Source organism: Pinus tabuliformis, chromosome 6 (assembly GCF_031772625.1).
Source record: "Pinus tabuliformis cultivar Carrire ecotype Pingquan chromosome 6, CPIR1, whole genome shotgun sequence".
In the NCBI taxonomy this organism is placed as follows: domain Eukaryota; kingdom Viridiplantae; phylum Streptophyta; class Pinopsida; order Pinales; family Pinaceae; genus Pinus; species Pinus tabuliformis.
Window position 1 is genome coordinate 1,695,692,289 of NC_142292.1, and position 72,089 is coordinate 1,695,764,377.

A 72,089-nucleotide genomic window follows, 5' to 3' on the forward strand; every position below is an offset into this window, starting at 1 on the left:
ATTATTACCGTGATGCTAAAATCACTAAGTCAGTTGTTTGGTAGTGATGCCATCCAAAATATCTTTGTCCAATCATTAAGTGAACACTTGCATGGAGGGTCTTCACAACAAAGCTGGCTTTCAATACTAACTTCAATCAAATTTCCGATTGCGAGACAAAGAAAACATCTTTGAACAGCTAAAAATATGTCAATGCTTGGGTTGCATACTTCAAAGCTTTGAGCCAAATCAACATGTTCTTACACACAACAAGTAACATTTTCAATATTCTCGTGGTAAAATTCTACAAAATTTTTAAACCAAAGATGGTATATATAAGTCTGACTCAAATATCTCAAATATATCATGTGTTAGTCTCAAATAGTTGACATCAATTTTCTAATGCTACACGAACTATAGATTCAGGGTAAAAGACCCATCATAAGTCACACACTTACTAATAACAAAATTGACCAATAGAACACAATTAACCACTACATTGAGACCAATTAGACAATGGTCAAACCAATATTGTAGCCAATTCAAACCACAATTGCGACATTTAACCACTCAACTCTGTTGCTCTATTGGGCAGCACAATCTTTAAATAATGGCACACTAACGCTTCTAGATAGCTACTTCCTGTTATAAAATAATCAACCATGAATGATATTAATCCTTTGAAAAATAGGAAGAAAATATTCCTTTGAATCCACAAATGGCATTACAACCTTTGGAAAAGTGGACAACATATTTTATAGGACCCATCAAACCTTAAGGAAAGATAGGTGCGAGGTATATTATCACTATGATAGAGTATCTGCCTCATTGGGAAGCGGCTAAGGCCCAGGCAGTGTGCGAAACTACAAAGCTAGCGGAGTAGTAGAAAATAGTAGAGGAAGAGTGCGAAGGATAGAAGTCACCTTCGCCTGAACCAGAGACAGAAACAACACAAGGTGGCACGGACCCATAGATGATGTCTACCCATATAAAACATCTACGACCGCGAGAGTAGGTAGGGCCGCGAAAGAAAACAAAGGCCTCAAATACTTGATTGGACCCTATCACCCTCATTGGAGGGAACTTGCATGGTATTGGCGAAACGGTGAGAGATGTCACTGCGGAGGCCCTCTAGTAGTTCGAGGAACAACAATAGTAGGTATTGGGGGCTCTCCAGACCCAAATACAGGAGTTGCAAGTGTGCACTCCACAGGCTGGCACAGTGTCCACCAGCCTCGTAGTTGTCACTATAGGTGTCGAGGCAATTATGCGCGCCAAGATGACCAACACAATAGTTCTACCAAATGGAGCACTCATCATAGAGAATGGGGCCGTCAGGCCTATGGTCAGTGGCTTGAAAGGGGTCAAATTTAACATTGTTGCACTCCCTCGAGAGACACTTTACCTATTACATGATGGAGTCACAGCAGAACTTTGGGTGAGGGATTATGGCGCTCTACAGGTAATGATCGAGTAGCACATAAACATTGAGCAGTTGAGCCTGCAATGCAACGAGATAGTGGAGCAGAACAAACAGATCATGTAGGTTGTGGAGGAAGCCTACCAAATGGTCCTCAAGTTGGCCATTCAAGCAGAGGAACTCGTGGAGGTGCGTGTTCATAAGTTAGCCACAGTGGTGCATGACACCAAAGCAGAAATGGCCAGGGTTCAGCTGGAGTTGAACCTACAGATGTCAGAACTATAGTTGATGGCTCAACCTTCAACTTTGTCGGAGGTCAAAGAACAACATACCAGCATGGTGAAAATAACAATGGCGGCAGTTGACAATGTGGTGATAGACTGCATGAAGCTGTTCGAATAATCATTCGAGGTCCAAACCACCCTCTAGGAGGGACCGAACATAAAGTGCCTAGAGATAGAGGCGTGCGAGCTGCAATATAAATACGATGAGATAAAAGGGACCATGTAGACAGTTGCCCTTACACAAAGGCTTGCAAGGATGTAGCAGGTAAAAGCACTCAAGAAATAGGTGGATGTCGTTCAGCACAAAGAAGCGGTCTTCAAAGCCCGCCTCCAGCCATGGATCAACAAGGCTTATACAATTACAACATCCATTGAAGCAAAGCTCGCGCAACTAAAAGAAACTCAAGAGAGGATTAGGGAAGCAGTTCAACAGTAGTGGTCACCAAACAACACGTGGAGGAAGTTCAGCAGGCAGCCGCTCAGTGTGTTGTCGAACTTGCAGCGATCCAATCAGAGTTGGGAGGTCTTCATGCTAAGATCTCCGCACCCACAGAGTGACTCGAGGACAAGTTATGATGTTTATGTTAGGGGCTTGTTGGGTACAAGATCCCCCAAGGGAAGTTTTCGGGCTTAGAGCCCAGATTTTGGTCCAATTTTGTAATTCCAATGTAAAGACTTCGTATTTTCTAGGTGCAGAGTGCGTAGTTGTTAAAGAGTCATAGGGTTGTCCGCCTTATTTTAATAATGTAATGTTAATCATAGAATATCTACCCATGGTCTGCGGACCATGGGATTATATAAATAGACCGAAGCTCTAAGTAGTTAAAACAATCAATAAGACATAGATCGAATAATGAAGATGTATGTGAGATAGCTCTGAAGTGTAAAGTCTAGTTTTGGGTCGTAGCATAGGTAGAGGCTCTGCAGCTGAGTGCACAGAGGCCAAGTAGTCCGCAGCTAAGTGCGCGGACCCCTATAGCTGAATGCGCAGGTCGAGTCGAGTCTGTAATCATCTGGAAGTATTAATAAAGAGAAGTTTCTATCATTTCTGCATCTTTATTTCTTGTTTATGCATCTGTTGTATTGGGTATGAATTTCACTTTTAATGCTTCTATGATGTGCGAAGATGTATAATTATATTGGTTATGTGAACGCAAGTTATAATATTTCTTTACGCGAAGATAATTAAGATCTGTCAATAAGATAAGTAAGATACTCAGTGTAGGTTAGGAAATAGCGCAATTCGCTGCTTTAGCAATGTGAAAGCATCTCAGCCCCTGGTTAGGGCTGCGTGTAGGCTGGTTGTAACACTTCACGAAGGTACTGAAGGGTGGAACAGAGCATGAAGCAACCTGCATGAAGGTAGGTATAGTTGGAATAAATCAACATCACATCAATATCAAGGGTGAAAAAACGTGGTTCCATCATCCCCCCATATGGCTTTGAGTGAGACTTCAATCCCCGTTTCGTGGGTTGATGCCGAGAGGCCAATAGTGTAGGGATTTATTTGGCTAAGTGACGTTGAACCTGGGTCAGGCCCCCATATGCCAACAAATATAATATGGGTACTTATCCTTCAATCAATCCTTAGCTTCCACCTTTTTCTTTCTTTTGTACGCACTCTAGAATGGTCTCCACACCAGGCAATCACCCAGTTCCTTCTCCTCAACCATGTATACATCACACACATATAGCTATACACTCCATCCAACATAATGAAATACCTACATCTATAATAGTACCATTTGTACTACATGTAATAGTACTACCAGTATAATGTGTATATATTACTTAATGTCCATAACATCCTATGCACGACATATACCCGTTCCATTTGTTTTTAACCCATGTCAGTATTATTATCATAACATTAGCTCAATCTTTAGTCAAGTCTAATCAAACCATGCTTGATTTGTTGATTGGAGAATAAGGAATTTGTGGACCTGTTCAACTTCTAATGCAATGATATCTGAAATGAATAATGTTATGAAAAGTATTCAAGTGCTTTTATTTAGCTAATCTTTGGGTTGTAGGAAAATTTCAACAAATGATAACAAAAAGGTAATTTTTCATAATACAATTTTACAGTACCAATAACTTTGAGTTGTGGGATTGAATCTGTCTCTAGATTGGGTCTTAATAATACCACAATATGATCTCCGTGCAATCATAAAGCAAGCATTTGATAGCTAAACTAGTATGGCCTTTAGTATTATACTTGAACTTTACTAACAACTTTTATCCCTATCTTTAGCCAAGAAAATCATTGTTTGGTACTCAAAAGTACTCCACACATAGACTAGTTATGTCATATGATGTCTTGTTTCTCTTCTTACACTTCTTCCAACACCTTGTTGTCCATGAATAAATTCAGTGTATTTCCAAAACCAATTGAGCAATCTGTATGCAAGTACATACACCTCCCATACATGAGTTATAAATTAAGCTTACAAGGTTCTCAATTCCACACCCGCTAAGCTTTTAGGCACTATGTGTACCTTGGTGTGAACCTAGGTCAATATCATCTTGATAGCCCACTTTAACACTACATTGTGACCTCGTATAGTATAATCATCAAATGTTAAATTCCTTAAAATAAATTGTTTGTGCAATAATTGTTATGTTGTCATATTCAAAACTAGACAACACTATCAATGCAATCTAACAGGTAGACCTCTCCCATATTGCTTAATAGGAATTAGTGGTACAAATTATGCACTTCAGATTGTACAATTATCAATTTATTTGAATAGATTGCTAGATACCATTTTATCGAAACCAATTATCTTTGTACACAACAATCTCGATTATGAGTACCACTTTTCCATCAATATAGTTGAAGCATCTTATTGATTTAACAATGAGTTGTTGCATGGTTTTTGTTATCCTCTCTCTTCATCACCTATAACCTTTTATATGACACAGCTTACTTGATGCATGTGTTATTTTACTACTGGCATAAGATCCTTAGATCACCATAAACAATATTAATGCAAAACCTTTAGGTTTACCAAAATTTTGATAAATAATTTAGACCATTCATGGTCCAAATCTAGTGTATACTTCTTATTAGTCATTAGGCTGCTTTGAATTGCTTTATTTCTACTTCAAGTGCATCCAACACCACCATATATAATTTTTTTGTCATTTCGTAAAGCATGTATAATTTGTTTATATATACTAGAAACACATAGTTCATTTTTATCTTGTCACATCCCATAAGAAGTACATTTCTAAGATCTAAAATCATTCTACTAGAAGGATCTTCTTTTTACTGCAGATTTGAAAGGTTCCTATTTGTGAGATATTGACAGAACCTCATCTTTATCTGGATGGATATGCACATCAAGGTTGTGAATTTTGAGGTTGCATACCTGAGTTGCAAAAATTTACACAATGAACTTGGGAATGTGCTCTTGAGATTGTATTTAATATTGTCTTATGACTATTAATCAAGAAGCATTAGGAGTTTCTTTAATATTCATATTGTGTATTTACACCAGATGTACTTTTGGTTGCCACTTTGATTGACCTACTTATGAAGGTCATAAAAATATAGCTACTATTAATATCATTAAAATACTAATATTTTATTAATATTGTAAAAGTAAAAATTTTATTTTTTTACATTACTAATAGTATTGATGTTGAATATTGCAAAAGTGGAAAAGCGACTTTAGGTTTGGTACCATAAATACCTATCATGTGCAGGTATATTAGTCCTTATAAAAGCAGTGATTGAAGCTACTACTGTATTTTGGATGACCCTAGCCTAGATACTGAAGAGTATATTGAACAGACTGTAAAGGATATGTTGTGGATTCCTATGGAAAGGCAATCAACTGGGTAGGTTATTTTCCTGGGCTAAAATGGGAGACGATAGCAAAGCCAAAGAGATGGGGAGGATGGGGCATCAAAAGGCTGGATTTATTCTCCAAAGCTCTGGAGGCAAAGCTCGGCTGGCATCTTATCACTACAAACAGCCTCTGGTCCCGGGTAGCACAAGCGAAATATATCTGGCCTATGAACCTGATGGATTGGTTCAGACAGCAGCACATAATAAACAATAACATCTCCAATATATGGAAGGCAGTTATAAATGCATTACCACTCATATGAGAAGTCATAACGTGGAGAATAAAGGAGGGTAATGCTGTTTGTATTGGCATGACCCATGGGTTGGTTGTGGTAATGCACACATGCTACCGGTAGATTTGATAAGGCATTTACATAGCAGGGGTATTACACACATCAAACACATCAGTGACAGCAACAACTCCTCCTTCCTTCAGCAGGCATGGAAATCAGCTCTTGATCTGGACATTCCTATTCAATGGCGATAAGATTGGCAAGACTACACAGAAGCTCTTACCCAGGCACACATTTGACTATCTGAAGGACTGGACGAGATTATATGGGCCTTTTCCAAACACGGATCATACTCTCCTAAAGAGGGTTATATTAGATTAATGGAACCTTTCAAACCCCAGAACATAAACCCAAATTGGAGACTACTTTGGAAGCTTAAGGCGGCCCCTCGAACCCACTTACTGATGTGGAACATTTTGTTTGACAAGATTCCTACCAGGTTAAATTTGATGAAAAGATCTTTTCATGGCCCTTTCTGGTGTCACCTGTGCCACAATGATGAAGAGAGTACTGAACATCTCTTCCTTAATTGCCCCACCTCCAAGGAACATTGGAACTCCATTATTACTCACTATCCAAGCTTAAAAAACTGGCATGGACATGACATTCTAGATGCCTGGTGTACATGGTGTGAAAAACAAAATGGAAAATCTAGAAACATGCCTCTCCTTGTTTGCTCGTCATTATGGATTGGAAGAAACCAATCTATTTTCAACCACAAGACATCCCATTGGCTTGCCATCTTGCTCCATACTATTGCGGATTATGATCTTCTTCCCGAGGAGGACTCCAATACCCCTCCCCGTATCATTAAACCAGAAATCATAGACAAATCAAAACTGTGGGCATATTTTGATGGCTCTGCATAGGAGGCAGGATGTGGTGGCAGGGCCATACTCTACCTAAATGAAACACATTGCTTCAAGATTCAAATGAGATTAGGCAGGGGAACAAACAATTATGTTGAACTCTGTACTGCTAAACATCTCATTCATTTTGCATTGGAAAAGCATTGCAGACATCTACAGTTGTTTGGTGATTCCAAAATTGTTTGTAATTGGTTAAATAATGCATCTCATTGCAATGAATTTTCACTGAGGCATATATTAGAAGAGGCACAAAGATTGATATCTTCTTTTGACTCTTTTGCCTGTTGCCACATTTTCAGGGAGCGAAATACGGGGGCAGACCACCTTTCCAAAGAGGCAGCGCTTAGACAAGGCGATGACTGGCTGATACAGGAAGAGATAGATGGGACTTTCCACCAGCATTATCACAGACCTTTTGTGGAACACAGAGAAAATGGGCTATAAGCCCTATAAATTTTTTGTTTAACTTGTATATATCATGTTTATTTATAACTTTTTGTACTACATGAACTACTCTGGACATACAGTTCCATTTTTTGATACTTAGATTCTCTCTCTGAGAAGAGACAAAATTCAATTTTGATTTAGTTCTCTCTCTGTTAGAGAGCAGGCATAGGTACAGTAAATTGGTAACAAGACTCCCTGCGTGGAGATACAACTGATCTTTTTTTGGTCTAATTTTTGAACTCGATAGGCAACTCTGCCTCCATATGCATATGCACTAGCATCTACAAAATGTAATTTCTTATATATCAATAGAAATTACGACTTTTTTCCAAGGGAAAAAAAATATTGATGTTGAGAAAAAAATTAATTAAGAACATATCATTATTTTTATAAATAATTAGGTCATAATATTAATTCTCCAAATATAACTTATTATTATTTTTTTCAATTTTGATTTTTATAATTCAATTACTAGAAATAATGATTTATATCTACCTTAAAAATAATTACATACATTAAATTTATTAAATATATGTCTAGAATAACTAAATTATTTCATTATGAATCTATCAAAATATAAATACTATTTTTATTTGGGAATTGTAAAGTTAAACTACCTTTTTTTATGTTTAAAGTGGATATACTAATTTTTTTAGTAAAATAAAATAATTTATATTAAATATTTAAATTATCAACTATATCAAAATTATTTTTGATATTAATAATGTCAATATATATGAATTCTATTTTAATGTTGGATTTAAAATTTAGAATTAATTATATATTAAGTAACTTATTTTTTTGCAATTAATAGTTGATAGACATAATTATAATCAATACACCATAACCACTTGTATTTTCAATTATTTTTATCATAAAATTTTGATAAACAAGTTCTGATTTTCTTAAATAATTAGTTTATTTAAATTCTATAATACAATACCCTTTAATTATTCTTATGGGGATTATTGCTATCAACTAATTTTTTCATAAGAGGTAGGTAGTAAGTATAAATTATCCATATTGCACTTCTTTTAATGTGTATATAAAACATAAAATATTATTTTTATGATATCAAAAGGGGTACGTTATGAATTTTTTTATGTATATTTTATATCTTGAAAGTATATATAGATATTTTATATGTAATTTAATGAGATAAATGGATAAAAACTATAGGATTACTTTTCAAGAAAAATCTCAATTTTTGTTAAAGATTTGTGAAAACTACATTTTCGATATGCACAATTGTGCATTAAAAAATGGGTTGTTTTGTAGCACAACCATCCATGAAAAGGAGAAAAACATCAAATCATAAATAAATTTGAATATGTTATCTTCATTCATGTATGACCTCTAGTTGCATGACTTCTATGAAAGGCCTATGATAGCACTCATATGAAGTGTCATATAACTTCTCTATGATCTTCCAAGGGCCTAGATTCTTCTCCACGCCAATTTAAAGAGAGTTTCTATAGCAGTGTTCCTTTCTTTCTAGATGTGAAAACAAGGAATACGATCAAAACATTTTGTTGTAACATATCTTCAATAATAGGTGTCATTGTGTGTCTTTGTGTCACATAAATCCTCGAACCAACCTAACAATCACCTAGTATGCTCCCATTACTAAATTTAACTTTGATTAAATTTAGTTTCAGTAATTGTCACATACAAATTATTCAATTATCTCATAAACGAAGATAACATATTCAATTATACCCATAATATTAGATATTCGACAACGTACAGATTAAGGAGCCAACATACATAACATCTCATGAAATTTAATCAGACAAGAGTAGCGGAAAGAATGCCACTAGGAAAATCGAGCACCGCAACCCAACCTAGAACTGACTTCCTCTAGTTCACGCCCAAGCCAAGATTTCTTGCCATGGATTAACTGCCTCTTTTTTTATCTCATCAAAGGATATTTCATTCCCTCTTTCATGATATGGTTTAATTTAGAGATGTCCCACTTTTATGGATCTTTTTATAGATTTGCCTAGGCTTTTCCTAGAAAAGCTCACCTTTTACTCTTGCGAGGCTTTTCCTCATAAAAACTGGCCTTTCTCTCCCACAAGGTTTTTATGTTTTTCTTAAACTTAGCATATTTCTCTAGCTAATTAACTTAATGGATATTTATTTTCCAATCCATCAAGTGTATGATGCAGTAGCATTCGTCAAAGCTTATAAGACCTTCATATCTATATTCAGGAAGGAGCCCGACCTGTCCAACAACTCCAAAGGCGAATGAATCTAGCTCTAAGAGATATTGTGAAGGAAGAAGTACAGAAACTCTTGGATGCCAGTTTTATCTATCCTATTTCCGATAGTCAGTGGGTCTCTCCATTAGTGCTAGTAGCTAAGAAAGATGGAAGATAACGTATTTGTATTAATTATCGAGAATTAAGCAAAGCCACTCTCAAAGATTATTTCCCTCTCCCTTTCATTGACCATGGGTTGATACCCTTGCAAGAAAGAAATATTTTTCCTTTTTGGATGGCTTCAGGGGTTATAACCAGATACAGATTGCACCTAAAGATTAGGATAAAACTACTTTTACATGTCCATGGGGTACATTTGCTTATACAGTGATTCCCTTTGGTTTATGTAATGCCTCGGCTACCTTTCAAAGGGCAGTCTTGGCCATTTTTGCTGATCTAGAATTCATAGAAATTTATATAGATGAATTTTCTGTGTTTGGTGATTCTTTTCAGGAAGCTCTCGGAAATCTGGAAAAAGTAATTCTTCATTGTTAGGAAGCCCATCTCACCTTGAGTGACAAGAAATTTAGATTAATGTGCCATTCGGGAGTGGTACTTGGCCATTTGATTTCTGGTAAACATATCCAGGTTGATCTAGCAAAGATTGAAATCATTCTGCATCTTACTGCACCTAAAACTCAAAGGGAAGTAAGAGGTTTTTTAGGACATGCTGCTTACTATAGGAGATTCATTGAAAAAATTTCTAAGATAGCCACCCCTCTTTTTTGACTTCTAGCTAAGGACAATGAATTTTCTTGGACCACAGCTTGCCAACAGTCTTTTGAAACATTGAAAGAAAAGTTAGTACATGCACCAGTTTTGAGAGGTCCTAATTGGTCCCTACCTTTTCACATTTCCTCTCATTCTTCAGATTTGGCTATTGGCGCAGCTTTAGGACAAGAGGAAAATAAACAATCCTATGTTATTTATTATATTAGTAAGAATTTGTCTTTCGCTGAATTAAATTATACAGTTACAGAGAAAGAGTTTTTAGCTGTACTTTTTGAAATTAATAAGTTCAAACACTATATTATAGAATATGAAGTATTTGTACATACTGATCATTTTGGATCAAATATTTGATGAACAAGCCATTAACTAGCAGTAGAGTGACTAGGTGGTTACTATTGTTGATAGACCGGGAAAACTTAATGTTGTAGCAGATTTTCTTTCTAGATTAGATAATCCTGGTAAAGCAACTCCTGTTAATGATGATATTGTGGATGAACATATTTTTTCTATGTCAACAGATTCCTCGTGGTTTGCTGACATTGCTAATTACTTGGTTACTGGGAAAACACCACCCCACTTGTCCGCTCGTGAAAAGCAGAGTATTGTTCAAAAAAGTGTTGCATATTCGTCAATTCAAGGAGATATATTTTACACTGATCCAGATTTGATTATCCGTAGGTGTGTAAGAGAGGAGAAAGTGTTTGACATATTGAAATCTGCTCATCATGAACCTTGTTGAGGCCATTTCATTGATAAGTGGACTGAATATAAAGTATTCTGTGCTGCTTACTTTTGGCCTTCCTTGTTTAAGGATGCCAAATACTATGTTAGATGTTGTTTGGAAATATTTACTAGATTTGGTGTGCCTAGAGAAATTGTTTCTAATAATGGTCCACAGTTTATTTCTAATCTGGTATAGGGTGTGATGGAGCAATATAAGATTCGACACAAGAAATCCACGCAAGCAAATGGCCAAGTGGAATCCACAAACAAAGTGATCAAGTCCATTCTTACAAAGATAGTAAATATGCAGCAGAAAGACTAGGCTGAAAGATTACCAGAGTCTTTGTGGGCATACAGAACCACTTGGAGAAATAGCACGGGACATACACCCTATGAGCTGGTATATGGCAAACAGGTTCTGTTAGCAATTGAATTCCAGATCAAAACTTTCAGAACTGCAGTTCAGTTAGGAGTAGATCTCTCTGAGGCACAAAAACATTGTCTTCTCCAATTAAATGAGTTAGATTAATTTCATAGAGTTTTTTTTCAACAGAACATACTAACTCAGCAGTAACACAAAAGGCGACATGACAAATCTATTTAGAAAAAGCAATTCCAACTAGGTGATTGGGTGCTCCTTTATGATTCTAGATTTAAAATATTTAAAGGGAAACTCCACACATGTTGGATAGGACTTTATGAAGTGATATGACTATTCAAGAATGGAGCAGTAGAAGTTAAAACTATTGATGTAAAAAATTCAGTATTCTTGGTAAATGGACATAGGTTAAAGAAGTATTTTCAGCCACCGATCAGGAAAGATTTTACATAACAATTCCAATAGAAATTTGGGATGGTAGTGGTGAATGGTAATACCAAATTTTTGAAAACATGAATTCTTCTTCTTCTTAAAAATAAAAATAAAAATAAAAAAAATAAAAAGAAAAAAGTAAAGAAAAAAAAAAGCCATTTTCTTGTAATTATGAAAATTAGTTCGCTGACATGATTGCAGAAGGATCAACTTGAAAACCAACTTGTTGGCAGGAAGATAAAAAATTTCTAATAAAAAGAAAATGTTGCTTGATCTTTAGATATGCTAGCGACCATCAAGTAAAAGTAGGTTCAGTAGAACCAACCTTTATACAATTGGGGTAATTAGCATGGATATTTTTATTCAAGTAACGCTTAATTTTTGTTGTAGTTGTTTTTTCCTTGCACCGATGCAGGCAAAACTTCCAGAAAATTTTCTGCCTTTCTTCATATTCTAGTTCCGTAATATTCCCTCAGTTTTCTTCTTCAATCCAAGAGTGATTAACCTTCCCACATTCTTCTAAATTTACCCTGTTCGTTTCGAAAAAAAATCTCACTTTACCCTTGAAATTTTTTTCCCTATCCCACTTCTTGTTTATTCCCTCTTTTGGTACTATTCCTGGAATCCCTGTAAAAAAATTCCTTCCCATTCTAAAATTTCCCTTTTCCCACTTCTTTGTTCCCTCTGTTGGGATAATTTGTTTACTGAAATTAACACAAATATTTTTTATCAATCCAGGTTGGTAATACTTTGAGGCAGGTTCACTATGTGTTAATATCAGATGTAATCAAACCTTGAAAGATAAGTTTTTCAAAAATTAAAGCAATACATACTACAACTCCAATTTAATTGGTTTGAAAAGAGGAAAAACATTGAAATGGTTCTCAACTCAAGAAGTCCACTTCTACCTCAATTACTACTTAATGAATTAGAGATTGAAACTAAGAACTTAAGATGGATAAATTATCAATGAAAGAAGGCTCCTAACTTAAGAGACACATAATATGTTTCATCATAATTCATTCACCTTAATGCCAAAATTACATAAGGAAACTACTTGCATGCAATCAAAGGAAACTAGTTACAATTCACCAAATTAATAGAAGGAGTGCTCAACTTGAACACTTTGTTTTTCCAACTTACTAAAATGATGAATAAGCTAAGATCTAATGAAATCAATCACCATACATTAACCATAAATCAATCTGAAATAAAGCATGAAAACTAGTTCTACAATAACCAGATTGTAGGAAATAAAACTAGTTAACAAGGAAGTGTACTTAGCTTGGAATGGGGGCCCTCCGCCCTTGCTTTGCACACTTGAAGAGTGATATCAGAAGCTCAAATTCAGTCACACATCCATATCATTTAACAGCAAAATAATAATAGAACAAGTCTTCAAAATAACTCTCCAATCCAAAAGTGTCTCAGCATAAAAGTATAATAAGTCAATACATAAGCCATCAAAGTCTTGGCTTTTAAATAGAAGTCTCATGAAACAAATTGATCTATAATCACTCAAAAAAACCCATCTACTCTTATCCATCTATCTAAGTCGAATTCATCACTCCCATCCCAAGAGATATGGTCAATCCCATAGAATCCAAAAACTACCCTATTTCTATGGGATTTTTGAATGACTAGTCATGATTAACTAGCACTAAATGGGCCTAATAAAGCTTGTTCTGTTCGAACTAAGTATAGCTGACTTAGTCCTAGTTCCCAAGTTGTCCATCCATGCATTCAATTCGTTCCCAAGTGTCCTTCAACCATATCAACCATAGAGCTATTACGGGAATTTCTGAATCTGCCAATTTTTGCACTTAAAACCAAATTTTCATAAAAACTTTAGAATTTGAAAAATTAAAATTAAATACCTGAAAGGATATAAAATACATCAAAATGGGATGGATAAAATGAAAAATGGATGGTAAATAAATGGATTAGTAAGTTTCTTAGAGCAAAAACAAGACCAAAACTGAGGGCCAACATCTCCCCCTTGCTGATCATCAAGCATGTCCCCATGCTTGCTTATTCCTCTTTGATCTTCTTCTCTCTGTAGTAGATGTTGTTCCTGTAGATGCTTCCTGTTGTGCTGCCCTGACCAAACAATCCAAACCTGAGTCATGTCCTTCCCTGAACAAAGCTGCTTTTACCTTCTGCTTTTCATACTTTGCCTGCCACATGTTCTTTTCCTTTAACCATTTAAATGCCTGTTTAGAAAGTAGATCATTTTTCCGTTTTAATCTCCCTAGCTCTTCATTTAACTTTTCATTTGCCTTGACCAACCTAGTATTATCCTTCTTACTTGCCTTGTTTTCCTCTTTTAATTGTTTTTCCATGATTTTACTAATTTCTAGTTGGTCAGTTAAGTCCCTGATTCTTCCCAAATTGATTTCTTTTTCAAAATCCTGTGTAGTTTTGATTAATGATGCTGCTGCTGCATCATCATATGAAGAATCCCTCTCAAATACTTCCTGTGCAATGTCATTTTCTACCTGTTTTCTTGGGGAATATGTGTCTACTTCCTTTTCTGTGTCAATGGGACTTTTATTCCTAAATCTTCTAGGAATAGACATAACAGATACTTCATTTTCCTGCATGGCCATGTTACTTTGTTGTTTAGCTCTAGTTCTGGGATACAAGGGTGAACTCATCAATCCTCTATTTTCCTGCTCTACTTTATCCTACACTTCATTAACCTGTTCATTAAACTGGTTTCTAGTCATGAACTCCCTCCAAACTATGCCTTGTGACCTCACTTGATACTCAACCAGGATTTTTATCAATCCCTGGTGGTAAATCTGTGCTGCTTTGGACCTGTGTTCATGTCTCACTATTTCAATCATTCTCAAGAGGCTCCTAAAGAGGAAATATGGCAAGTTAATCCTATCTTCTCCCTTAATATGCTGTAAAAGTCGGATATGATATAGGTGGGCAACACTATATCCTCTATCACAAGTCAAAAACTTATGGATGACTAGAACCAACTCACCCCATGGTTCATTGAACCATTCCCTTGGTATCCCCTTGGTTCTATCAAAAGTCCCTTTCCGGTTCTTTTCAAGGAAGAAAGTCCATGCTTTCTCCTTGAAGTGCAGGCCTTTGTGATATTTTTCACCTATCATTGGAAGATCTAGAGCTTGGGAAAGGTATTCCTGAGTCATAGGAATAATAACATCTCCTACCCATGTTTGGTCCTGACTGTAGTTGTTTATGAAGTCCCTGGTTATCTCCTCACTGTGGCCATCAAACTTTTGCAAAAAGCCTATCAATCCTACCTGGTAAAGCTTTTCTATGGTTTCCTTTTTCCAGCTCTCTATTTGAAATTTGGGCTCTATTCTGGCTGACATTGTTTTTGAAAACCAATGGATATATGCTTCTGTTGTCATTAATTTCATCTTAACAATAATAATTTACAACTACTGTTCTGTCAAAAATTAAATTCTGAAACCGGAGAAGCTTACCTGCTCTTTCGCAACAATTTTAATTCAATTTCCTCGACCTCTATTTTACCCTCTCTGCAGCAACACAGTTTTAAATCCCCTGTCCAAACAATCAAACACGTGTATATCTCTGTCAACATGCTAAACTCTCTCTGGAAAACAAAATACATATGAAAACAACATATTCATGATGGGCCTTTGGTTTTCTTAATGTATTTTTTAGGCATCATTCTTATACTGCTCCATATATGCCTAACACCTTGCACTGTGTATATAAAGTCACTAAAAACAAGCAGCGCATTTTCTCAAATGGCTTAGCCTTTATATCTATGAAAACTTGAAAATCGAACAGCGCTCGATCTTATATATATAAAAACTTGAAAATCAAACAACACATTTAAATGGGATGAGATTTAAATGGCTCGGCCTTTTGGCAGTCTTTATTATACCTTGCATACCAATCCCCTGTATCAACCAAAACAAAACTCACAGTCTACGTGTTTGTTCACATTACAGGTTGCTTCCATTCAAAAACATGCAATGTATCGGCCATACAAACAATAAAATAGACCAGACAATGCAAAACAAAATCGGCTATATAAACACATCCAAAAATCACATCCTCGGTGCTAGCAAATATGACTCTGCCTCCTCTGTTATATAAACTCTGTTTCAACTTGCAAAAATATGCATGTGAGCCTATGCTAATGACGTGTTGTGCATGCAACAAGATATGGTTAGATTGCTGCGTTGTTTCCATAACATTTATGCCGTGATACATGCAACTACATCGATGAATCTTATCGCCTAGCCGCGTATTTATTAAACTGCTGTCATCTGACCCTTAGAGTTATTAATTCTGGAGTTTTTCGGCATTTTTACCTGGCTATTGACGAGCGCTGAGGAGTGTTAAATGGTGCTCCGAATCCCTGTAGCTGCGTTTGGCTGACTGGTGGCAAGAGCAGGTGCATTGGTCATTAAATAACAGGCAGTGTTTCAACACAACTCATTGTTTGTGAGCTAAGCAAATCACACCATTACCTGAGTTATCCCGAGATTTCAGTGATCAATTTGCATTGCATTCGGGACGTTTGCCTTCTTATATATCCACAGATCTGCTTCAGTTTCCCCTTTGCTTGCAACTATGCATCTCTCAACACACAACGTTCTGAGCTATTCGGCGATGATGAAGTTGTTTTAACAGGTGCAGGAGACCGTCGGTCAGTTCATGACCGTTTACGTGTTTCTGCCATGCGCTTGGCTGAGCTGAGCCATAGGCTTTCTTATTGGCTATCATGGGCACGTAGGCATGCCGTGCAAGTCATGGTAGTCCTGTTGACCAGTCGCCTGACTGTGTCATTAGGATGGCCTGTCTATTCTCATAATTTAAATTTGAGCCTACCGTCCATGCAGGTCATGGTTGTCCTCCTATGCAGCTTACGGTACCATGCAAACATTTGACGGTTTACATGTACCTCCATGCCACGTTGCTCAAACCACATACGCGCTTGAAGGCCTGTGTAATTCATGCATTTGGTTGGTGCTTGGGTGGACTGTCGTTGCACTCATAACCTCCTCTGCACTCACTGTATATGCAATAATGTTTGATCATGCAATAACCCTTTGCCGCGTATAAATTTGACTTTGTGTTGCATGCGGTCGTATTACCTTATTCCATATGCATATATCGCATATTGCCTTGTGCCTTCATTACATATTGCATATATATATCCCAAGTTTGATTGCATATGTCCATATTGCGCATTATGCAAATGTCTTCTCATATTGCATATTATTCAAATATATTTCCATATTGCGCATTAATTCCAAAGTTATATGCACACCTATATATTGTGATTATGTACACTTATAATTTTAAAATGACCACCTTGGGTCATATTTAAAATTATCCCCATTTCTAATCGTTGAATTGTATGTGCAGGTTGAAAAATGTTGTCCTCGTTTGGTCCCATTATGCTTCTAAAGAAAAATACTTAGGGGTTAATGAACATGAAATGAGATAGGATGTTTATGGACATGGAATGAGATAGGATGTGTAAGGGTTATAGGGTATGTATAAGGAATATAGGGTATAATATTTACAAGAATAGGGATGATAATAGATATCTTCAGGTACTAATTTCAACTTAACAAAAACTAAAAATTCGTAAGAAAAATTTGAATTTTCAAGCACAAAATGACTATACATATACTCCCCTGGATGATGTCTGTACAAGTGGGATGAAATCAGTTGATCAAATGTTGTAGATAGATTGAAAAGTAGAATTTATTGCTGCTCCTTGTTCTGCATGCTCTGGTTCTTGAATTGCTGACTATTGTTCAGGTCCCTCTGCAATGACTTCATGATTCAGGTCCCAACTGTTATGCACATGCTTATGAAATATGTACATGTTGCTACTGATATTTTCAGGTCCCTCTGATATGTTTGTTCAGGTCCCAACTGTTAACAATACAAGTTCCATCTGTACTTCAGCTGCACAACTAAAGTTCTTGTGCAATCCTCCCCCTTGCTTGAGATTTGACTTGTCCACAAGTCAGATGTGTGTGGAGGATTTCCTGCAATGAATTTTTGTGAGAACAGTAGAACAAGAATAAGGAATTCATAAAGTCCAAGTTGCCTTGGTTTTCCCCTATGAATTCGTGTTTTCTTGGTGCCAGTTTCCTGGTTTTCACTAGCAAACAATTTTTTTTTTATTTTTTTTGTGTTTATATATATATATTTTGTTTTTTATTTTATTATTTTTTTTTATTCTGCTACAGGACTAGAATATGGTTGAGTCTGTTGTGCCATGATTTCTGGTTCTGTATCTTCTACCAGTTGTTTCATAAATGCTTCCTTGCTAATAGGCCTGTTATAAACTTTGAGCCTATGTCCGTTTACTAAAAATGATGTGGAGTCCTGGTCAATTGTCCTGATCTTGACTGCTCCATTGTCAAAGATTTCTTCGATTTCATATGGGCCTAGCCAGTGTGTTGTGAACTTGGCTTTGAAATCTTTGAATTTGGAGTCGAACAGTAGTGCCCAGTCTCCCTTGTGAAATGTCTTGTTTTTGATAAATCTGTCGTGCCACTTCATTCTTTGCTGTTGTACCAATGTGGTATGTTCTATGGCCTACTGACGATGCTCATCTAGTCGATTTAATTCCATGATCCACTGCTGTTGTGCTTCAGACAGGTCCAGTCCTAGTTTGGCTGCCAGTTTGTATGTATGTATCTGAAACTCTATAGGCAGTAAGGCCTCTTTTCCGTATACCAACTGGTATGGGCTGAATTCATTGCAGGATCTCACGCACAAAGAGAAAAAGGATATGCTTTGAAGCATCAAGAAAGGGTGAGGAAAATTTCCAGTATAAGTTGAGGAAGTCATGTGGAATTCCAACCTATATTTTATTTAAATTATCTATTTTTAGATATTATTCTTGCACTAGTGCAAGCATGTTTTCCTATATGATAAAGCAATCTAAATGGTACTGGTAGAATAGCATAATTTAAGTCATACAAACAGATCAGTGAAAGCATGCACCCTATCAAAAACATAGTACAAGTTATTATTTTCATAGCATATGGCATAGGAAAGTGGTCATCATGAAAATTTATATGAAGTCCTTTCACTTAGCCGACGAGTACTTCTGCTATCATACTAACTAAGAGAAAATTATTTAAAGTATAAGGTGTTTTCAAGTTAGAAATCATGATCATTTTTTAATGAATGCTAAGTTCCTTTTTGAATTATGAAGGAATGCGGAAGTGTTTAACCGTTGCTTGGACATAATTGCTCCTCTCCACCATAATCCTAGATGTCCTTCACTCATAATGATTACCTCACCTAACCTTTAAAACGCCACTGCAAGTACCAATCTAGCATGATCTCAAAGTTGTCCTGCATCTATGGCGAATGAACGGGTGATAAGATGGAAAGGATGGTGGACAGTTGGATCTTTATTTATAAGAACCGATTTCACCAGTGTTGCATGTAAAAATTTTGACTGTTCATAGCCGTTAAGCAGCGATGCCGCCTGTTCGAAATGAACCCTCATCTCTCAGTAGGTTAGAATAGACTTTCGAGTATCACAATAGTCTTGCACTATTGCAAGACTCAGGCTTTCTTTAGTTCTTGCAGAAGTTTGATGGGCATGATAAAGAAGTGGCTTTACAGTTTGCTAGAAATTTACAAAACGGCCGAGTAAAAATGGGGCCTCTCAAATTTAAAGTCACAGAAGAATTTAGAGCAGTAGTGATAGGCTTGGAAAATACTAGTGAACAATGGTTTAAAAGTCAGAAGCTAGAAAGGAAGTGATCGCAGTGTTTCTTCATCGACAAGAAGATGGAGGTAGACTGGAAGGAAGGAGTTCTATGCAGTGCCCTGTTGGGATAGTGGAAAGACCTCCTTGTCATCCTACAGAAGTTTGTAACCTATGAGGGAAGATACTCCTGCACTTTTGTATATCATTTTAGAATGTTGCAGCATTTTGAAGCCGGCCAGCACATCTGGTGGAGGATGAATTTCCCCTATTTTCTGCTTAACAGCCTAGAAAAAATGGCCAAAGGTGTGTGGGACGGATGGGCAGACCAGGACGACACGAAGCTATATCATCACGGCCTGATAAATCTTTTGGTCTTGAAACAGCTAGAAGTTAAAGGATGACCTGGGAGGTGCTGCTAAAAAATATGCATAAAGAGATAGTTGTTGGAAAGGACACAGAGGACCCCGCCAGCACAAGAAAGGGCCCGAGTAAAAATGAAAAGGGGAGTCCTTCTTGCACCAGTGCAAAAAGGAAACGATTGGGAATATCAATAGAATAAAATGCCCCATCTTTGAATAAGAAGGCATGTAGTGCACCTACTGAAGAGACTCCTTCTACGCCACTAGTACAAGCACAGACCGCTGAAAATGACAACCTGTCAGTCGTTGCAGATGCAACAAAATTTACAGAGGTCGAAGGTGAAGCTTTGCTGGCCGATTTCATTAAAAATCCCTGGAAAAAGAATAAAGTATCTGATGCCAGAAAATAACCATAGTCCCCACAGGGCGTTGAATCCCCTCCTGCACCAGTACAAGAAGAAGCACCAGTACGAGAAGAAGACGAAGAAGAAGAATAAGAAGAGGCAGAAGAAGAAGAAGCATGAGGAGAAGAACCCGAACAAGATGAAGCAGAAGAAGAAGAAAAAGCAAAAGAAGAAGAAGAAGAAGAAGCAGGAGGAGAAGAACCCGTAGAAGAAGAAGCAGAAGAAGGAGAGGCAGGAGGAGATGAACCCGCAGAAGAAGAAGAAGAAGGAGAGGCAGGAGAAGAAGAACCTGCAGAAGAATAACCAGAGGAGGAAGAACTAGAAGAATAAGAACTAGAGAAGGAAGAACCAGAAGAAGAGGGACCAGAGGAAGAAGAATTTCCTTATGTAACCATGAGGGATATTGATGTCCCTGAGGAAGACACAGTCCCTGCCAAAACATAAAAAGAAAAGGAATTGGTAACTCCTACTACTCAGGTAGTTTAACTAGAGCTTCAAGTACAGAACTTAGAATAGCTTATAGCTAAAGCGCATGAGGATAAAGAACAGAGTAGAGGAGAATGGTCAGCAGAGATCCAGAAAAAGAAAAGAGAAGTTAAAGTTTGGAAGTACCGAGCTGTTTAATGTTTCAAGAAACTTAAAAAGGTGACAAAGAAACTAAAGAACATTAGAAAGAAGAAGTATGAAACAATACAGGTTGAGGACAGTATGCCAGAGTAGGATTGAGCTAGAATGCTCAAAGTTTTGAAGTTTTTTGCAGAGGTAAAGAGTTGTGTGAGGACACACAACAGTTTAGGGATGGGAGGATGTTAGCCCCCTAATTTTCTCTCTTTTTTCCATTTTCCCCTTCCTAAATCATAACCATTTACCGCTGTTTTACCTCTCTTATACACCCTCATCTTGGAATAGTGCAAGAACGGTGACATATTCCATATGCACTTTATTTTTCATATTTTAAACATAACTTAGCATTAATTAATTATTTATTACACGATTTCTTTCTTATAATCACTCTTTCTAACTTATCTATATCTCCAATGTTTATTTGGTAGTCAAAGTACTTACCGTGACCTTTGATCCTAGTGTAAGATCAGATCTTGCATCGGTGCCAGCGCAACAAATCCTTGCAGTAGATTTGAACCTCCTTGATCACCACCTCATTTTGAGCAGCTTCAGCCACGACATCAAGATCAATCCAAAGGTAGCCAAGATCGAATTTATGAATAATGAACAACTAGAGATTAGCTATGGCCAATTTTGTTAAATTGTCTAATTTTGAAGGCTAAAAAGCTAAATTATGCATATGGTTATGTAATTAGTTAAATGATATTTTTGGCCTTCGGCCAAAGATCTATATAATGAAGAATATAAATAGGATGAGACAATTTTTGATAGAAGTTTTGTATAGAACAGAGACATAGCTAGAGAGGCAGTAATAGGTTGTTGTATTTTGTTATTGCCCGAATATGGGTCGAACTATGTATACACGCATGTATTTTCCTCAGTGAATTAATAAAAAGGGAGCTCCGCCTCATGTTTTATAAATTTCATTTTTGTGTTTGAATGTTGATGAATTGATTAAAGTACTGAGCAGCGTTTCTATTTGAAAGGGAAACACATTGGTTGGCTAGGGCCCAGCTAACCCAGCACGTTTACCTTATCTCCTCTTTCTTGTAATTTGTGTTTATATTGTCAAGTGAAATTTAATTTCAAGCACATGCATTCCTGTTTGAGTGAAAGCGGATCCGTTGTGTGAAGTAGCTAAAATTACTTTTCCTGCACCTGATTTCAAATTGGTTTTCCTCGCCTGGTCCAGGCAGGAGAAATAAACCTACACCAGTGCACGTTGGTGTGATATTCCTTTTTTGTAGTTCTATTTGGTTGGTTTTCCTCACCTGGTCCAATCAGGAGAAATGAACCTGCACTTGTGCACGTTGGTGTGATGCAGCAAGCATTTCTAGTTTACTTCCTGCAATTTTCTTGCTTTCATTAAACACTTTATGACAGGATCAACGTATATGGATTGTTTCTGCACTCTGTCAAAATCAGAAGCATTCATGTTTATGTGTGCAAGTTGATTCCATAGTATAATAGCACTTACAGTAAGTAAGCACTTATTTTAAGAATTAAAAGCTAAGTGCAAGGAGCCCTGATCCGGTACAAGAATAGTTTCTTGCCATGGGATCTGAGTGCTCTGAACCTGGAAAATTTCAAGCCCTTGCAGGAAATAAAATGCCTTTAATAAAAACACCATTTATACCATCTGCATAAATCTTTGTTCCTACACTAGTGCAAGCAGACTGCGATAGTGCAGGACAGATTAGTGCAAGAAGGAAATCTCTAAAGGAGCAGGTTTAAAGGGCCCATCTAATGAGACTACTAAGTGTCTCTACTAAAGAAAAACACACACTTAGTAGTTAAACAATAGTTAGCTAGAGTGATTTCCCCTTTATTTCTAAATCCCTTTTGCAAATGCATTCTTCCTTGCTCTAGTCTTAGATTATTTTTATGGTTCAAGTTGCCTTTTTCTGTTTTTAGTTTGATTCTGCAATCTTTCCTTTAAAGAAAGTAGGGATTGATATTAGAAATATTCATACCATCTCTGGCATTTCCTGTGCTTCATCTCTAAGTTTACAGATCCCCTGTGTTGATAATTTAAATGTTGAGGAGTTTGCTTAAGTATAATTCTTGCACCCAACATTTTGGTGCCGTTGTCGGGGAGGCGATTTGATTTGGTAAGAGTTTTCTGATTATACAATGGAGGTAATTTTTTCCTTTATTTTTGCAGTATTGTTTGGAAAAGCTTCTTTGAAGGAATTTTACTTGTGTTTATTGATTTCTAACATCATTTTTTATTAGAAATTGTTTTGTTATTTTTCTTTGTTTTTTTAAATGAATGCCTAGAAAAGGTAAGGGTTCAAAGCCCACTAAGGGCCAAAAGGATTCTAAAAACAATTCTCGTATTGGGTCTCCTTTTGTGAGCAGGAAGCCCAATCCAATTCAAACTCATCACGCAAGAACAATCCACCTGGATTCTGGTGACAACAGCTCAGGTGTGGTTTAGTCTATTGGGAGCACAAGGGAAGCAATGGCAGACCATGAAGATCATGTGGAAGGGACTGGTGAAAACTAGGTAAGTAGGGAACAATCCACTTTTGTGTTACCAATTGTGGACCTTGATATTGTGGCAAAAATGAAAAATATTCCACCATCAGTTTTCCCTCATTTCCATGGTAAAGTTCATGAACATCTTGACCCTTTTTTATTCAAGTTTGATATTCTGAGTAGAAGTTATGATTATTCAACTGATGCTCAGAAGCTAAGATTATTTCCTATTACTCTCAAGGAGTCAGCTCTACAGTGGTTTATGGGGTTAGGAGGAAACACTATAGCCTCTTGGGATAAAATGAAGTGAGTGTTTTTGTCTGAATATCAAGAATATTGCAAAACTCTTGACATGCAGGATGAGATTTTTACAATCATACAAGATGATGATGGAACTCTTAAAGATTACCTAGAAAGATTTTTGTATATTTACAAAGGTCTAAACTTAAGTTTGATTCCAGTACTATTAGAAGCTTGTTATTTGGTAACAATATAATGAATATTGTTACCAAATAGAATCTCTTTAAAATTTCGACAAAAACTCATAAAGGAACAAGAAACTGATGCCTTAAGAGTTTTCATTGACCATATACACAACGTACATTAAAAATTTGTATATGTCAAGAATCAAAATAAATATGGCCAAACATCTGCTTTATAATAAGAATGTTATCTAAATTACGTATGATGAAAATTTAAGGAATATATTTTATATAGATCTATATAAAATGTTAAGAGATGAATCCCTAAAGTATTAATTTGGTTAAAAATTATGTCCCTGGACTACATGAATTGGCTGCTCTAATACCCAAGTGTATATGGGTTGTGTCTGAAAACAAAGAAGTAATCCTAAATTCTTTGGTTTATTGAGACCTTATTATTCAAGTGACTAATACCCACCCATTTGTGGGGATGACATCCGAGAACAACCTCATTAATACTGAAAGAGAATGGATGCTTTATAGTCCTATATTATACCCTGATTTTTTCTAACGAAATCTTTGAGTACCAATATTTCAACTTTCCGCAAGAATGTGTATGAATTGACTTGTTCCTTTGCAGTGCTTGAAACAGGTGTGGTGTCAATCAACCTCAGTCCAAATCATGGAGGTCATGACAAGCTAGAGAGAGACCTCCACGACACTAGTTAATTAATAGATACTTATGGCTTTTTGCAGTTATTTATTCTATATTTATTTTCTCAAAACCCCCCGCCATGAAGCTCAGTGGAAACTTGTGATTTAAAGCAAACAACACCTTTTCAATTTGATGGTCAGAAAAAAGCTCCTTGTCAACCATTTTTCCCTTTCAATACTGATTTTCCACTTGCCTTATCATAGGTTTGGAGATGTACGAATTGGGAAATTGTACAATATATGAGCTTATCCTTTTCTACGCAATCTCCTACTCTGAAAAACTAATCAGTGGATAGTGGATATCCTCATGGTCATGTTTATCCTTATTTCAGATAGTATTTATCCTTCATCACCTATAGACAAATCACACTAAATTTGTCTTCTCCTTGCGATCGACACATACATGTAAGATTAAGAGTAGATGAAGACTAAAATTATCACCACGTCATGGCCTCCTGCAACTATCACCATAGACGCATATGGGTGAAACATCATATGGAAACATCTACCAGGATTGCTTAGAGGAGCATAAAAAATATGGAATTATGGAGCACAATTGTGATGACTTCCTTATCTCGATGCCCAGTGGTGGTATTAGGAAATGGTCATATTCATGGATTATGACATCCCTTGCTTCACTGTAGTACTTTTGGATGAAGCGCGAGTACGGTTGTGTGATGATAGAAGGGTCAATATCTTCTACGATGAAATTATGAGCTCCATCCCCAAGGAATATTTTATGGTTGTTCATGAAAGGATTAAGGGAATTCATGGTCAGTTAATTTCTAACAGGAAGTAGCTAGCAGGAAGCATTAGCATGGCATTATTTAAAGAATGGGTTGCCTAGAATAGCGACAAGGTTGAGTGGTTAAATGGTGCGATGGTGGTTTGAATTTGCCACAATAGTGGTTTGACCATTGTATAATTGGTGGCAATGTTGTGGTTAACTGTGTTTTGTTTGTCAATGTTGTTATTAGTAATTTCACACCTTATGATGGGTCTTTTAGCTTGATTCTATAGTTGGCGTAGCCTTAGAAAGTGGAGGGCAACAATTTGAATCTAAAGATGACTTATTTGAGATATTTGAGTGTGACTTATATATACCCTCTTTGGTTTAAAATTTTTGTAGAATTTTACCACCAGAAGATTGGAAATGTTACCTGTTGATTGTAGGGACATGTTGATTTGGTTAAAAGTTGTAGAGTATGATTGTCAAGTGTTAACGTTTTTCTAGCTGTTCAAAGATGTTTTCTTTTTCTCGTAATCATAAATTTGATGGCAGTTGGGATTGCAGGTCAGCTTTGTGGCAAAGCACCTCCATGCAAGCCTTCACTTAATGATTGCAGGGAAATATTCTATATGGCATCACTACCAAACAACTGAATTAGTGCTTTTAACATCAGGGTAATAATCTCCTTCCTTAATGTTGCAGGAAAAAGTTCGAGAGATACGACTGTGCATTGCTTGTTTTTTTTTATAAGCCACTTATGCTCACAATTTAAGAAGTTTATTCTTCATACACACTGAATAGTAATATTTTTACTTTATCTTGAATTTCCCAAGTCTATGTATTGTATTCATACACCATGGTGGCTAGCTATAATAGCACTATGGGAGAAGAAACCCTGTAAGGTTAGATTCGAACAAATAATTTTGTGATATTCTTATATAACATAGAATTGTGCAGTGTTGTGATGGAACAGAGAGTAATGTAGAGAAGTTAAAACAATTACCATGTTGATTATGTTCAATAGGTAGAAATGGTCGTTGATAAAGTGGTTACAATTTTTTTGTTCCTACTTATTAAGTGTTGGAAATTATGTGCAGATTAATTTTTTATTTCATTTTATGTTGCGGAAGTTTTTTCCAATCCTAAGTTTTTGTCAGATGCCGTTGTGATGGCACAAAGTTGCTATACCATGATTTAAAATTGGTTTAAGACACTTACAAATGATATACCTAGCTTTAGATGCTCATAGTTGAGCTTGATGAACGAACACATTTGAAATAATTGTAAGTTATGATTTTGGAGAGTCTCGATGATGAAATTTAGTCGTGTCATCTTCATGGCTTATGAATATGAAAGTGAGTGTTAAAATAAGTAATGATCGATAAGGAAAGTTTGAATCTTATGGTAACTGCATGCTGATAGGTCTCATATTACATACTATCGTCATATTACTTTTCTCGTATTAAAATTAAATTACAGGTTACAAGATTTCTATGCATAGTATAATCAAATACATAGCTTAATAGAATGAAGTTATACTTATAAGAGATATTCAAGGAGGAAGCACTAAACCCTTATGAGGTAAAAAGAAAACAAAAATAGATAACATAATAAGGGATCTTTCCATAGATCATGGTGAACACGAAAAGGGATAGGCTAAATCTATATACATCTCACGAAAGAAATTCATGACATTCTATCAACATAGCTGAAATTGATGGGTAATTAATTGATTTCCATCCTAGAATATATTCTAAAGGTTTTCTTTAATTTTATCTACTCATAAAGTTCCCATGAAATATCGTTAAGTTCATGAGATACAAGTCCATGTGTGTGGTATGGGACAATGGTTTTTTTTTTTTTAATTGTCTTTCAATTTAATATTTTGTGTTAATTTGTTCATCTACTTGTAATTATGTAGTTCATTTTTTGATGTTATTTCGGCTATTGATTGAACCGTTAACTCACCCTTATGGTGAAAACGCTTCATATATACGTTACTGAAAGTAACTAAACCTTACTAGGTCATTACTCATATATTCAGTAGCAAAATGAATATTTAATTGGACATGCATAGTTTGGAACCTACATGTTTCTTTGAGTAAATCAATATCTAAATAGTTATGACTAAGATATGTAAGAGGCATCTAAACTAAACTAAGGTCAGAGTTGTAAAGTGGATGCACATATGTAATACAACTCATTATATACGTGTTGAAGAAGACATTACACATTAATAATTTTATGATCTTGATAAGTAGTTCAATGGGAGTGGCACCCAAAACTACATCTCCTATAAATACATAATAGGAATGTAAAAGAAACTCCTAGAGTTTCTTGATTAATAGTAGTAAGAAAATATTAAATACAAGCTCAAGAGCACATTCCCAAGTTCACTCAAATTTCAATGTGTAAATGTTTCCAACTCAAGTATGTAACCTCAAAATTCACAACCTTGATGTGAATATCCATCGAGATAAATATAGGGGTTTGTCAATATCTCACAAATAGTAACCTTTTAAATATGCAACAAAAAGAAGATGCTTCGAGTAGAATTATTGTAGATCTTACAAATGTACTTATTGTGGGAAGTGATAAGGAAAAAATGAACTGTGTGTTGCTACTATATATAAAAAAAGTATACATTCTTTAAGAAATGACAAGAAATATATATATATATATATATATATATGGTGGTGTTGGATGCACTTGAAGTAGAAATAGAGAAATTCAAAGCACCCTGATGACTAACAATAGGTATACACTAGATTAGGAGCATGACTAGTCTGACTTAATTATCAAATTTCTAGTAAACCTAAAGGTTTTTCATTAATACAGTTTATGGTGATCTAAGGACGTTATTCCTGTAGTAAAATAATACATACATCAAGTAAGGTGTGTCATATAAAAAGTTCGTGGTGATGAAGAGAGAGGATAACAAAAACCATGCAAAATAACTCGTTGTTAAATCAATAAGATGCTTCAACCATATTGATGGAAAAGTGGTACTCATAATAGAGACTGTTGTGTACAAATATAATTGGTTTCGATAAAATGATATCTAGCAATCTTTTCAATTAAAATGACAATCGTACAATCCGAAATGCATATTTTTTACCATTGTTTCCTATTAAGAAATATGGGAGAAGTCTACCTGTTAGATTGAGTTGATAGTCTTGTCTGGTTTTTAATACAACAACATAACAACTATTGCATAAGCAATTTATTTTAAGGAATTTAACAATTGATGAGTAAAAATAGTGCCCAAAAACTTAGTGGGTGTGGAATTGAGAACCTTGTAACCTGTTGAAGCCCTGAAAATTGGGTCTACAACAAGGGGGATACCCGCCCAGTCCGGACCTTGGTTGGCATCTCCTTTTCCATTTGGTATAGTGGGTCCAACTGGGGATATGGGACCAATTTCCCAATTTTAGTGTGTGTGTGTGAGAAAGATTGATATTTCTGATCTAACAGTTTCTAAATGGAATAACTCTACTCTAATTCTAATCTAATAATAGGGAAATTATATTCTAATAAACAGAAATATGTAAATCTACACTAACCCGGGGTGTAATATTTCTTCTATGCGATCTAAAATGATTTCAAACAACAACTGGTAATAAAGATCATTCAACTGTTATGAGAAAAGAATTCAATAAAGATGAAACACTTTGTATAAAAAGTTAGACGAAACAGTTGTGAAAAACATATCGCATAATGATCTATTCATACACTAAGCATAAATAAATAGCTAACACCGTACAAAAGTGCCAAATGATAACTCGGGCATTCATACATTAATATATAAATAGCTGAACTAAAAATGACTCTAACATAAGGCAGAAATAGTTAAGAGATAGAAATACCATTTATAACTAGTCCTACTCATGAGCTTCAAGCGATAACGATTTATCTCTCCTTGATCAAATATCCACTAAGAATACAAAAGTGCAACATCAGTAGCAGATATCAAATGCAAACATCAATAAATATTGTTCCATTCATTCATCAAAACCTCCTCAGAGGGGACAAAAGTGCATGTTCTGGGGGTATGTTTTTGATAAGTTTCAGGACCCTTATCTAAATGCATGAGAAGGGTTTAAATACTACTAACTAAATCTAGAAATATATTATTACAAAAATATAGGATACGGTTTAAATGACCATCCTCTTTTGAGGAAAATAAAACAAAATTAAAACTAAAATTGAATCTAAAATTAAACTACTTCTGTATTTGGTCCTTGAAATTGCACGCATGCAGCATCTGTTTGAGAAGAGTCGGCTGGCTGACTCCGCTTTTAGCTGAGCTGAGAAAACAAAATCAACAAGGGCTGGCACCATTTTTCTACCGAATTGATGATACACTTAACAGTCATCCACTGGCTATGTCGCTTTACCATGTATGCCCAGTAATAATCCCAATTCAACTTGGTTAACCCTTGGATTTCTTGTGCCTTCTCCTGAGCTCTTTGTTTCCAATCTGTCTCTATCGTTACTTTTTTGCAATTTTTGAAGCTTGCAGGTGACTGGGCAATTAGAAGCTTACCTTTTTGAGCAATTTTTCTCAGTGATACGTGATTAATCGGAAACTACCTCCGTTTTTTGATCCGGGTTTCCTTGATGCATTTTTCACCTTTTTCGCTTTTTCCTTTCAGCAGATATAAAGTTCAAAATTTGTAAAAATAATACTTCCAAAATCTCTTGACCCTGAGTTTTGAACTGTCTATTTATGATATCAATGCTATCCAATATCAACTTGACCATGTCGGTGTATGGGAAAATTTTGGGCCTTGCCGCTACCTGGTGTAAGAATGAGCAAGCTAGCTCTGTAAGGGATGCTTCAGAAGAACCATTTGAGCCCGTGGTAGCAGCAACTTCGATTACTCTGGGATTCTCCTCTTCGAGCAGATTATACATGCCTTCCCACGTAGCTATTCCCGTGTCTGTTATAGGCCGTGTCTGTATACAAGCGCACCATTTCCTTTTCTTCAGAGCTCGGAGCTTTGCTTTTCTTTCCCATTTTATCCTGCGTATTGCTTTGTATTGGCCTCTGTTCTCCATTCCTGCAATTCACAAGTGAAGTGAAAATGAATGACAAGGAAGGGTGATGGGAAAGTTTTAAATGCTGCAGACACATCAGGTGTACCACCTTACGTGAGATGATTCTTTCGATAAGCACGAACCCATATTCCATTAATAACTAGAAACTACCTCATTTATTACCATTAAAGCGCATAACCATGTGTCAGCTTATGGAAAATACTTTTCTTGAATAACGCGCCCGAAAGATATGCGATGAAGCGATGAAGCGATTTGCTTCGCAACATCGCAACATTGCAAAATCGCAGAATCGCAAAATTATAACATCGCAAAGTTGATTGCTCGTGACATCACATTATCGCATTATCGTTGTATCGTTGTATCGCTGTATCGTGAAATGCAATATCGTTGTATCGCTGTATCATGAAATCCCAATATCGCAATATCGCAAATCGCAGGAATGTTATGTATGTCAATCTTTGTTAACCTATTTTCTGCGAAATGCGATCTTGCGATCGGCGTCATCGCATATCGGCAAATTTTAAAGTGTTTCATGTAAGCTATATTTTCTGGATGCGATGCGATATTCTGTGTATCGCGATCTTGCAATATTGGAATTCGGCTTATAGGGTGGTATGCCGTCATCTTTTTTGCGATGCGATTTTCCTAAGGAAAGATTTTATCTTACCTTATCATAAAAATTAGATTTTTTAGATTTTCCAAGGGGGTTTCCTAAGCTTATGATGGTAATTTTATTTGAAAAGGAAATTTAAACACTACATTGATTTTTTAGATTTTTGAACTAAGGGTCCCCACTTATTTAGTATTAGGAATAACACTAAATAAGAAGGGGGGTTGTTGCTAGCCACAACATAACCTTAATTTATAACTCATGTATGGGAGGCATATGTACTGGCATATTGATTTCTCAATTGGTTCTCGACATTCACTGAATTTATTCATGGCCAACAAAGTGTTGGAATAAGTGTAAAAAGAGCAACAAGAAATCATATGACCTAACTAGTTTACGTGTGGAGTACTTTTGAGTACTGACCAATGATTTTCTTGGCTGGAGACAAGGTTAATTTTTTTAGTAAACTTCAAGTATAATACTTAATGCCATACTAGATTAGCTATAAAATGCTTGCTTTATGATTGGGGGAGATCATATTGCGCTATTATTAAGACCCAGTCAAGAGAAAAATTCAATCCCACAACTCAAAGTTATTTGTATTGTAAAATTGTATTATGCAAAGTTACCTTTATGTTATCATTTTCTCGGATTTTCCTGCAACCAAAAGATTAGCTAAATAAAAGTAGTTGAATACTTGACATAACATTATTTAGTTAGGCTCTAGCTGAAAAAAGTTAAACAGGTCCATGAATTCCTTAGTCTCCAATTGACAAATCAAGGATGATTTGATTAGACTTGACTAAAGATAGTGTGAACAAATAAAGGAAATTTTGTTATTGAGTTGATGTTATGATAATAATACTAACATGGGTTAAAACAAATGGAACATGTATAGGTCGTGCATAGGATGCTATGGACATTAAGTATTATGTACACATTGTACTGGTATTACTATATACATGTGGTACAAATGGTACTAGTATGGATGCATGTATTGCATGATGTTGGATGATGTGTATAGTTGTATGTGTGTGATGTATACATGGTTTAGGAGAAGGAGCTGGGTGATTTCCTAGTGTGGCAAGTGTTCTAGAGTGTGTACAAAAGAAAGAAAAAGGTGGAAGCTAAGGATTGATTAAAGGATAAGTACATGTATTCTATTTCATTTCTGTATGCATGATATTTAATATTTTCGTCTATGATGATTACATGTGATCTATGATTGATCGTTACATATGATTTATGGTTTTTATGGTTATGTTTTGATATATCATGATGTCATATTATTATACATGTTGATTGGTCAAATGTGCTAGTTTGACTTCTTGCGACTAATATAGGGAGACTAAGAAGCAAGTGTTCAGACACAACAGAAATGCATTGGAAGAGGATGCATTTCTTCCTATTATAATATAATCAAAATTAGGAATCATAGTTAAATTGTGGGCAACATTAACCCATATTCACTCAAATAGTAGTGCGGTTATATCAAGTTATGTCATTAACTGTGGTAAACAAAATCGAGTTTTTTTTTTTATGGCATCTAAACCTCTCACATAATTGATTGAAAAAATGTTATAGGTAGCATTTGAAGGAGAATTTTGGTAGAGCTCCTTTGTAACATATATATCAAAAGATCGGCTTCAAATGGCAAGGACGTGGAAACATGAAAATTTAGAAACAACTACCTGTGGATGAGGAAATAAATTGTAAGATGCAATAATACACCGAGGACGGTGTAAATTTAAGGGGGGGTGTCTGTAGCACCCTCTATTGTATGTAATAGTCAGTTGACCAAAGCTAAGAAAATCTAGATCTGATGTATAACAACGAAATTAAATACTTTTTTATTGAATAAATTTAATCACATTGAAAATGAGATACCAAGAGCTGAGATTCTTGCCAAATGAAATCTCAGTGTTGAATGGGAATGGATAACTCTTTCATGATAAGACTTGTAGATCCGATTCAAAATACGCTTAATGGATTGGGATATAAACATCCATTAAGTTACTTAGCTCGAGAAAGATGTTAAGCTTAAAAAAAATAAAACTCTTGCAGGAAAGAAGGGAAATATTTTATGATGAAAATCCTCACGGAAGAGAAAGGCGAGCTTTTCTAGGAAAAGCCTAGGCAAGTAGATAAAAATATCGATAAAATTGGGACATTTCTAAAGGAAACCATATCATGAAAGATGGAATTGAATATCCATTGATGAGATTAGCAAGAGGTAGTTGATCCATGGCAAGAACTCTTAGCTCAGGGGTGAACTAGAGGAGTCAGTTCTAGGTTAGGTGGTGGAGATCGATTTTCCTAGTGAGATTTGTTCTGCTACTCTGATCTTATTCAATTTCATGATATGTTATGTATGTTGCCTCCTTACTCTTTATGTTGTCAAATCTTTAATATTATGGTTATAATTACATGTGTTATCTTTGTTTATGAGATAATTGAATAATTATGCATGTGACAACTACTGAAACTAAATTTAATCGGACTTAAATTTAGTAATGGGAGCATATTAGGTGATTTTTAGGTTGGGTAAAGGAGGTATGTCATAGATTGACACACAATGATACCTATTATTGAAGATATCTTACAATAGAAACATGGTTATGATCGTATTTCTTATTGTCACATCTAGAATGAAAGGAACACTATTATGGACACTCTCTCTAAAGTGGTGTTCGAGTAGAATCTAGGCCCTTAGAAGATCATGGAGCAGTTATATGATACTTTATATGAGTGGTATCATAGGCCTTTCATACAGATCATGCAACTAGAGATCATACATGAATGAAGATAACACATTCAAATTTGTTTATGTTTTTTCCTACGAGATATAGTTTTTTTCTCCGAGATATAATTGTTGGATGATTGGGAGCTTATGGTATTTTGTGCTATGTATTTAGGCTTAGGATATGTATTGGTCGACTTGATAGGACATGGGGCAAGGGGGGATGGGATTTTAAAAGGTTTCAAAGTTTTCTCCTTTTCATGGATGGTTGTACTGCAAAACAACCCATTTTTTAATGCACAATTGTGCATATCCAGAATGTATTTTTCACAATTCTTTATTAAAAACTAATATTTTCCTTGAAAAATAATCCTATAGATTTTATCCATTTATCTCATTAACTTACGTATAAAATATCTAAACATATTTTCAAGATATAAAATATACATAAAAAAATTTGATGATATACCCCCTTAGGTATCATTAAAATAATATATTATGTTTTCTATACACATTAAAAAAGGTGCAATATGCATGATTGCTACTTGGGACCTACCTCTTATGCAAAAATTAGTTGATAGCAATAATCCTCGTAAGAATAATTAAAGGCTAGTATAATATAGAATTTAAATAAAGTAATTATTTAAGAAAATCAAAACTTATTTATGAAAATTTTATGATAAAAATAATTGCAAATATAAGTGGTTATGATGTTTTGATTATAGCTATGTCTGCCAACTATTAATAGAAATAAAATGAGTTACTAGATACATAATTAATTCTAATTTTTAAATCCAACACTAAAATAGATTTTATATAGATTGAGATTATTAATATCAAAAATAATTTTCATATAATTGATAATTTAAATATTTAATATAAATTATTTTACTTTACTAAAAGAAAAATAAGAAATCCACTTTAAAAATAGAAAAATGTAGTTTAAGTTTACAATTCTCGAATAAAAATAGTATTTATATTTTGATAGATTCATAATGAAATAATTCAGTTATTCTAGACATATATTTGATAAATTTAATATATGTAATTATTTTTAGGCTAGATGATTTCTAATAATTTAATTATAAAAATCAGTTTTAAAAAATAATAATAAGAAGCTATATTTGGAGAATTAATATTATGATGTAATTATTAAAAAAATTAAAAAATTCGGTATGTTCTTAGTTCATGTTTTTTTCAATATTAAAATGTCAAAAAAATAATATTTTTACTTTTACAATATTTATAAAATATTAGTCTTTTAAATTATTATTTTAATGATATTAATGTTAGTTATATTTTTGTGTTTGTTTTTGGAGTTTAACAATGTCATATTATGGATTGAGTGTTCTCTTTTCATGCTTATTATGGATTGATATTTATTGATAGCTATATCATTCCACCAATTCCATAAGTTATTTTCAATCATAAATTATGAAATAATGAATTAAAATATGAATCACTGCTAAATTGCGAAGTGTGAGAAACACAGTCTCTTGAATTATAAAATGGCCACATATGGGAAATACATAACTTTTTTAAATATTTTGAAATGGGTGTAGGGGAAATATTTTAAATTTTGCCAACATGACATTATAGATTAAATGCTTTGGTTCCTATTATGGTGAGTTATGAGAAACTCAATTTTCTTTTCTTATAAAGGTGTGATAAACACATACTTTTTTTTGAATTATAATCATTTTTCTTAACCATCCAATATATGGTTGTTATTACAAAATAAATTACATCCATTTCATGATGCTAAATTCCAATCTATTTGGAAAATCACAAAATAATATTAAAGAAGAAATAGATAAAATGAAATACATTTTTTCCTAATATAATTTAATAATAATTTACTTTACTTTTTAAATAAATAAAAAAATTCTCAATATAAAATATTTAGTTGTATAACATGAAATATAGTTACTTCATAATACTAATAAATCAAGTCCCGTTGAATGAGGGTAAGGATATGGATGAGATTAAATGAGGGAAAGTAAGGGTAACTTTGAGAATGCCCTACATGTGAAGGAATGGAATGAATCCAAAATGAATAAGGAAATCACAATCATTCATCGTTGACTTTACTGATGTCCTCCACAAATTGATAAGTATCACAATAATAACATTTGGCATATGAAGGAATTGTTATTATTATTATTTCATTTGAGGTATCCATGAGGATTAGGTCATTTTGATTTGGTTTACCTCTCATACTACTACTCACACATATCTTCTTGATGGATGACATTGTTCTATCCTAATGATGGTAAAGGTGTGAGTTTTCACTCATCCATAATGCTGCATGTAGGCTGATAAATATTCATAAGTCAGCTTTATCTGAAGTGGATCGTCTAGGGAAAGCTCACAAAATCTCCCAAAGTCTCATAATCCATTTCCTTTTCACACAAATATTTTTTATGATGATATTAAATATATAGGATTTCATCTATTTTAGTTTTTATAGCATAATGAGTGTTCTAGTCTTGAAAATTTGCGGAGAGACCAAAACACGAGATTTTTTTGTAAGTCATAAATCATTTATGGAAATTCCACATAGAAATATATCAGTTATGTTATTAGCCTATTTTTAAACAAATTTTCCCAAGTTTAATCTTAGTGTTATAGACATTTTTTGGCACTGCAACCCCAAGCATAAAATGTCCATAAACCAAGGGCTCCTAAGTCCCTAAAAGTGTTGTTCTAACCCCTAAAGGAGCAAGGTCAACTGATTATAGCTTCTCCCAGAAGTTCTCCATGAAAAAACTGCTCAGAATTAGTCAAAACAGGATCATTTCAGCTGCTCCATAGGCAAATTACATTGCATCTTACCTAAACATACTGTGTGGGTGCGTTGCATTTCAAAAAGCCCTTCTATGGGGTGCGATGGGCAAGAAATGACAAATGGCAGTGTCATTCCGTGAGGTGGAGAGGCATTGGAAGTTCCAGAAACTTCTCCTGTGACACTTGCCTCTCTGAATTCGACCAAGGATGAGTAAGAGATCATCAATCTCCAAGTGGAAGCAAGAACTATCAGAGGGAAGACACTAATCAAGTCACAAGCTGACTCATCTTCCTTACAGATATCTATATATGGATCCCTCATCCCAAAGATCCAAAGGCTGGAATTTTGCATATTGTAAGGAATTGATGTTGGTTTCTTGAGATAAAACATCAGATTGTTGGGTGATCTAAGCTTTGTATGCAGTGAAGAGGGGCTTCCTTGCTGAGAGGATGATGCTGGGTTAGAACAACTGGTTGTAACTCCCCTTGGCTCTTTCTTGTTTATCAATAAAAGCTATTCAAGTTTTCCTCCATACTCGTGTGTCATTTATATTTGTATGGTCAATTTACATCTGATCCTAGATTGTTTATGATTATAGATCCATGTTCTTGTATAGTGCTATGCTACTGTGATCTTACAGGTACTCTGTGAAGCTCGGCATGCAAGGGAACAAGTAGCGAAAGACTATCAAGGAAGAGAGGAATCGAACCAGGAGATTAGCGCAAGATAGAGGTTGGTCTTCTTTGTTCTTCTCCATCTATACTTCATAAAGGAAAAACGAAAGTAGCTTTACTTTGTTTGTTTCTAAGGCAGCTATCACACCTTAGTGGGATAAGTAGTTCTGAGTAGACACTTTTCCTTGTAACAAAATGGCGACTCCAATGGGGACAAATTAGTTTGTTTGTTTATCTTCCTTGTTGTCTATTTCATAAACTTACAGATGGAGTCTGAAGTCGTGCTAGGTAGCTTTCGAACTGCATTTGCTATGCAAATGCAAAGTAGATAAATGCCACTTCAGTCAATCTCTAGGATTTGTTTATGATTTAAACAACTGATTCACAAACTCTCTGATTGCCCCTTGTGGTAGCTCTTAGATCCTCCTTAGATCTACCCCTGACTGTTGCATTACTGATTACCTTTTGCTCGGCCAAAACCCATGAACTGAACTGCAAACTGTGACCCGGAACCCAAGCAAAGTCTCATTTCTAGCCAGCGCAGGTACTGTTCAGAGAATCTGAAATTCATCGCACTTCCTGAGTGTAGTAGGTGCGCTGCATTTCAAATTCCCTGTGTTACAGGTGCACTAATCAGACTAGGCATTGTTCAGTTTTCTTTCTGTGATTCATTCTTTCCAGTTCTATTCATGAATTTTGCTGCCTGTGATCAGTATATCTCTGTTTGAAACCCCTTTTCCATGTTGTTATTCTGCCTCCTTTGTACAAAAGAACCATAAATGTTTTTGTGTGTTTGTTGAGTCATTTTCAGTTCTCCTTTGCAAAAAGTAACATAATCGCACTCTCATCCTCTGATTTGAAAGCGTCGCAAGTGTCATTTTCAGGCATAGGAAAGAGTTTGATTGTTGTAGATAGTCGATTATCTTGTTACTATTGTTTTTGGTCTGAATTTGTAATTTTTCTTGTGTCGAAAAACAAGTATTCATTTCAAAATCGTAAGGTGTTGTGATTGCCTCCATTTTTGATTTCGAAAAGAAGCTTGTTGATAATTGTCACTTGAAAGAAAATTCAGATTTGTGCATCAACTTTCTTTTTATCATTCAGATACTAAGAAAGTCAAAAACAAATACATGCATGTGCATTTGCATTTAGACAGTCTGATTGGTTTGATTTAGGAAAGTTCATTTAGAGTGTGCTCTATGCTCTTTGTGAAAGGATTCTATCTTTCTTTCCTTAGTAGCTAGGATTTTCATTGCACAAAGAAGATAAAAAGATTGTTTATCATCTTAGATTGCATTTTAGGAATTATACTACATCTCGCGATGAACCTGAAAGGAAAACTTCATAAACAATATCAACTATAAAATAAATTCAATGAATCTAACAACGCTTTGGAACCTAACGCACAACATTTAGAAGTCTAGGTTAGAGACGTATTCCGGCATCGTAAAGCCTGGTAACTATTGTTCTCATTGATGGTTGGGTGATTCCTCCACTTTGAGATGATAAGTGCCAGTACGGACTTGTGCTCCCATGTACCGTCGAGTATATTTTGGGAGACCACAATAGGCTTAATCCTTTATCCATAGGAAGCCGTGTCTGCCGCCCTATCGATCGCAATGCACTGAACATAGCATTCGGGAAGATTGACTATCGTACCGTAAAAAGTATTCTGCAGTTTTGCGATTGGTTTGGTAATCCCTCTACCTAGATTTCCAGAGCAGTCCCTTTCGTTCCTTTTTAGACTCTTTAATGAAAAAGGTCCATCTGAGCACTTGTCACTTCAGGCTCATTAAAAATCGAAGATGACTAGAGTCATCTTTTGTTTTTTCTCGACTCTTAAAAATTGAAAAAACAAGTTGTGTCAAAGAGTCTAAAATTTATTTTAAATGGAATATTCATCACCCTTTCCTACGTTGATCTTGGGTTGAGAAAATGGAATCCACCAGTCAAGGAATTCCCCTTGGAGGAAAGCCTAGTCCCTTCTCCTCTTGGGGAGATGTTGGTGCACCCCATATGGCCACATTGTCGCTTCCACAACTGACAATCGGCTTGCCTGTATGGCTCTTTTCAACCTCTGTCGTTCAAAACACTGCAACTCCTAAACAATCGAGTCAGCAACTAGACGATTCCAGAGTTACCCACCAACCTTATACTTCCTCCAATTCTTCCTCTCCTCCTTCCTCTTCGCTTGATGGGGCTGGTAAAGCCAAAAGTCAAGTACCTGAGAAGAAGAAGGAAAAGAAGAAGAAAGAGAAGAAGAAGAAGGAGCCAAAAGCGAAAGGGGGCAACCAAGCGTCGTCTAGCGAAAATCCACACACTGCACCGACCAGGCCTAAATCGCCATGTGTCATTTGCAAAGGAGACCACTATCATAGAGATTGTCCTTGCATCCCTCGGATCTTAAGGGACTGGTCTCCTCGTTTGCACAACCCAGTGTCGTCAACCTCTGATGATCATGTTGAAAACACACCGTCGACTAGTGAAAGTGAAGCCCCAGGACAAAAAGGAAAATATAGATTTCCTTGTAAACTGTGTGAAGGCGATCATGTCGTCCACCGTTGTCCCTTCTTAGATGAGGCTAAAAGAGTTTTGGACGATCGTCCGGTTTCACCGTTACGACTTCCTCCTGGATATTAAAAACTCTTGCCGAGTCCGTCACTAGTTGAAAAATCGGCTGACCCACTCAGGTGGTTGGCCGAAGCGTCTATCATTGAAGACAAACCATCTGAACCCATACCAGACAAAAGTCAAAAGGTCGAGGCGGTAGTTGACCCAGTCTTGCCTTCAGAGGTTCCATCTTCAGATGATATAGTCACCGAAGAGAACAAGGATGACACCATCCAAATTCTTTTCGTAAGCACAGAATCTGATGAACATGGGGGCAATTTACCCATTCCTTTACCGCAGGAAGGAAGTTCGTCAGAGTCATACTCGGCCGTCTATTCGGTCCCACCTCCAAGCAACCTAGTTGTCTCCTTTGACTGGAATCAACTAGGCAGACCTCGTTTACCGGCTAGTATACCATTCTGAATCATTATTCAAATATATAGAATGGTTATGGCTAGTACCATCATAGATGAAGGGGATTCTGTGAGTATCCTTTCCTCGACTGCTTGGAAAGCACTTGGTTCGCCATCATTTTTGCCTGAGATGATAAATCTAATAGGCTTTGATAAAGGAACCAGTCAACCATTAGGGATCCTTCCCAATGTGCTCATAACATTGAGGGGGAAAGCCATTCAAATGAACGTAATGGTAGTACAAGGACCCCTGGATTATAATCTACTCCTTGGACGAGACAATATTTATTGCATGGGAGCGATTGTCTCCTCACTCTTTAGAGTAATGTGTTTTCTGCACGAAGGAAGAGTGGTCAAGCTTGTAAACCAGCTTTCATTCCTCGGTTCACGCATAGCAAATAGTCATATACCATCCCTGAATGGTCTTTTCACACAAGAAATGTCTCAATCCCCAGTTTGTCTGCCCGATGAGCACGAGTGATTCGGGGACATGACTGAAACCCAGGGGGCATGCACCCTGGTCTGCTTCGACAGAAAAACTTCGAATATAGGGTAGGTTTCCGCGAGAGTATATGACCTCCGTACTCCCGTCCGGGATTGGAAGAGGGAGTTGGACTGGAATAAGATTCTCTTGTCAAAGTTATGTGAGTTGGCAGGCATTGCCACTCACCTTTGTCTATTTCGGTAGACATCGCCGAAGAAGTGTTTTGTTTACGCCGTGAATAGAACAATCTTTGGTAACCTGTAAGAGGTAGACCTCTCTCGGTAAAACAAATGTTTTAACGGAAGGAAGAAGGGGTAACCTTGAAACTCTGTTTTATACCTGGGGGCATGCAAACCTTTTGGAGTGCAAGCAAAGAGCGATCATTTATCTGTTTTTTGGATTGGTCGTTTCCTAACTTGCATAAAGAAAGGATGTGGGGCAAAACTCTAAAAATTGTCGTTTTAAATGGGACATTCTTATTACACGACTGGATTAATCGAGCAGTTTTAGCGCGGACTTCATGCTCGTTAAAAAATAAACATAAGCAATGAGCACATGTTCCTCCAGAGTTTAAGCTCATTAAAAAATGAACCAATTTCCGGTAAATAACCATCGTGAATGTAACACTTCAGCCTTTAAAGCCTTGGTTGTGTTTGCACCGTCACCTCCACTTTGACATTGGCCGATCATTCACCTCCATTGATTGTTTACCCATTTTGAGGAACAGCTGCGAAGAGCAATCTCACTAGCCATCCTTGTAACACTGCCATGATTGGAAAATTCCAAACCTTACCTGGAATCAGTTGCTACCCAATTTTATCACTCGTTCCTTGAAAGACGAGTCTTCTTTAAGCTCTTTTTAAATGACTCATAAAATATGAAAATATTACCGAGCCATTGGCCTCTCCAGCTCATTAAAGGGACCGGAAGTGCTATCCCTCCTCTAAATTTTAATCTTTTTGGACCTGAGGGATTATTACACAAAAAGATCGAGCGCTTGTCTTGTTTGGCTCGTTAAAAGGATCGAAAATTCATCCCTTCTATATTATTTTATACTTTCTCGGACTTAAGGGATTAGATGACAAAAAAGGAATTTTGGAGTTTCCTTTACGTTCCTTTTCAGACTCTCTAAAATTGAAAAGGACCGAGTTATCTTTGTCGTTAAACTCGTTAAATTTTAATAGCAACAAACTTGTGTATAGACGAGAACGAGTTTCACTATCGCTAGGCTCGTTAAAACATAGATATGGGTTTGCCCGAAGGCAAAATTATAGAACAAGCATATGTTATCCTCGTCAAGCTTGACAAAAATAAAGAGGTACTGGTCAGCAATGACTGGGGAAAAATTGGGAAGAAAACTTGAAGAAACTTTGTTGGTAGCAAGTCGCTCTTGAACATGACACTTTCACTCCACATCCAAGTCATGTTGGGTTGTTTCATTCACCGGTCACATCACCATGGTCCCATCATACCATCCACATTTGGGGTTAATGCTACCAATCCATCACATCAGTGTCGCCGATATGTTCAAGAGAAATCATTCAGAGAATTCACCTATGTCTCACCCACTACAATACATTTATACTCCATTCTTTCATGACCGCCACCCTGAACCTTATATCACCAAAACATTTTCACCTCCATTAAAATCATTTGCTCTGTTCCGTGTCATTGATGTGGGATTCATTAAGGCCCTCCTGTGACGGATCACTTCTTGTTGACATCAACTCATTATCCAAGAAGTTAATCTAGGAACACCCCATTCAGTACTTTGAAGCTTGCATGCCTCAATGGCAAGTTTCTCACTTCCGGCGACAGGTTTACATCAATGGCCTTCGACCGAAAGATTTTGCGTGGTGTTCGACACCAAGTCCTTTATTCACACCACATAAATTGTACTGCAGTACCTTGAGGGTCATTATCATTATCGGTGATTCCTCTCGTGCCTGTTAACAACTTACATCATTGGCTGGTAATCAAGTGATGTCTTTCCATGTTCGACTCCAGAACATCTCTCACATGGATAGACTTGTACTTTGAGTGAAGATCGAACGAGATCGAAGACCCTAAATCTAGTTTCATCCATCCGGGCTGCGATATGTATTTAGGGAAATAAAGACATTAAATGTACATCATTGCTGCACAGATAATCATCCAATCAAAGGGATGATGGCTCTACCAGAATCATCAGTCTACACTCAGACGATTGTCTGTCCTATGTACATGAAAATGAATTTATAAAGATGAGCATGGGAATGCCCACCTCAGCTAGATCATGAAAATATTATGAAGATAAAATATTGTATTGTATCTTATTACAGGTCTCCTCCCATCTTGAAAGAACTTCGGATCCTCATAATAAAGCATTTCACCCAACATCAAAAGATTAACGACCTCATGCTTTAGGGTGCAACTGTTATAGACATTTTTGGGCACTGCAACCCCAAGCATAAAATGTCCATAAACCAAGGGCTCCTAAGTCCCTAAAAGCGTTGTTCTAACCCCTAAAGGAGCAAGGTCAACTGATTATAGCTTCTCCTAGAAGTTCTCCATGAAAAAACTGCTCAGAATTAGTCAAAACAGGATCATTTCAGCTGCTCCATAGGCAAAGTGTGTTGCATCTCACCTAAACACACTGTGTGGGTGCATTGCATTTCAAAAATCCCTTCTATGGGGTGCGATGGATGAGAAATGACAAATGGCAGTGTCATTCCACGAGATGGAGAGGCAATGGAAGCTTCCAGAAACTTCTCCTATGACACTTGCCTCTCTGAATTCGACCAAGGATGAGTAAGAGATCATCAATCTCCAAGTGGAAGCAAGAACTATCAGAGGGAAGACACTAATCAAGTCACAAGATGACTCATCTCCCTTACAGATATCTATATATGGATCCCTCATCCCAGAGATCCGGAGGCTGGAATTTTGCATATTGTAAGGAATTGTTGTTGGTTTCTTGAGATAAAACATCATATTGTTGGGTGATCTAAGCTTTGTATGCGGTGAAGAGGGGCTTCCTTGCTGAGAGGATGATGCTGGATCAGAACAACTGGTTGTAACTCCCCTTGGCTCTTTCTTGTTTATCAATAAAAGCTATTCAAGTTTTCCTCCATACTCGTGTGTCATTTATATTTGCTGCATTTGTATGGTTGATTTACATCTGATTCTAGATTGTTTATGATTATATATCCATGTTCTTGTATAGTTCTATGCTACTGTGATCTTACAGGTACTTTGTGAAGCTGGGCGTGCAAGGGAACAAGTAGCGAAAGACTATCAAGGAAGAGAGGAATCGAACTAGGAGATTAGCGCAAGACAGAGATTGTTCTTCTTTGTTCTTGTCTATCTATACTTCATAAAGGAAAAAATGAAAGTAGCTTTACTTTATTTGTTTCTAAGGCAGCTATCACACGTTAGTGGGATAAGCAGTTCTGAGTAGACACTTTTCCCTGTAACACTTAGGAAAATTTTTTAATTAATCATTTTTAATGGAGAAAGGTGTTAATCCTCTAGAAAGTCAAACGGATCGATCCAGAAATAATATCAACCATGAATTATGTTTTAATCTTTTTCATTAAGAGTCCCAAGAAGAAATTATAGTAGGAGCCAAATGGGTAGATGGAGAATATACACTTCAAATTAATTTCCTTTGGCAATTAAATTTTCTAGACATCAACAATAATTGCTAGAAGAGTTCGAGCTAGAGAAGGGAACCAAATGTAGATAGGAGTATAGATAATTATCCAAAGGAATGTTTTTATGGGTCCACTTTAATCCAAAAATAATTGTGTAAAATTTGTGTGTTTGTGTGCCATTATTTTCTCATTTTCTAGTTTATCCTCCACATAATTCAATTTTGTGAAACTTGTAGTTGCGAAGTATTCGTTGTTTTTGTGCGATAATAAGCTACTAATTAATTTATAGTTAGAATAATAATTTCCACTTCCTATTGAGAAGATAATAAAGGTTTAGAGCTTTAGATGGTTTTTTTAGCATGGGTGGACTAATGCTTATCCAATTAGCTCTAGAAGTTATGCCAATCTTCTAGATGTCTTTGTGCTTGATTCCAAAATGGATTTTGAAATCTATTTGTAAGAATAGTTGTAGATTCCTATGGATGGGTTAGAAATACGATAGGGTTTTTAATTTTTTCAAACAAGATAAATTAAATTTTCCAAAGATGCTGAAATCTTGAGGTCTAAAAAGGTCTTATTCTTTGTCTAATAACCTAAGAATAGAAGTGGTATTCATAAAGTATATTCACCCTATTTGTATTGAACATTGGATTAGGAACCCAAAAAAGAAAAGATACATTTTTTTGTTGTTTCGAAGGTAGTATTAGCTTCATTCAAAGTGGTCAAAGAAGGACTATCCTCGAAGTTGGAAAATGGTGAAGAAGTAAGAATGGGTATCGAAAAATCTGTAGGGTGTCAGGAAAATTAAATTTTTCCAAAGAATTTTGTTGAATTCTTAAATGCAAATAGGAGGTCTACTCTGAACCAGGTGGTAGATCCTTCTAGAATATCTATTTGGGTTGATGGATGGCATGATGCTAATCAACTAAATATTCCTTTTGATTTTTCAATTCATTGGAAAAATTACACTACTTCCCTCAATATATTAGATGTTCACCTCAGGGAGAGGGAACAAACATTATGTTGGGTGCACTCCTCTCCTGGGGAATATTCTCCATAAATGTGTTGTTTGAATTTCATTGTTGATAGGGGGATTTAGCTTTGTGATGTAAAATATTATGGAACCTAAGTTGTTTGGAAAAATAAAGGATCCTTAAATGGTGCATATAGGAAAATAATATCTCGTATATGAAAAATTATAGAAGGGAAGTATGAACATGCCTAATTAGTGTGCCCTATGTATAAATGTCAGGATTATGTGCACCATCTCCTTCTTATGTGTCCTTCTGCCCTAGATGTGTGGAACATTGTTTGAATTTTTTTTCCTTAGACTCCATGTGGCATGGTATCTCATGCAAACAATTTGGAACAAGAAGACCCAAAAAATGTCATAAATCTCCTACATTTCATCAATTGGTGCACACAGATTTCAAGGAACAATGACATCATCCAAGCAAAGACTAAATACTCCTAAAAGGCTAACAACACAAGTTCTAACCACATATGGCTTATTTTATAAAGTTGTTCATGTGCACTAGCCATGGAACATTAATGTTGAAGAGGATGCCCATTGGTATCCCTAGGCATACTTTGATAAGGCATCACTTTGTAGGGTGAGTGTGTGGGAGAGGATATAATGTATTAACAAAATGAGATTAAGAACCATTTAACAAAACCCTAGTGTAAAAGTAAAAGTTGATTTACTCTAATTTCCAAGCTAAAAAGAATCTTACCATCTACAATTAAACAAACAATATGATGCAATTACAAATATAACTATTTAATTGGTTGTGGATGAAAAACATTATTTACATAAAATGGTTAAATCAAATAACTCTTTTGAATTACTATTGAAATCTATACGAAATAGCTAAAACTTTAAAAAAATCGAATAAGACTTGACTTTTCAACACTCATTCCAGCCATATGATATATCCAATCGATAATTGATATAAGATTAAAAAGCAATTAAATTTTCAATTTTACTAGGTAAATCGCAACAATTTCTTACATCCAAGTAATGATCCAAACGAAATTAGGAATGTTCCTTTACACGTATTTCCAAATGAAGGTATTTTACGTAAAACTTAACATTAAATTTTAAATGAACATCTTGCATCTTAACACAGAGAATTCAGCAGCATTAGTGGTTTCAATGTAATTGAATCTAATCACAAGAAATCATGACCTCGAAATAATGTGCTACTTCATTGTCCCTTTTCCTATGCATTCTTATAAGCTTGCAAGAGAATTTCTATAAATTGCATTTGGAATGAAACTTGTGACTCACTAGAGAATGTTTATAAATCACATTGGGAAGGCAACTAGTGATTCACTCCAGCCATCTAAAAATTAAGTCAAATAAATTTCTCTTCATGACCACTAACTATTTATCACTTCAAGAACTTCAATTTCACACATAAGTGTTATTACAGAGTAAAATTAGTTTCATGGATAGAAGATATATTAGTTTCAAAACACTGAAAGAGAATAAAATGTTTGTTCTTCATTCCATCTAACTCATTCCTCGAGTACAATTCTACACACTCTTCCTTAATTCGTTGTCCAAAGGTTTACTCTTTCTTAATATGTAGTGTTAGAATTAATGGACAGTAGGCTATTATTGTTACGTAGTTGTGATTTTCCTTTCTATAGTTATTCAGTTCCTATTATCCTAGGATATGATTGGCTCTCCCTAACAAATTGTATCTATTTAATATTCAGATTAATGTGAAGCACAATGTGTGGCATTTTGTTTGAGGTAGCTCCTGGAGATCGGCACCTGTGAGCTTCTCTTTCTTTGGTTTATCATTTCATGTCTCCCCTATGCAACTCTTGACATTGTATCAGAGCTACAGGTTTGAGGGAGCTGATACCTGAGTGGGAGAGGCTAGCATGATTGAAGCTAGATCATCGTGTTGTTTGAAGGGAGAGCCACGCTAATCCACCTGCAAACTTTTCGCGATTTTTTATTTTCGTGACGATGTAGATTCACTGTGGATAGACACGCAGAAATTCACAGATCCGAGTGGGAATGTCGCGCCGACCTTGAGGTGCGAACAATAGGATCGTAGCAATGGGGTGTTGTTGTTGCATCTGCATGGAGGAGAACTGCGTGAGAGATACTCTTGACTTCTAACTGGAGAGCTTCCGGTGTTGGATGCTGAGAAGACATGAGGAGGCCAGATCACTAAGGAGAACAACAAAGGAGGCCAAAATTTCATTTTGGAGATCTGCTGCCTGGATTGCTGCGTGGAGATCTGCTTCCTGAATTGTTGTGCCGAATGCGAGCAGAAGAGCTGTGTATTGTTGAGTGTTGTCCAAGCATGGGTTGTCCCGTGTGGTGGATTGAGAGCCTTGGAAAAGGTTGCGTGGCAGCGTGTTTTGTTTTCCATTCTATGTGGATTGGTGTGGATCAGTGATGGATCTAAGTGGTAACATTTACTTGCTATGGGGTCAGCCCTATTTCAACCATTAGAGGAGAAAATTGTTTCCATGCTTGAGCAATTGTGAGGTTGACTACCGAGAAGCAATCCACCTGCATGAGATCAACTTTCACATGGTATTGAGAGTAGATTTCAGCCCCAAATCAATCGATTCGTGCTTGATTGAGGGATAGGATGGATCTGTGAGGAAAGGAGATTCAACCTTTTCTTTGTTTAATTAATTTGTTAATTAAATTTTCAATTTATTTAATTAAAAATATGGAGGCTCTTATTATTTGATAAAAGGGGGAATTTTTTTTCAACTAATTTGGAGTGATCATTTGTTTAAAGAAGATTTGGAGTTTGTTTAAGTTATTGAAGTTTTTTATTCATTCAAGATGAATAATCAAATTGCAGAAGCTTATCTCAATAAGAGTAATAATCTTGATATTCCCAATTACAATAATTGGAATTTTAAGCTCCAGACTCTGCTTGAGGGACAGAATGCCTATGGAATTGCTACAGGTGATGAGGTCAAGTTGATTACTGTAACTGGTGGATCGAATACAACAATTCAAGACTAGGAGAAAAGGGAGATGAAGGAAGAGGTTGTCCTAAAGTTATCAGTCAAAGATTGCATCATCCCTCACACTCGGGAGTGCAAGATGGCAAATGATATATGGATGATTCTCAAAGAAATGTACGAGATCAAGAACACCAATCGAACTTTGTACCTCAAAAATAATATTCTCTCGATCAAGATGGAGGAGAATGAGTCTGTTTCTTCATTCACATCCTGGATAAAGGAGGTTAAAGATAAACTAACTGATATTGTTGAGAATGTGTCGAATGGTGATCTAGTGACGATTACCATGAATGGCATGATGGATGATTATCAGATGTTTATAACGAGATTGAATGTAAGAGAAAAGCCTCAAATATTTGAAGAGCTTACTAGGATCTTGCTACAAGAAGAAGAAAGGATGTTGTCCCTCAAACCTCAAAATCCAGATCTTGCATTAATGACCAAGTTCAAGCCGAAAGGGAAAGCAGTGACTGATCACAGGAAAGGCAGTGTATCATGAAAAAGGACACCATGAGGTATGACCTCGCATAGACATGACTCTGCTCCTAAATGTTTTTATTGTGGTAAGATAGGTCATATTGATACATTTTTCCATAAGAAAAAGGAAGATGGGGAGAGGTATAAGTAGAAAACACATGTAGGTCATCTAGCTGATGCAGATCAGAACCAAGATGTCAGATTATTTATGGCTGAGCCTACAATAGCCACTGAGGAGGATGAATCAGATATTTGGTTCGTAGATTTTGGAGCCTCCTCACATATGACAGGGAAAAAGAAATGGTTCAAAAATTTTAAAGAATCCAACACTAGAGTAAAAGTATACCTTGGAGATGATAGAGGGTATGAGATCAAGGGACATGGAGATGTCCTTGTCACTTTACCTAATGGAAACATCAGGAATATATCTGATGTGTGGTATGTACCTAGTATTAAGAAGAACCTGATTTTTGTATCAAAGATTATAGATCAAGATCTCAAGGTAGAATTCTTTAAATCTTATTGTATTATTAAACACTTGTTGGACTAGATGAAGCTTATTGCTACATGTGTTCATATAGGAGGAATCTACAAACTAGATGTGAAGAGTACACCACAATAGGAATTGATGTCATCAAATAAGTTTGTTGAAAACTTGTGGCATGAGAGACTTGGGCACATCAATTTCAGTGATCTTCTACTGTTGCAGAACAAAGGTATGATGAATGGTCTTCCTGTTTTGAAGAAGTTGCATATTGATTGTGAAGGATGAGCATTTGGTAAACAACATCGAGATTAATTTCCTTCTGTTAAAGGTAACAAACAAATGGATACACTCGAACTTGTACACATTGATTTATGTGGGCCTATGCAGACAAGATCGTTAGGTGGGGCCTATTATTTTCTAATCTTTGTTGATGATTATAGAAGATTCACATGGGTGTATTTTCTTAGACTGAAGAGTCATGTCTTTGATTATCTCAAGCAGTTTAGGAACATGATTGAAAAGAAGGCATGAAAGTTCATCAGGATTCTTCGATCAGATCAAGGCGAAGAATTCAAGAAAGGGGATTTCATTAAATACTTTAATGAACATGGGATACAACAGCAGTTTACAACACCTTACACTCCTTAGCAGAATGGAGTAGCTAAGAGGAAAAATAGAACATTGGTGGAGTGTGCTCATAGTATGCTGAAAGGTAAGAATCTAACTAATGGTTTTTAGGCAGAAGTTGTCAATGACGTAGTGTATTTGAAGAATAGGAGTCCCACTAAAGGTCTTGATTATAAAACTCATTTTGAATAATTGTTTGGCTCCAAGCCTGTAGTAAGACATCTTAGAGAATTTGGTTGTAAATATTTTGTGCATGTTCCCAAAGAAAATAGGAAGAAGTTAGATTCAAAGGCCATTAAATGTACTTTCAGCGGATACTACAGTGAGTATAAGGCTTATAAGTTGTTTGATCCTTCTACTCACAAGGTGTTTGTTAGTAGAGATGTAGTATTCCATGAACAGGTTGATGATGGAAATCATGTTCAAGATAATGAAGAATGGCATGTACCCTTACTTTCAGATGAGGATTTTGAAACAGGGATCAATCAACAACAAAAGCAACAACATCAACAACAACAACAACAACAAAAGCAGCAGTAGTAAGATAAAGAGGAGGAAATTGAGTTCAGTCCACAAAGAGAAAAATAGAGCAGAATAGTTAACACCCCACCACATAGGAGATCTAGCAGGCCGAAACAGTTACTAACTCAGTATAGGGATTGTGCGCTCATGACTGGTATGTTAAACATTGCAGAACCTTCTAATTTTCATGAAGCTAGTAAGATTTGTGAATCGAAGGAAGCAATGAAGGAGGAATATGAATCTATTATTAAGAATAATACTTGGGATCTAGTAAATCTTCCTCATGGTAAAGAACCCATAGGTTTAAGATGGTTATTTAAGTTGAAATTTAAAGCAAATGGGCCTATTGATAAGTATAAATCAAGGTTGGTTTCAAAGGGGTATTCCCAAAAAGAAGGTATTGACTTTGAGGAAATATTTGCCCGTGTTGCAAAATTAAAAACTATTAGATGGATTATTGCTTTAGCCAATAAGCATCATTGGAAAATATATCAATTAGATGTTAAATACGCTTTCTTAAATGGTGATTTAAAAGAAGAATTATACTTAATGCATCCTGAGGGGTTTGTTAAGAAGGGAGAAGATAATTTAGTTTGTAGATTAAAGAAAGCTTTATATGGTTTAAAACAACCTCCTAGATCCTGGTACGACAAAATTGATTCATTTTTCCTCATGCATGGTTATAAACAAAGCAAAAATTATCCTAATTTTTATACTTTGTTTAATGATGAGGGGAATATAGTGTTGATTTCTTTATATGTAGATGATATGCTCATGACGAGAAGTGAAGACAATCTCATTGAAGAAATCAAGCAGTAGTTATCACAGAAATTTGAGATGAAGGACCTTGGAGAATTATATCACTGTTTGGGTCTAGAAGTTTGGAGAGATTCAAGCCAAAATTTCTTGTCCCAGGGTAGGTATGCTAAGAGTTTGTTGACTAAATTTAAAATGGATGAGTTCAAGGCTGCATTTGTGCTTTTACAACAGAATAGCAAACTTCAGGTGAATGATGGTTCAAAATATGCAGATGAAACATTTTATAGATAGTTTGTTGGTAGTCTTATCTATTTGACTACAACGAGACCAGATCTAGCTTATGTAGTGAGTTTTTTGAGTCAGTTCATGACTCAACCTCATGAGAACCATTGGCTTGCAGTGAAAGGAGTACTGAGGTATCTACAAGGAACTTCAGACTTTGCTCTTTTGTATTTTGATTCATTTGATGTTAGCTTGATAGGTTATACAGACTCTAATTGGGCAGGAATTTAGATGATAGAAGATGAATTACATGTTACACCTTTAGCATTGGATCTAGGGTCATCTCTTGGTGCAGCAAGGAGCAACATACTGTAGCCTTATCCTCAATAGAAGCATAATATCAAGCTATGTGTGCAACAGCATGTGAGGCAGTTTTGTTGCACAGACTTCTCCAAGATGCAAGAGAAGAACAGGCAGAAGCTACGGTTATCATTTGCGATAATCAAAGTTCCATCAAACTGGCTTACAATCCCGTGTTTCATAAAAACACTAAGCACATAGACACTCAATTTATTTTTGTTAGGGAAAATGTGCAATCCAAAGAGATTCATGTCGAATATCGTAATTCTTGTGATAATATGGCTAATATATTTACTAAGCCTCTAGGAAGACTGAAGTTTGAGTTGTTTGGGGACATATTAGATGTGTTTAAGAACCCTTTCTTCATTAAGGGGGAGTGTTAGAATTGATGGAGAATAGGCTATTATTGTTACGTAGTTGTGATTTTCCTTTCTATAGTTATTCAGTTCCTATTCTCCTGTGATATGATTCGTTGTCCCTAACAAATTGTATCTATTTAATATTCAGATTAATGTGAAGCACAGTGTGTGGCATTTTGTTTTAGATAGCTCCTGGTGATCTGCACCTGTGAGCTCCTCTTGTTTTGGTTTATCATTTCATGTCTTCCCTGTGCAACTCTTGACATGTAGCCCCAAAATGGTTACAAAAATATTTTGTTTATATCCAAAATAGTAGGATATAGTTGAAAAAATAGGGAGAAAAATCCTAATGAACTAATACAATTCCAACACACAATAGGTATATTTCTACCTCTAGATAATTAGAAGCTACATTTGGCCAATAAGCTATTTATTGGAACACACCTCACCATCCACTCAAGAAACAAATATTTCTAGAAATTACATGGAAAATAAAGATTTTTAATCATGCTACACCATCATATACCAAAACATAAAATTGGTCATGGAATATTGTCCATGAGGTCCCATTAGACTACCTTTTCGTAATAATGCAGCAGATACCTAAGGTTTCTTCCTTGGGTGGTTCCCCCATTTAAGTATTCCTTTCATCCATTCCTTCCACCATAGTTTCATTAGATGTAGTTGATCTTTCCACCTTTTATCTTGAGATGGCACATGATTTTCCTGAATTTGTTTCTCCTAGATTACGAAAAATGTTCTTTTTACTATCTAGGTAATTGAAAACCACAAAATTGCATGGATTAATTGGAACCATAAATGTTGGATCCGTTGCCTTGTGTTGGATTTTTCCTCAAGATACCGTACTACTTTACCATTTGCAGCATTTTTCCAAAACTTCTTATGCCATTATGCTTCAGAATTATTAACTACTACTCATTCATTTGAATCTCCTGTTTCATAACCATTTTTTCTATTCAAAAGCACTATTTGTTTTGAAATTTTTGTTTGAAACCATTTATTAAGCATTTTATCTTCAAAATTAAATAAATTCTGGTTTGCTCAAGGCAAATTAGTCACCTTCAAATATTTTGTTGCAATCTTTGTCTTATATTTTTTTCTCACATTCCCTAATTTTTGTATCCCTAGCATTTTTTTTCTCACTCATCAAAAGTATGCTTGGATCCAATATCTCTCTAATCCCTTCATTTTTTATTAGTATTAACACATGATTTTGTCCATCTTTTTCAAAAGTGTAGGTGCTCACCTTGCCATCTTATCTCACTCTCCTTTCAGACTACCGGGTCATTCCAGAAAGACATGACAAGTATCCATCTACAAAATATCACAAAGAACTTGTTCTTAATATTTTCCAATTTGGAACTCCACTTGGCATTTCTCACTTACCAATATTTGTTGTCCCTTCTGCAACTGTGAAACCTTATGCAATGTAGGATATGGCATCCTATCTAGCTATAATTTCTCTTCCATTTTTGTGGAAAACCAAATTTTCAAAACTACCATTATCAACAATCAACTTTCAATGTTTACGTTTTTGTTTAGAAGTTGTCCTTAATAAGATTCTTATTTTCACTAGTTCACCTACATACTTGTCTCTTCCTGGTATCTCTAGCTTCATCATTAAAGCTTATCCTTCTTCTAGAACATTGACACATTATTCTTCCCCTTTTGGAGTTTCAAATTTAGGTTGTATTACTTTTGCGTGTCTTCTCCTTGCAGCATTATTTGGATAGTCACATGAATAATCACCTAATTCACCACAAGTATAACATCTCACTTTTTGATCTCTCCCTCTTCCTCATTGTATTAAAGAAGACCTTCTCCCTCTGCAATCACTGATTCTTTCTAGTTTTAGTTATTGGATTGAGCTGCGAGCTTATCTCTTCTTTTGTTATTATTTTCCTCCAGAACACCTTACTCTCCTTCTTTGAATATGCTTCCTCGTCAATTTTTCATCATCTTTTAATGCAACCTGATAATCTTCTTGAATATATCTCTAATTACATTAGAGCATATTCAACCTAAATTCCAAACCTCAAATCATTGATATAACTGGAAACTCTCTCACATGTGCCCTCTATGTATCGTGGTCTAATGTTCACTTTATAAAATTTGTCTTTATAAGATTATCCATATTCACAAACAAAATTAATTGATAATATTCAGGAAGAAATGTATGTTCCAATTGAGTAGTCATCCTACTCCCTCTCTTGAGCTCTGCTTTGTTCTTCAAGGCCCTTTCTTCCTGCACCCTTTCCCAGCATAAAGCTGCATGTCCTCTCATCTTTGCAATAATAAAATTAACTTGGTTCTCTTCTGGTATATCTGCATACACAAAATTCTCGTTCAAAGCATTTTTCCTATCCACCAACTCTTATGGATCCAAACTTCCACTATATGTATGTACTTCTTCCTTTGACTCGAAGCCTCGACCAAAATATACTTTAAAAATTGACCTTCGGGGTTCTACAACTATCTCATTGTCCTCCTATGCAAGTTCTTCGTCACTTGTATCACATGTATGATCATATTGCCTTCACGGAAGAGTTCTCACATCATCCCACAACTCTGTATTTACCCTTATTCAACCTCTTCCTTGACCTCTACCTCTTCCAACTCTAAATGCCATCCTTTGACAAATAAATCCATCATAGGGACAACCTACATTACTTATATTCCTCTTTTAATTACCTTACTACTCTAATAATGAATGATGCAAAAGCCAAAAGAATTTAAGACCCACCAAGAAAAACTGTGGTTCAAAAAAAAATATCGTTAACTCGTGTTTTCAACCCAGAAAGAATCTTACCATTTACAATTGAACCATGAATCTGATGAAATTACAAATATAACAATTTGACTCTTTGTGGATGAAAAACATTATTTAAATTGAAATTTCTCATCACACAACTCTCTCTAAGTAGCTCCCCAAACCTATAATAAACTAACTTCAACCTAAAAAACAAACATGAGTTGGTTATTCATCTCTTACTCTAGCGATACGATGTATCCAATCGATGATTGATATTAGACTTAAAAACCAAGAAAATTTTCACTATTCCTTGGTAAATCATAGCCATTGATTACATCCATCCAACAATCGAAATCAAATTAGGAACGCTCCTCTATAATAGTATTTCCAAAGATAGAGATTTAAAAAAAAAAAACTTTGCATCAAATTTTAAATGAGCACCTTGCAAGTTAACACAAATAATTCAACTCCATGACTGGTTTCAATGTAATTGAATCAAACCATAATAAATGATGACGTGGAAACAATGTTTTACGTCACTTTCCTTTTTCTTATGCATTCTCATAAGCTCATTGGATAATTATGGTAAATCAACTTTGTAATGCAGCTTGCGGCTCACTCCAACAATCTAGGATTTAGGTCAAAAAGATTTCCATTCATGAATGCTCAATAATTATCGCTACCACACCTTCAATTCCACAGATTTAAGTATTATCAAAATAGTAAAAATTCTTTTCTAGAAAAAGATATATGAATTTCAAGAAACTTACATAGAATAAAACATGTGTTCTTCATTCCATCCAACACATTATTCAAATACAATTATACACACTTTTCCCTCATTCTCTCTGAGTAAGTGTCTTATTTTTTAATATGTGGCAAAAAAATGTTTGCAACGAGATTTTGTTTACATCCACAAAAGTAGGATCTAGTCAACATAATAGGGAGAAAAATTGTAATGAACTAATACAATTCCATCACACATCAGGTAGTTCCCAACTTTTAGATAAATGGAAGCTACATTTTTCCAATAAGCTATTTATTAAAACACACCTCACTTTCTATTAAGCAAAATTATAGTTTCTATAAATTACATGGAAAACAAAAGTTTTCGATGATGTTGAGGATGCATTTTATTTCTAAAGGAATAACACTACTACAAACATCAAAGTGGTCTAGGGAGGGGTAATAATAACTATGTAGAGTTACTTAGCCTTAATCTTTTGATCTTGTTTGCTAATGGAGAGGGATTAAGGTAGTTATAATTTTTCAAGGACTATTTTATTATTATAAATTGGTTCAATTAGATCAACAAATGTCATAGTGTAACTCCCCTCCATTGTATGTAACACTCTATTGACCAAAGCTAGGAAATTCTAGGTCTGAGGTATAAAAATGAAATAAAATACTTTATTATTAATTAAATAATAAATATAATTTAATCACTTGCAAAACGAGACACCAAGAGATGAGATTCTTGCCAAATGAAATCCCATTGGTGAATGAGAATGGATAACTCTTTCATGATAAGACTTCTACATCCAATTCCAGATAAGCTTAATGGATTGGGAGATAAACATCCATTAAGTTACTTCGCTGGAGAAGCATTCTAAGTTTAAGAAAAACATAATAGCCTTGCAGGTGAGAAAGACAAGTTGTTATAAGGAAAAGCTTCACGGGAGAGAAAGGCAAACTTCTGTCAGAAAAGCCCAAAAAAATGGATAAAAAGATACATAAAAGGGGGACGATGTTAAAGGATACCATATCATGAAAGAGGGAATTAAATATCCATTAATGAGATCAATAAGAGGCAATTGATCCATGGCAAGAACTCTCGGCTAGGGGGTGAATTAGAGGAAGTCAGTTCTAGCTTTGGTGGCAGTGCTCGATTTTCAATGTGTCATTCTTTTCTCTACTCTGGTCTGATTCAATTTCGTGAGATGTTTTTATATGTTGGAATTTTACTCTTTATGTTGTTGAATCTTTAAGTTGACGGGTATAATTGCATGTGTTATCTTTTTTTATGATATAATTCAATAATTATGTATGTGAGAACTACTGAAACTAAATTTAATCGAAGTTCAATTTAGTAATGGGGGCATAGTAGGTGATTTTTAGGTTGGGTCAAGGAGGTATGTGACAAATGCTATCGGATCTCTAAGTTCAAAAATTTTGGCCTATGGGCTAATCCACATCTGTAAGATATGCATGAATTGTAGGTCCTAAACTAGGTCCTAAACAAATAAGAGGTTACTGAAGGGGGTGGTTATAAAATTTCTATAAGAAAAATATTCCAATGAATTATAAAGTAGTGCCTAAGGCCCTAGAAGCCATAAAGGTTGCAAAAAAATCTTAAAATGATTTATTTGTGAAGGAATTTGAAATCGAAGGTAATTTTGAACCGAGGTTGATCTAAAATCTATGACTTTCTTTATATCTTTAAGGTTTGCAATGTTATAGAATGTGTGCTCAGATTATCTATGCCCCAGGTTATCTTTTCTATGCATTATGCATCATGATTTGAATTGCAACCACTCACGATAATTTTAGTTATCATACATATTATTCACTATTTTTCGTATTGCATAAAACATATGTCATTGATGCCTTCGACTATGACAGTAGGACTATGATCATGGTGTATGGCAATACTAACTATTTTTGACAATGTAGACATGGGGGTGATAACATACCTATTGAATATGAAGTCGTGATTTGTATGGAATGAATTAGTGCTTGTTTTGGTCATCAAAGGAATGAAATCAAAATGCCTAATTTTATCATGTTGAATGCCCACGTTGATTCTTTCCTATGGGATATAATTTATGCATAGTAAATGCGAAGTGTTGATTTTGGAATGTAGTAAATAAATCTATTAATTTGGACCTAAATGCCAACATCGATTGATGTAGTGTATCCACTATATATATGGATTTAAAATACATATCTTAGTGACCATTGTATCATTTGATGGAGTGAGTTTTAGAACAAGTAAAGGATTACTATGTGCATGGATCACTAAAGAATACTCAGGGTCGAAGTGTTATGAGAATTATGTGCGGGGTCAAGATTGAAGGTCGATTGATATATTATTTTTCAAATATAAACATAAATGATGTATTTATATGTAATGGTCAATACTTGAATGAGGGTGCATATAATAAAAGATGAGGAGGACAAATTTAACACTCCTTTTAGTCAGTGAAAGTTAATTAGAAGATTATATTTATCTGCCAATATCAATAAATGTAATGAACATTCAACATTCCCCGGGTAGGTACCTACCCAGCAAGGTTGAACTTATTTTCCACGACTGCTTGACCTTCTCTGTGGCTGGAATATTATATTAAGTTTTGAGTCATTGACTATTTTCGTATATATGGCTGACGGCTCGCAACATGTCTCCATGTCTCGCATTTTCAATGTTACAGTGTCATGTTGTCCACTACTTTTAGATCCCGCTCTCCATGAACAATAGTTCGTTCAATTCATTCCCATGGCTCGAAATACAATCTGTGGCTTTCATTCTCCATGTGGCAATGTCGTGCTCAAAGAAATTTTGATACGGGTTTTCACACACACAACCACACTCAAACAAACAAATTGTAGAATAACTCTTGCATGATGCATAAGTTGAAATCAATTCCTTCAAAGTGTTCATTGACCATATACACAACGTACACTAAAAATGTGTATAAGTCAAGAATCAAAATAAACATGGCCAAACAAAAGATTTACAATAACAATTTTATGTAAATTACATAGGCTGAAAATTTAAGGAATATATTAAATATAGATCTATATGAAATGTTAAGAGAGGAATCCCTAAAGTATTAACTTGGTTGAAAATTATGTCTCTTTACTGTAGGCACTAGTTTCTATAATAACGAAGTGTATCTGGGTTGTGTATGAAAACAAAGAAGTAACCCTAAAGGCTTTGATTTATCCAAAGTGACTTCTCCCTTCCTTTTTATGGGGATTACATCCGCGAACAACCTCATTGATACCGCAAGAGAATGGATGCATTATAGCCATGTGTTACACCCTTATTTTTCTAATGAAATATTTGAGTACTGATATTTTGAATTGCAACAAGAGTGTGTATGAATTGACCTATCCCTCTACAGTGCTAAAAATGTTGCGCTGTCAATCAACACCAACCAAAATCATGGAAGTCATGACAAAATAGAGAGAGATCTGCACGATACTCATTAATTAATAGATACTTCCGCATTATTTAGTTACTGCTTCCAATTTTTTTCTCAAAACCCCGTGTCATTAAGCTCGGTGGGAACATTTAATTTAAATAAAATGAAACCTTTTCAATTTGATCATTATAGAAAATATCCTTGTCAATTGTTGTTTCCCTATCAATACCGCTTTTCCACTTGCTTTATCCATAGATCTAGAGATGTACAAACTTGGAAACTATAAAAAATATGACCTTACTCTTTGTTGTGGAATCTTCTACTCTGCAAAATCATTTGTTGGATAATGGATATCCTCATGGTCATGGTTATCCTTAATTTGGATAGTATTTATCCTTCATTACAAGTAGAAAAAACACACTAACTTTATCTTTTACTTGCAATGGACACAAACGTGTAAGCTTAAGAGAAGATCAAGCCTAGCATTAATACCACATATTAGGCTCCTCCATCTCTCGCCATAGAGGCATGTGGGTGTAAAATCATATGGAAACATCTATTGGGTTTGTGGAGAGGAATAGAAAAAAATAGAAGTATGGAGCACAACTCCACCGATTTCATTCTCTTGACGCCCAGTGGTGGTAACAGGCGATGGTCATATTCACGGATTGCAACGTCCCTTGATTCATTGTAATACTCTGTGATCGAGAATGGTTACAGAGTGTGTTGAAAAAAGGGCCAATCTCCTCTACAACGAAATTTAGAGCTTCAACCTTGAGGAATATTTTTATCCATTTCTTCGGAGGATTAAGGACATTCTAGTCAATTAATTGCTAAGAGGCAATAGCTAGTAGGAAGCATTAGTGTGGCATTATTTAAAGAATTCTCTACCTAGCATAGCGATAGAGTTGAGTGGTTAAAGGTCGTGATGGTGGTCTGAATTGGCTATAATAGTGGTTTGACCATTTTCTAATTGGTGGCAATGATGGGTAGTTTACCTTGAATCTATAGTTAGCGTAGCATTAGAAAATGGAGGACAAAAATTTGAGTATAAACATGACTTATTTGAGTTTGAATTCTATATACCCTCTTTGGTTTAAATTTTTTGTAGAATTTTACCACTAGAAGATTACAAACGGTATATGTTTATTGCCGGAACATGTTGTTTTGGCTCAAAGCTATGGAGTATGCTTCCAAGTGTTGACATTCTTTTAGTTGTTCAAAGATGTTTCCTTTGTCTTGCAATTGGAAATTTGATGGCAGTTGGGATTGCAGGCTGACTTCGTGGTGAACCACCTCCATGCAACCATTCACTTAATGATTGGAGGGAATTGTTCTAGATGGCATCACTACCAAAAAGAAAACTTAGTTCTTTTAGCATCATGGTAATAATTTTCTTCCTTGATGTTGCAGGTAAAATTTTGAGAGATACAATTGTGCATTGCTTTTTTTTTTATAAGCCACATATTCCCACATTTTAAGAAGTTTATTTTGTATACGCACTTCATAGTAATATTTTTAGTTTACATTGAATCTTTCAAGTCTATGTATTATATTCATACACGATGGTGGATAACTATAATAGCATTATGGGAGAAGAAACCTTGTAAGGTTAGATATGAGCAAATAGTATTGCAATATTGTTATATAACATAGAACCTTGCATTGTTGTGACGGAGTAGAGAGTAATTCAAAGAAGTGAAAACAATTAACTTGTTGAATATTTTCAAGAGGTAGAAGTGGTCAACCATAAATTGGTTACTGTTTTATTGTGCCTAGCTATGAAGGGTTTGGAATTATGTGAAGATTAATTTTTTATTTCATTATATGTTGTGCAATTTTTTTCCAAACTTAAATTGTTGTCAAATTCTCTTGTGATGGCACAAAGTCGCTATACCATGATTTAAAATTGGTTTAATATACTTACACATAATAGACATAGCTTTATATTCTCTGGATCGAGCTTGATGAATGAATACATTTGAAATAATTGTAAGGTATGATTATGGAGAGTCTCGATGATGATATTTATTGGTGTGGTCATCATCGCTTATGAATCTGAAAGCAAGTGTTGAAATGAGTAATGGTGGATAAGGAAAGTTTGAAACCTATGGGTAACTACATGTTGATATGTCTCCTCTTACATATTGTCATCATATTACTTTGCTCATATTAAAATTAAATTATGGGTTGCATGATTGCGAAGTGTAGTATAATCGAAGACATAACTTAATAGAATGAAGTTATGCTTATAAGAGATCTTAAGGGAAGAAGCATTTAACAATTATGAGGTAATGGGAAAAGTAAAATAGATAACATAATAAATTCTCTTTCCATAGATCATGGTGAACACGAAGAAAGATAGATGGAATCTATATACATCTCAAGAAAGTTCATGACATTTTATCAACATAGCTGAAATTGATGGGTAATTAATTGATTTCCAACCTAGAACAGATTTTGAAGGTTTTATTTAATTCTATCTATTCTTGAAGTTCCCATGGAATATCGTTAAGTTCATGAAAGACAAGTCCCTGTGTGTGCTATGAGACTATGGATTTTTTTTTTAAATCGTCTTTCAATTTAATATTTTTTGTTAATTGGTGCATCTACATGTAATGATGCAATTAATTTTTTGATGTGGTTTTGACCACAGGTTGAACTGTTAACTCACCCTTATGGGTGAAACGCTTCAAATATACACTACTAAAAGGAACTAAACCTTATCAAGTCATTACTCATTTATTTAGTAGCAACATGCATATTTAATTGGACATGCATAGTTTGGAACCTACAGGTTTCTTTGAGTAAAGAAATATCTCAATAATTATAACTAAGATATGTAAGAGGCATTTAAATTAAAATAAGGTGAGAGTTGTGAAGTGTATGCACAAATGTAATAGAGCTCATTGTATACATGTTGAAGAGAACATTATACATTAATAATTTTATGACCTTCATAAGTAGGTCAATGGGATTGGCAACCAAAAGTACATATGGTGTAAATACATAATATGAATGTAAAAGAGGCTCCTAGTGCCTCTTGATTAATAGAAGTAAAAGAATATTAAATACAATCTTAAGAGCACATTCCCAAGTTCACTCAAATTTCAATGTGTAAAGTTTTGAAACTCAAGTATGCAACCTCAAACTTCACAGCCTTGATGTGCATATCCATCTAGATAAATATGGGGTTCTGTCAATATATGACAAATAGTAACCTTTCAAATCTACAATAAAAAGATGATGCTTCGAGTAGAATGAGTGTAGATCTTAGAAATTTTGTTCTTGTGGGAAGTGATAAGACAAAATGAACCATGTGCTTATACCATATATAAACAAAGTATCCATGCTTTATGAAATGACAAACATATTAGATATGGTGGTATTGGATGCACTTGAAGTAGAAATAGAGAAATTGTGTAACACCCCTCCATTGTATGTAAAACTTTTCTAACCTAAGCTACGAAAATTTAGGTCTGATGTGTAACAAACAAAAGAAAATAATTTATCATGAAATAAATAAAATAATCTCTTGCAAAACTGAGACACAAAGAGATGAGATTCTTTCCAAATCCCATTGGTGAATAGGATGAGATAATTCTTTCATGATAAGACTTCTAGATCCAAATCTATATAATCTTAGTGGATTTGGAGATAAATATCCATTAAGATACTTGGCTGGAGAAAGATGCTAAGTTAAGAAAAAACATAAAATATTTGCGGGAAATAAATGAAACCTTTTATGAGGAAACACCTTGAGGGAGATAAAGGCGAGCCTTTATGGCAAAATCCAAGGCAAATGGATAAAAAGGTATCCACAAAAGTAGGATGTGGCTAATGGAAACCATATCATGAAAGAGGGTATTAAATACCCATTGAAGAGATCAAAAGAGGAAGTTGATCCATGGCAAGAACCTCTACTCGAGGGTGAACTAAAAGAAGATAGTTCTAGGTTGGGTGGCGGTGCTCAATTTTCCAAGTGACTATCTAAAAATAAGAAAGTTTACTTCAATTGCTTGGGATGTATTATATGTGGCCCCTTTACTCGCCTTGTTTTCACATATTTAAACTTATGAGTACAATTACATGATGCTATATTATGACTCATTACTCTTAGTATTGTGGAATTTGTGAGTGTATGATGCATGAATAATCCTTGTGTTGAGATGATGGAATAATGGTGATTAATTATACATGAGACAACTATTTTTAAAGAGTAATTATTTTTTAAGATGTGAAATGGTATATTCTATGGTTGAGGTTGTTCATGCTATGCATTATGCATCACGAGGTGAATTTCATATGCATAGCCATCATGTAACCATTTATTCCTATTGCATAAAATATTTATTAGTAATACTTCGACTATGCCACACAGGACTGTGGTCATGGTTCATGGCCATGCTAGCTACAACAAAATTCTGGGTAGTATTCCATTAAATATTTTGCTGCATATTTAAAGAATCTTATTGGTTGCATGCCATGATTGATTCTTTTCTCCAAGATGAAATTTATGTTTAAGGGTTGATTTGAAATGTAAGTCTTGTAATTGAATGAAAAGATCCACATGATGGATTCGGTAAAGCGTAGAAGGAAATTGTAGTATTGTACCTAGGGGGTGTGTGAAAAATGGTATCGATGCTTAAGTACAAGCCTTTCTGGATATGGGAAAATCCACTTCTATAGGATATGAATAATTTTCAGGTCCTAAATTGGACCTTACATTAATAATATTTTTCATTGAGGGTTCAGGTTATAAGTGCCAAATATGCTAAAATCCATAATGGTGGAAATAAAATCCTAAAATGATTATGGAAGGAGTATATTGTCGGAATAGAAATATAATATACTTTGCTATATATATTACATTGATTAATTAAGGTCTCGACCAATACTAGACATTTATAACTCTCCATGCAAATGAAGTAAAATATATTAAAACATTGCAAAGGGAATATTTAACAACGTACGAGTTATATGGCCACTACCACATTTATAAAAAAATCCGAGAGCGTTCGGTATTTACCAAATTTGTGTCATTAATTGAGCAACAGGATTTAGTCTCATAAATGCATGAGTGCTCTACTGTGTTGATATGGACCACTAAATACCATGGATCGAATTATGTAGAGTTAGTCAAAACGATCAAGAGCATAAGCTCTTGAATTTCTAATGGTCAACTATTGGAAAGGAAAAGTTGCATTTATGATGGGTAGAGTTTAAGGATGGGAAAGGTTTTGGAAATTCTCATTCAACAATGCATAAATGGAGGAAATGACGGTCAAAGCTGAGACTTTGCCATTTTTTCCAGATAAGTCCGATGTCAAAGTTTAAACTTCACTATTTGCAGAGCAACACCGCCTACAGAGAAGGACTCGTCTACAAAGCTATTAATGCAAGAGACTACATTGACAACGTAGTGAAGGAGATGGCCCTAGTGATGAAGCAGTAGAGCCGGTTGATGGAGGCCATCGAGGCCATTAATTCCTTCAGACATGTTTGTGCGCAGCAAGAGAATGAGTCTCTTCATAAAGTGGTCATTTATCTCTGTAAGAAATGAAGAATATTGGATGAATATATTAGCCATTAAACTCATCATGGTGTTGCATGGAAAATCCACTAAAACTGTATGGTCAAAAGGCAAGAGTGACACATCATGAATTAGATTGTTTATTTTTTTTTGACAAAAATAAAAAAAGGTCTGATCCATTGAGCTTTAAAGCATCTTGTGGGTCAATTCATTTGATCAAATTTAGTTGGATAAGCATCAATATACTCAAATTGGATAAAATTCTCATTAAATAAGTAGGGCTTTCCTTCGTTCTCTACATGGAGGTAGGAAGTTGGTCATCCAAGTGTAGGGATTCACATTCAAGAGGTACACCTATGCATATGTTAATTTATCTCTCAGGTTTATGTAGAACTTGATTCAAGTGAGAACAGTGCTGATCTGGCCAGGCAAGATGATTTGGAACGAAAGCCTTTCAGAAACCTCCTATTGTTTGAAATGGAGATTCTCCATAATACCATTTCTTAAATGTTTAGTTCAAGTTTGATATTTATCTAGTGCATGGATGTCCTGTGCAATTCAACATCATCTCATCACAAATGATAATTGAAATATGTAGCGATAATGGTAATTGGGTTTTTTTTTTATGGACTTTATTATATTCGTGGCCTTAGTTTAGAAGCCTGAATTGGAAGTAGTAATTCCATTCAAATTGTCGTTGTCCATGAATTCAACATTAGCACTCATACAAGGCATCGAGAGGAGCTACTCACAGAAGCTGATGGATGTTAACAGTGGATGCATGGGAGCATTTCTCATGCGTACAATTCGCGTCATGAGAAATAGGGGTAATACAATGTCATATGACTTCTAGTGTTTCTTATAGTCGTTTAGGTAGGTTCCATGTGTCTAATTTGTATATCGAGGGAATTCCTTCTGGATGAAGACTTCAATTTTTCCTAAGGTTAAAGCGAATGCTAAGTCCAGTAAAGATAGAAAATTAAAATTAAAAGATGATGGGATAAGTGTGGTGAATTATCCAATGTCATTGGTCTAAATAGAAAACAATTGTAGTCCATCGAAGTTTAGATGGATCTTTTAATTGATATTCATTTGGAAGATATTACACAATTACAATAATATCAATAACGACTTAATATGAATATATGAATTTGCAAGTGCAAGACAAGACTCAATTTCATGTTAATTCATGATAGTTTCAAGTAATTTAGTTCCAAACCTAAGTTCTTGTCAAATGCTCTTGATATGGCACAAAGTCGCTATACCATGATTTAAAATTGGTTTAAGATACTTACACATGATATACCTAGCTTTAGATGCTCATAGTCAAGCTTGATGAATGAACACATTTGAAATAATTGTAAGTTATGAATGTGTAGAGTCTCTGTAATGAAATTTAGTGGTGTCGTCATCATGGCTTATCAATATGAAAGCAAGTATTGAAAGAAGTACCGGTCGATAAGGAAAGTTTGAATCTTATGGTAACTGCATGGAGATAGGTCTCCTATTACATATTATCGTCATATTACTTTTCTCATATTAAAATTAAATTACGGGTTGCAAGATTTCTATGCATAATATAATCAAATACATAGCTTAATAGATGAAGTTATACTTATAAGAGATCTTCAGGGAAGAGGCACTGAACCCTTATGAGGTAACAAGCAAGCAAAAATAGATAACATAATAAGGGATCTTTCCATAGATCATGGCGAACACGAAAAAGGATAGATGGAATCTATATACATCTCTGGAAATAAATTCATGAGATTCTATCAACATAGCCGAAATTGATGGGTAATTAATTGATTTCCATCCTAGAACAGATTCTAAAGGTTTTCTTTAATTGTATCTATTCATCAAGTTCCCATGAAATATCGTTAAGTTCATGAAATACAAGTCCATGTGTGTGGTATGAGACTATGGCCTTTTTTTTTAAATTGTCTTTCAATTTAATATTTTGTGTTAATTGGTGCATCTACTTGTAATGATGTAGTTCATTTTTTGATGTTATTTTGGCCACTAGTTGAACTGTTAACTCACCCTTATGGTGAGAACACTTCATATATACGCTATTGAAAGGAACTAAACCTTACTAGGGCATTACTCAGATATTCAGTAGAAACATGCATAGTTTGGAACCTACATGTTTCTTGATTGAAAAAATGTTACAGGTAGCAATTGAAGGAGAATTGTGGTAGAGATCCTTTGTAACCTATATATCAGAAGATCTACTTCAGATGGAAAGGCCATAGAAACCTGAAAATTCAGAAACAACTACCTATGAATGAGGAAATAAATTGTAAGATGCAATAATACACCGAGCATGGTGTAAATTTAAGGGGGAGAGTATGTAGCACCCTCCATTGTATGTAACAGTTTGTTGACCAGAGCTAAGAAAATTTAGGTCTCATGTATAACAATGAAAGTAAATACTTTATTATTAGATAAATAATAAAAATAATTTAATCACATTGAAAATGAGACACCAAGAGATGATATTCTTGCCAAATGAAATCTCATTTTTGAATGGGAATGGATAACTCTTTCATGATAAGGCTTGTAGATCCAATTCTAGATAAGCTTAATGGATTGGGACATAAACATTCATTAAGTTACTTAGCTTGAGAAAGATGTTAAGCTTAAGAAAAACATAAAACTCTTGTGGGAAAGAAAGGCAATCTTTTATGAGGAAAATCCTCACGAGAGAGAAAGGCGAGCTTTCTTACGAAAAGCCTAGGAAAATAGATAAAAGTATCATAAGATTGGGACGTTGCTAAAGCAAACCATATCATGAAAGAGGGAATCAAATATCCATTGATGAGATCAACAAGAGGTAATTGATTCATGGCAAGAACTCTCAGCTGGGGGGTGAACTGGAGGAAGTCAGTTCTAGGTTAGGTGGTGGAGCTCGATTTTCCCAATGAGATTCATTCCGCTACTCTGATCTTATTCAATTTCATGGTATGTTATGTATGTTGCCTCCTTACTGTTTATGTTGTAGAATATTTAATATTTGGTTATAATCGCATGCGTTATCTTTGTTTATGAGATAATTGAATAATTATGCATGTGACAACTACTAAAACTAAATTTAATCGAACTTAAATTTAGTAATGGGAGCATATTAGGTGATTGCTAGGTTGGGTCAAGGAGGTATGTCATAGAGAGACACACAATGATACCTATTATTGAAGATATCTTACAATGGAAACATGGTTCTCATCGTATTTCTTATTGTCACATCTAGAACGAAAGCAACACTATTATAGACACTCTCTCTAAAGTGGTGGTCAGCAGAATCTAGGCCCTTAGAAGATCATGGAGCATTTATATGATACTTTATATGAGTGGTATCATAGGCCTTTCATATAAGTCATGCAACTATAGATCATACATGAATGAAGATAACATATTCAAATTGTTTTATGTTTTTTTCTCCGAGATATAATTGTTGGATGATTGGTAGCTTATAGTATTTTGTGCTATGGATTTAGGCTTAGGATATGTATTGGTCGACTTGATAGGACATGATGGGGATTTTAAAAGGCTTGATATTTTTCTCCTTTTCATGGATGGTTGTACTCCAAAACAACCCATTTTTTAATGCACAATCGTGCATATCCAAAATGTAATTTTCACAATTCTTTAATAAAAACTGATATTTTTCTTGAAAAATAATCTTATAGTTTATATCGATTTATCTCATTAATTTTTTTTTTCTTAATTATTCTACTCCTATATTCATACAAAAAAGTTACAGTGAGGCCACTGCCTCGAGAATTCATGCCATGAAGTTGGCATAGAGCAAAAAAAACTTGGCATCTTGACTGCGGAACTGGAAAAATGACTTACATCAGAGAAATTAGTTTCAAGGAACATTGAACATTCCAGAAAGACTCGAAAAACTAACCCATACAGCGATACCAGACTGAGTTAAACACTGCTGTTTCAAGAACCGATTTTTACATAAACCTAAACATAAACAGACCCCAACCTGTATCATAGACACAAGCCTAAAACAGGCATGAACACTGTGAATCGAAAAGGAGGTGAGCTTCGTCTTCGGAGGTAGAACCAAAAAACCAGAGGCACTGACTGGTTCAATCTTCATCTATGGTTGACGGTTGTTCCTCCAAAATTCGGCACCCAAATTGACCTGAGTCCATGGAGTCAGAAGAATGGACCACAGAGCTTGAAGGCTCTCCTCTCGTAGGTTCGCTTAGGCCAACATTGGCTTCAGAGTTCATAGTAGGCATGCCTCCGGTGACATGGCGCGGGGTGGCAATTTGACTTGCCAACCTCTGTTCCGCAGTAACCCCATGTTGAACTGTTCTCGAACCCATGATATTCTCACACCTTTCGATTGTCACAGAGACGATGAAGGAGGAATCTGCCAGAGAATAAGGAATGTGGAAGCGGGCTGTGGGATGCACGTGATGCATACAGGCTCCGCCTCTAGCTTGCCCCCTTCCCCTGCCCCTGCCACTTTTGGTGGTTAGAAAGACCGACGCATTCTCAAAGGGGTCTAGAGTGGTGGAGGAGTGCTGGTGGGTGGCTCGACCACATGAACTGCCACACCTGCTTACCATTATCAGCCTTTCTCTTGGCATTTTTATGGGATGAGGACTGATAAACGAAGGAGGGAGGGAGGAGAAACGACTGAGGGGTGTGTGCACCGAGAGAGCCAAAGAATGAGCCCGAGAAAAGCGGTGAGTGTCAAGAACCAGAGCTGAATGGAGGTTGGAGATGGGGAAGGCGCATATAGCCCAGCAGAGACAGACCAACAAGGAAGAACTCTCAGCATACACCAGAGCCGACGGAGCAGGTGGACGAGCTATCGCTCGGAGAGTCGCCCAGGGCTGCAAACTTAATGGAGCCAAATGCATGCTTTGGAACAGCAGCAATGAGGATTAAACTGAGTGCCATTGTGCCAATAACTAGAAGCAGGGAAGGCAGTGTTAATGTTGCCATTAATGGGTTTGTATGAGGCCAGCTTTCCAGCCCATGACGCTGACACCTGACGCAGTTGGGCTACCACTTTCCCACCTTGCGCGCCTCCATTGTACCTCTATGCCTATCAATCACCCGCATCCGGGAGCGAGTAGTCTTGTTGCACCAGAGAAGTACGTTCATGTTTGAGTTGTTCATCATCTGAGTCGCCAAGAGGTCCTGAGAAATATGGGAGCTGCTGGTTTACCCCTTGATTGGCCAGTCTATCTGCTACTTTGTTGGCAGTGCGTCTTACATGCTTGAAGGTGATGCTTTGGGGGTTCCGGAGCCATTCCTCCAGTAGTTCCAATCTGCTGAGCAGCCTCCAGCTATAAGCTATCTTGGCTGCCGAGGTACCTGCTTGAATCCTGGTGGCCACTGTTATTAGGATAAGGGAGTCTCCCTCTACCTCTAATGGGAAGAAGTTTTTTTGATCTGCAATTCAAATCCCTTTCCACATTCCTTCCAAGTCAGCAGCGTTGTTCGTGTCTTTGCCAATTGTTCCATAGTAGATATGTAGTGCTACGCCCACATCGTTCCTGAAGACCCCCCAAAAACCCGTCGGCCCAGGATTGCCCTTGGCTGCCCCATCAAAATTCAATTTGTATGAGTTGGATGCAGGAGGAGACCAAATGAGAGGAGAGGCAGAACTGGTTGGAGGTCGATCTTTAACATGGGCCAAAAAGGACAGGTCCAGATTCTAGGCATTCATGATGAGGCGTTCCTGAGGTGATTCTGGCAGGTCCGTGTCTTGCCAATGTCTAATAGCTAGAGTTTCTTGGAGATTTTGCTTCAGAAGAAGCCACAGAGTATCAATTGGCCTGCTGATATTGTTGAAAATTCTGTTGTTCCTTTCCTTCCAGAGTATCCAGTAGAGAAAGCCTGGGATTAGGTTCCACAAAGAGTTTAGAAGAGGGCTTTGGAAAGGGTGCTTTGGCCATTTTCTAATGGTATCTGTTATATCTCCCATCCGTTTTCCTGATCTTCTATTGCATTGGTCAGTTTTCTCCCATAACTAAGTAGCTAGAGGACAAGTCTCCATGAGATGCATGATGGATTCAGAGTTGAGATTGCAGTTGGGACATCTCGATGGGCCAATGAATCCCCTTTTTTGTAGATTGTCCCAAGTGAGGATACACCTCTTGCTTAAGAGCCATAGAAAGGTGGAAACCTTAGGCCATATTCCTGGTTGCCAGACCCGTTCCCAGAGCTGATCCTTGTCTGTCTGAGTGGTTGAATAGTGAAGCTGGTATGCTTCCTTGGTGGTAAACATTCCTCTTGGTGTATGTCCCCATCGCAGCTTGTCTTGCTGATCTGAGTATTTGATTCTTCTGTGATTTAACTCCTGATCGATCTCTGTGTAGGTTTCCCCTTGCCAATTAGCCTGCCAGGTGCTAGCGGGTTTCTAGAGTTGAAAGTCTTGGGGCATTTGCTACTGCCAGAATTGATGAACATGGGTAAGATTAGTTTGCTGCATAGAAACCTGCCAGATTGGCTTGTGGAAAAGAGAGGCTAGTTTTGGGAGCTATTGCCAAGAGTCCTCCCAGAACCTAGCTATGGTTCCTGAATGAATTTCCCAGAAGCTATGCTCTTGAATGAAGGCGCTGTGAAGCCTGGCAGCATTCCAAATCAAAGAGCCTGAGGTTGTAGTGTTAATTCTTATGAGGTCGTCCCATTGAATTTCTGGAGCATATTTTTCTTGCCATAGCTGCGCCCAGGTTATATGTGGTTTGGAGATCCAAGTCCACCATATACAGGCTCCCATTGTGTTGTTGCTTTGGAGACGGTCCCTTAATCCGATCCCACCCCCTGATTTTGGTTGGCAGACCTCCCTCCAATTAACAAGAGCCCATTTCCTATTGAGACCAGAAGATCCCCACAGAAAGTTTCTTTGAAGATTGCAGATTGCCTTAAGGACCCAGTTTGGCGCTGCCAGAATAGAAAAAAGATACAGAGGCATGGCCTGGAGAACAGATTTGATCAGAATGAGTCTGTCGGCCATATTGAGAGAGCGGAAAGTCCAGGAAGAGAGTCTTGAATCCAATTTGTTGACAAGACTCCTCCAGGAGGCGTGTTTTATCGCTGAGTCCAACAAAGGAGCCCCCAGGTATTTCGAGGGAAGCGCTGCTGTAGAGAATCCCAAAATACGAGCGATGTTCCTTTGAGTAGTGGCTTAGGTATTAAAAATGAAGAGTTGGGATTTGGAGGCATTGATAGAGGTACCAAAGGCTTCAGAGAAAAGAGAGAGCAGATCTTTGAAGGCTTTTGCCTCTTGAGATGAAGGGTGGACAAAAAGCATAGTATCGTCTACAAACTGTTGGTGGGATAAGGGATGAAGACCATGGAGAGAGATGCCCTTTAGAGCTTGAGAGGATATGGCAGAGTGAAGCAGACAACTGAGCCCTTCTGCCATGAGGACAAAAAGGAAGGGGGATAGGGGATCCCCTTCACGAAAACCTCGGGATGGGTGGAAGGGTGATGAGGGTGAGCCATTGAGCAGGACCAAAAAACAGGGAGAGGAGATGAGATTCATGATCCATCTTGTCCAAGTGGCACTGAAGCCAAATGCCAATAACATCTGATGTATATAGTTCCAACTAAGTTTGTCAAAAGCTTTAGAGAGATCAAGCTTTAGAATCATACCTGGCTTTTCTAGAAGCTTCAGAGAGTGGATTACTTCA